The 70,625-nt window shown below is 45.1% G+C and overlaps 3 protein-coding genes across 11 annotated transcripts in view; all 3 read left to right on the top strand.

Moving 5' to 3' along the window:
- LOC100380416 (Matrix-remodeling-associated protein 8) overlaps positions 1-8,659 on the top strand; it is a 15,974-nt gene extending 7,315 nt beyond the window's left edge. Inside the window, exons 4-10 of the mRNA NM_001173700.1 lie at positions 129-230; positions 340-840; positions 5,537-5,701; positions 7,117-7,147; positions 7,273-7,352; positions 7,516-7,569; positions 7,708-8,659. Coding sequence (NP_001167171.1) covers positions 129-230; positions 340-840; positions 5,537-5,701; positions 7,117-7,147; positions 7,273-7,352; positions 7,516-7,569; positions 7,708-7,733 — 959 coding nt within the window. The 3' untranslated portion in view covers positions 7,734-8,659. The remainder of the gene's footprint in view (positions 1-128; positions 231-339; positions 841-5,536; positions 5,702-7,116; positions 7,148-7,272; positions 7,353-7,515; positions 7,570-7,707) is intronic.
- A 3,814-nt stretch (positions 8,660-12,473) lies between these two features.
- Positions 12,474-55,840, top strand: LOC106572388 (segment polarity protein dishevelled homolog DVL-1). 9 transcript variants are annotated; one of them, XR_014380688.1, is made up of 18 exons: positions 12,474-12,912; positions 19,280-19,349; positions 22,694-22,815; positions 29,099-29,217; positions 37,720-37,858; positions 37,989-38,033; positions 38,202-38,295; positions 38,395-38,464; positions 42,113-42,252; positions 42,668-42,744; positions 43,176-43,276; positions 43,487-43,564; positions 43,714-43,848; positions 44,414-44,581; positions 45,007-45,225; positions 52,136-52,990; positions 53,107-53,737; positions 53,785-54,059. XR_014380688.1 is itself a non-coding variant. In XM_045696205.2 (16 exons), the coding sequence occupies exons 1-16, from the start codon at positions 12,743-12,745 to the stop codon at positions 54,342-54,344; spliced, it is 2,274 nt and encodes a 757-aa protein (XP_045552161.1). In that variant the 5' UTR covers positions 12,474-12,742; the 3' UTR covers positions 54,345-55,840. The 9 variants fall into 9 exon arrangements, 5 of the variants coding, with proteins under 5 accessions (XP_045552161.1, XP_045552160.1, XP_045552164.1 ...); XR_006759272.2 differs by having other exon boundaries at positions 52,136-53,198; positions 53,346-53,737; XR_014380686.1 differs by lacking the exon at positions 52,136-52,990 and having other exon boundaries at positions 53,346-53,737.
- On the top strand, positions 45,492-51,535 carry LOC123727333 (uncharacterized). The gene is made up of 4 exons (XM_082961533.1): positions 45,492-45,518; positions 46,400-50,711; positions 50,752-50,874; positions 50,912-51,535. Exons 1-2 carry the CDS (start codon positions 45,492-45,494, stop codon positions 47,309-47,311), a joined length of 939 nt encoding a protein of 312 aa, XP_082817659.1. The 3' UTR covers positions 47,312-50,711; positions 50,752-50,874; positions 50,912-51,535.
- Positions 55,841-70,625: the final 14,785 nt, after the last annotated feature.

Here is a 70,625-nt window from a genome sequence, read left to right as displayed (position 1 = left end):
TGGTCTATTGTATGCTCATGACTGTAAACACTCCATAAAATATTCAGTCATTTCATGCTGGACGACATTAATATTACACGAATCCTTGGAATCTAGAAATGTGCTTGTAATGTATGTTATTCTTCCAGATGTAGGATCAGCTGATCGAGGTGTTTATAGTTGTAATCTGCATCACCACTACTGCCAGCTTCACCAGTCCATCAAGATACAGCTCAACACCACCAAGTCAGGTGACTACCCTCAATCCATTTCTGAATAGTAATAATCGAAGTAATTTTGTGTATTGGCACTATTTGTTTTGCTTATTTTAATAACACATTTCAACCTGTCCTGTCTCAGTCCGTAAGGAGAAGCGTTACTGGGACGGGGACAAGACAGTGTTTGTGGTGTTGCTGGGGAGCTCTGTGGTGTTGCCTTGTGTGAACAGGCGGCCCCTGTGGATGGAGGGCCAGCAGGAGGACCAGCAGCAGGTAGCCCACTGGGACTGGCAGCCACCTGGGGTGAGACCTGATGGAGCTGACCGCCTGGTGGACCTTTACGCCTCTGGAGAGCGCCGGCAGTATGGACCACTCTTCCCTGTGGACAAGATGAGTGTCTCTGAGGATGCCTTCTCTGTAGGGGATTTCTCTCTGACCATCACTAATCTCCAGCCTGTCGACAAGGGCCTGTACTCCTGTCACCTGCACCACCACTATTGCGGCCTGCACGAGAGACGCATCTTCAGGCTCATGGTGGGGCCTTCACTGCCCCCACCTCCTCCGGTCCTCACCGCTGCCCCTGTTGCCCCTGCTGTCCCGACTGTCCTTGTTATCCCCCACACACTCCCCAATGATGACCCAAGTAAGAGACTCAGCATTACCTTTTATTTTAGGAATTGCTTCTCTGATGGGAAATGTGAACCTATTGAAATATTCATTAGAACATGACAAAGTAAGAATGAAACTACAGTTCTGTTCTTTGAAAGCACTTTCTCTTTTCTCAACTAGAAATCATTATATCTTCTCTCTATAATCTTTTTTTCACATCTTCTCTGAGTTTCGCTTTCCCTAATCTGATTGGTGTGTGTCTGTCTTTTCAGCAGTTTTGGTAGTCTGAGAACACTGTTCCTGGGATGTATTTATGGGTCATTTTTACATATAGGCATTTTTGGTTGGTTAAGTCAGTGCATCTTTGTGGCAGATCTCTCCTCAAACCTTTTCCCTGTCCGCACGAGAGGAAGGGGGAGAGAAAGCTGGAATGAAGGAATGGTTGAAAGAGGCAACAAAAGAAACAGACTGAGAAAAAGAGAGCGAGAAAAAAAGAATGAAATAATGCATTTGGCCGCAGAAAAACCGTCATAGAGGGAGACAGAGCGAGAGAGAACTGAGAGTTTTGGAGTGTGGAGAAAGGGGAATCTGACTGTGATGTTGGACAGCAGGCAGCCTGTCTGAAAAAGTCTGTCTGGAAGGCCACTAATTGGCCATAACGGAAGTGCTCTCATTTTCATTGGAGACCTTTTTCCTTTTTCCACAGTTGAGCAATGGTTTAGCGCACCATTTTAACTCCACAGAGTCAGACAGGAGCAGTAAAGCCAGACTCCAGGGGAAAGAGGGAGCATGGTTAGGCTTTGCATCTGGTGCATTGGGATTTCTCTGTTAGTCTCTTTTAGTTTCATTAGGGAGTGAACGTTATTTATAGTAAGGGTTACATGGAGAAAATCTGACCTGTCTGAAATGAAAATGGATGGCCCTCCCTTCAGCAAAATATCTTTGACCTAAACCCTCCCTGAGCGCTTGAATTTTTCTTAAACATAAAGTGGATAGCAGAGAACATGCCTACCATTTACCCTCCCTTGTTGGAGAGACCAGAGCCTTAGATATGCCGTTTTAGAAACTGTTCTTCATCCTGTAAGCATTACATGGCAACGCAGGAATTTTGATAGCACATAGGGCTGCGGGCCAGAATGTTGTTCTTTCATCGTATTTGAGAAAAAAATATCCTTTTATAAACATTTCATGCAATTATATGTAATTTGACACAATATTTTTAATACCACACAAATGACTGAAATGACAGGCTAGGAATGGACAGAGAGATAGTCCTATGTGTTCATCTGATCATATTTATCCAATGCCAAATCAGTCTGTCTTGTTTGCAAAAAAACTGTCTCTGTTTAAAAATAATTACATCTGTGACATCATTATGAATCTGAGCATGGTACTTTCAAAAGTTAGGTCTACCTGATGCAGAAAAATGTATGCTTTAACTGCTAGCTACTCTTCTTCCGTGGGTTAACCCAATGAGAGAAGGTCACTAGTGTTTCCCTAAAAGGTGTTTAAACATCTTCTGTTGTACAGAAAGTGAATAGCTTAATCAGTTGATAGTGACAGAATTAGATTACTTCCCAAACAAAGTACATTGTTTGTCTCCTCAGCTATAGAAGGTTATAGCTCTATCTTTGAATGTCAAAGAAACTAAACAATGATATTCCCATATGCATCCGGGTATTTTACAGCTTGTTTCTAGCATAAATAATCGCGGACCAAAGCACTGTTATATATCACTTTATAATCGGATCCGTTTTATTTTCTTCAAAATCGTAAGCTAACGAGGGGTAGGCCTGTGCTTTTTGCCATTGTCATTAATAAAAGGTAGGCCTATGGCATACCCTCTCAAACACCTCAATTCGGATCCTGGTCTTAACTTAACAGCCTTTCACTGACAAGGAGGTAGGCTATTTAAAGAGCGTAGGCTATAGGCCGGTCCTTGTACAAGATATTGCATTTTTTGGACTAGGTCTAATCAAAAACTATTTTCTGAATCATTTTTGGACTCTCCTCCTGTACTGCCACTGTAGGCCGACACAGCCCAGCATTGGTTAGGCAGCACAAAAAAAGGTTTGATCAGCAAGAGTAGAGCAGGCCGGGGCTCATGGTTGGAATATCCATTGCAGTACATAATGCAGCCTAGTTTAATTTAAACCATCCCAGAAGCTATCTTATAAATATAACTTTGCTTTGTGCTTCTCCGAACATGTACATAGCCTATAGCCTATAGGCTGTGGATAATTTGATAGCGACCACACTAAGTAGCCTATAGTCACACTTGATATTCCCCAGAGATAAGGTGTGGCATCGGGCACACATTGATATATAGCCTAATGAGCAACTCATTCTAAAACACTGAGAAATATTTAAATGTCATCAATGACAGACTACATGACCCTCTCCTGGACTAGATTTAAAAAATACTAAACCCTCCCCTTGACTAAAATGTAAAAAAACATGACCTTCCCCCATTTTCCTCCCAGTACGGATTCTGTACATTTCCATCCATCCCCTAATCTCTCCCAGACTCTTTACAGTAGCCTATCTTTACAGAACAGTATCCTATCTTTACAGAACAGTAGTATATCCCTACCCACTTCATCTCTAGTCTCTCTCCTCTCTGGCCCTCTGCTTGTGGCGTGTTTATCAGCAGCAGAAGGAAGTGTGCTACATCTGTTCAGCATCTGGGCCAGCTGGGACATAAAAGGGAATAGTTGGGGGGGGGGGTTCTGTGTTAGATTTGGATCCTGCTTCACCCTTTTAAGATAGGTTGACCCATTTCACAGCATTGTAAAGTATGCAGGGAAGACATTCACATGGATCAATGCATACATGGCTTGAGGTCTTTCATTTTATCTTTGCTTTTCTCCTCCTTAGTTGTGCCCTTTCCTTTGTTAAATCCAGCCAACTCTTATCTGCGCTTACAGACCTCTACAATCCTCTATAATTGCAGCAGTCATTACCCCCCTCTTTTGTTACACTGTAATCATTTATGGCAAGCTGAAGTAGAGCTCAGTTCTGGTGTGACCACCAGAACGTGCATAAGTCAGTAACAGCGTGTCGCTAGCATAGAATAGAATATGCTGTCAGTGTCTTCTTGTTTAAATGAAGACGTCTTCCCTCAGCTCATTGGCTGCAAATGAACCACATTGTTTCAACAAGACTAAACCCACACCCTGTGTGACCCCTGCAGTCTGCATGGCACGTCACACTGTGTTTCTGCGTTTACGTTCTCATCTTATCTGTCAGGGGAAATGAAACAGTCAACAGCTGAGACACGGAGAGAGAACTGAGGCTTGACGAATTGTTCTCCAGAGATAGTTGACCTTGATCGTGACACTGCGGTTTTGTGCATATTAACATAATTCAAAACAGACAAGAGATAATTAGCAACCCCGATGCCCTTTGGGAAGTGTTAAATTAGATTAATTGACTACAAAGTCTGTAAGACTGGTGCGGTTTGCAAGATCCACCCAGGAGTGGTATCTGTCCTCAGATCATTTCTTATTTGAAGCCTGCCTCAACCTCGTACCTATCCTCAGGCTAGTCATGAAAAACCTGCGCTTTGGCCAAGGACAATAGATTTAAACTAGAGAAATGCCCCAAGGGGATGGAAATCACTACTATTTTGGTTGGGTTGAGTTATCTAACAGGTCTCAGCAGGGTATGGAGTAGTGTTAGTGTCATTAGCCTTCCCAAGCTTGGTCTCCACCATCATCATCCCCAATGACTATCATTTCTGTTCTCACCCCAGCAGGTGAGAGCGAGACCTGTTTGATAACAGTGGCATGCTGATTGAGGGTTATGGTGCAGTAACTGTTATTGTCTAATGGAAAAGTATGGATGGATGACATATTATTGTGTGCAGAGGGATTGAGCAGATTCTAGCCAGTGGAAGAAACACCTCAGTGAGGGAAGAAACACTTGTATATGCCAATCTGAAATAGCTCTTCTTATCTATTAAATCATATGGCTTTCACAATTAACAAATTCCTCTCCCTCCCCCCTCTCTCTGTCTGATATTTTGGTGTATTGCACAACTCTGCCTGAAAACTGGCAGAAATTGTGTTTGTGTTGCAGAGGACTTGATGACTGTGAGGTGAGTGTTGTCATATGTCTGCTCACACTGACCAGTCAGACTGGTGGAGTTTCAGGGACTGCGAGAGATGGCAACGGCTAGGATTTATTTTTCCATACTGTGCAAAAGCTTGACTGTGTTTATGAAAAGAAGTAAATAACTGGAAAACTCATTCAGACAGACTTGTCTGCACACAACAGAATTCCTCCCCTCTCCCCTCCCACCTTCCTTTTCTCCCTTTCCTTTCTTGGTTAATCTGTATTTCTATTTTAAGGAGAAAAATAGCAGCTGCATTGCATCAGGTCTGGAACTCATTACAGCTGAAAAGTGTTTTGACATAAAGCTGCTCTTCCTTACCTTACCTGCCTTACGCTCCCTGAGAGAAATGAAAACCAGCCTAAAATAAGCACAATTGTTTTTAACTGAAGCAGAAATAACATACAGTTGTAATATAAATGACATATTGCCATTACATATAATCATTTTAACTATCATTAAGATAAATCGTTTGATTTACATTTTAATTTCACTGGGCATGGATAAAACAAAATGTGAACAAGACAATGTACGTTGAATCACCAGACTGTGTTTATAAAGTACTGAGTGTTATTTGTGGATGGATGAATCCACTGTGTTGTCCTTCTACCTTCAGGCCCTGACGTGGTTGAACTTGAGAGACCGCAGGTAGTCAATGTCATCCTCCCTGAGCACGCAGGGCACTTCTTCCACCAGATGGGCTACTTCCTGGCTACGTTCCTCCTCCTAGCCTTCATCATAACAATCGTCATTGTGCTTACCCGACGACACAGAAAGAGAGGTAGTGTGTGTGTGTGTGTATGTGTGTGTGTCATCCACTGTACAGTTGAAATCGGAAGTTTACATACACTTAGGTCATTAAAACTCATTTTTCAACGACTCCACAAATTTCTTGTTAACAAACTATAGTTTTGGCAAGTCGGTTAGGACATCTACTTTGTGCATGACACAAGTAATTTTTCCAACAATTGTTTACAGACAGATTATGTCACTTATAATTCATTGTATCACAATTCCAGTGTGTCAGAAGTTTACATACACTATGGTGACTGTGCCTTTACACAGCTTGGAAAATCCCAGAAAATGATGTCATGGCTTTAGAAGCTTCTGATAGGCTAATTGACATCATTTGAGTCAATTGGAGGTGTACCTGTGGATGTATTTCAAGGCCTACCTTCAAACTCAGTGCCTCTTTGCTTGACATCATGGGAAAATCAAAAGAAATCAGCCAAGACCGCAGAAAAAGAATTGGAGACCTCCACAAGTCTGGTTCATCCTTGGGAGCAATTTCCAAACGCCTGAAGGTACAAACTGTACAAACAATAGTACGCAGGTATAAACTACCTGGGACTACGCAGCCGTCATACCGCTCAGGAAGGAGACGCGTTCTGTCTCATAGAGATGAACGTACTTTGGTGCGAAAAGTGCAAATCAATCGCAGAACAACAGCAAAGGACCTTGTGAAGATGCTGGAGGAAACAGGTACAAAAGTATCTATATCCACAGTAATATGAGTCCTATATCGACATAACCTAAAAGGTCTCTCAGCAAGGAAGAACAAACTGCTCCAAAACCCATCACAAAGCCCTGACCTCAATACTATAGAAAATTTGTGGGCAGAACTGAAAAAGCGTGTGCAAGCAAGGAGGCCTACAAACCTGACTCAGTTACACCAGCACTGTCAGGAGGAATGGGCCAAAATTCACCCAACTTATTGTGGGAAGCTTGTGGAAGGCAACCCGAAATGTTTGACTGAAGTTAAACAATTTAAAGGCAATGCTACCAATACTAATTGAGTGTATGTAAACTTCTGACCCACTGGGAATGTGATGAAAAAAATAAAAGCTGAAATAAATAATTCTCTCTACTATTATTCTGACATTTCACATTTCACATTCTTAATTCACATTCTTAAAATAAAGTGGTGATACTAACTGATCCTAACTGACAGGGAATTTTTACTTGAATTAAATGTCAGGATTTGTGAAAAACAGAGTTTAAATGTATTTGGCTAAGGTGTATGTAAACTTCTGACTTCAACTGTATGTATCTCTTCGTGACTCTTCTCTATCACGCACAACCAAACTTTATATTTGTATGAATGTCCTCAATTTCATATTTAAATCAGTTAAATGGCTCTGTGTGTGATTGGTGATCTGTAATGGTGTGATTAAAGTATGTTTAATCTTGTTTTAGGGCTGGAGTACGACCTGCGAAGATCTGAACGGTCAGAACTGATTTAGTATGGTGGATGGTCACACTTGATAATGAGAACATGACTCATTTTAAGGAGGAGCTGAACTCTCACTGAACTGTTACCACTAACCACCTCCCTCTCTTACTGGTAAACAGGAGTCATGTGACTAGCCACGATGACATCGCATTGGATGCCACAGAGCTGAAGGTCTGCACCCAGGAATACCTGAATTCAGGTAAGGTTCCCATGCTGCTGTTGGCCCTACTGTACCTCATTTAGACTAGAGAGTTTGAACAGGGTGACTCAATAATGGCTGCCGCTGCACAGATCTCATACGGTATGGTACATCATGACATGGCAAATTTAATGACCCACCTTTTTGCACTTTCTATCCTTAGACTACAAAAACAACCTACTGAAAGAGAGAGATATGTCTAAAGGCTGCAATAAAGGTCAGTGTATGTGACAGCAGGGGTTCAAAACAACAATTGCATGTCTAATTTAATGTCGTAGTTTTTTTTGCTAATGTCACTTCTCATTTCTTTCCTACCACTTATTCTTCCCTCCTTCATCTCTCTCTCTTTCTCTAGAAATGGATGGAAAGTTGTGGATATGAGACTTAGAGAGCTGATATGCCGCTGGCGGCTCCAGAGCAGACATACATGTCACGTCCTGACCAGTAAAAGGGGTTGTTTGTTATTGTAGTTTGGTCAGGGCGTGGCAGGGGGTGTTTATTTAGTGTGTTTCGTTTTTTTGGGGGCAATGTTCTATGTTAGTATATTTCTATGTCTGTGTCTATTTAGTCTATTTCTATGTTCAGGGTTTTTTGGTTTGGCCTTCAATTAGAAGCAGCTGTTCTTTGTTGCTTTTAATTGGAGGCCATATTTAAGGAAGGGGTTTTTGTCACTGTGTTTGTGGGTAGTTGTTCCGTGTATAGCGTGTTGCCTTACTCTTAGTCTTAGTCGGTGTTTGTTATTTAGTTCAGTGTTCACGTTGCCTTCTAAAATAAAGAAGATGAGTATACACATTCCCGCTGCATTTTGGTCTACTCCATACGACGAACGTGACAATACATGACTAGGAAGAGGCAATAAGGGATTAGAATGGTGGAATCCAAAAAGGACAGGAGGGACTCTGTCTCTTTTTATAGACATCCCTTACCAAACACTCTTACCAAAACATTTCTGTTGCTGCGCCAGTTTTTAATATTTTATTTTATATTTTCATACTTGTGTATTCTGTATTCTGATCTGCTGTTATTTCAATACAGCTAAACATGTCTTCAATTTTGTATTGTACTACACAGATATTTGATGTCAAGTATTTTATATTACAAAAAACAACCAGTGTGTACTATACAACATTCCTTGTCTTTTTGTACATAACAAAATACTTTCTATCACTATATGACTTCCTTTTCAGAAAGCATGTTGTCTTTAAATGTATGTGGGAAAACTGTCATGTTCTGTTTTCTGATTTCAGAGCTCAGCAAGCTCAGAATTAGTTGAGAATGTTTATTAAAATATTTGCACAAACCTGTAATTTACTAGTAACATGTCATTCTGTCTGTAAAGGGTTTGTAAAGGGTCATAAGTATTTTATAGTTATGCTGTTACTTATTAGTTCGTAACTTGCTTAGAAATCAGTATTAAGCCGTTATACCTGTTATAATGAATGGTATTCTTACCAAGTTCATGCGATTAATGATCATGGACCACAAAGAAAGGCTATACATGTAATAAAACTCAGGAAATCAAGCCTTAAACAGAATCAATGCATCCAGATGTGGTTGAGAATGTACAGTTGTGGCCAAAAGTTTTGAGAATGACACAAATATTAATTTCCACAAAGTTTGCTGCTCCAGTGTCTTTAGATATTTTTGTCAGATGTTACTATGGAATACTGAAGTATAATTACAAGCATTTCATAAGTGTCAAAGGCTTTTATTGACAATTACATGACGTTTATGCAGAGTCAATATTTGCAGTGTTGACCCTTCTTTTTCAAGACCTCTGCAATCCGCCCTGGCATGCTGTCAATTAACTTCTGGGCCACATCCTGACTGATGGCAGCCCATTCTTGCATAATCAATGCTTGGAGTTTGTCAGAATTTGTGGGTTTTTGTTTGTCCACCCGCCTCTTGAGGATTGACCACAAGTTCTCAATGGGATTAAGGTCTGGTGAGTTTCCTGGCCATGGACCCAAAATATCGATGTTTTGTTCCCCGAGCCACTTAGTTATCACTTTTGCCTTATGGCAAGGTGCTCCATCATGCTGGAAAAGGCATTGTTCGTCACCAAACTGTTCCTGGATGGTTGGGAGAAGTTGCTCTCGGAGGATGTGTTGGTTCCATACTTTATTCATGGCTGTGTTCTTAGTGAAAATTGTGAGTGAGCCCACTCCCTTGGCTGAGAAGCAACCCCACACATGAATGGTCTCAGGATGCTTTACTGTTGGCATGACACAGAACTGATGGTAGCACTCACCTTGTCTTCTCCGGACAAGCTTTTTTCCGGATGCCCCAAACAATCAGAAAGGGGATTCATCAGGGGAAATGACTTTACCCCAGTCCTCAGCAGTCCAATCCCTGTACCTTTTGTAGAATATCAGTCTGTCCCTGATGTTTTTCCTGGAGAGAAGTGGCTTCTTTGCTGTCCTTCTTGACACCAGGCCATCCTCCAAAAGTCTTCGCCTCACTGTGCGTGCAGATGCACTCACACCTGCCTGCTGCCATTCCTGAGCAAGCTCTGTACTGGTGGTGCCCCGATCCCGTAGCTGAATCAACTTTAGGAGACGGTCCTGGCGCTTGCTGGACTTTCTTGGGCGCCCTGAAGCCTTCTTCACAACAATTTAACCACTCTCCTTGAAGTTCTTGATGATCCGATAAATGGTTGATTTAGGTGCAATCTTACTGGCAGCAATATCCTTGCCTGCGAAGCCCTTTTTGTGCAAAGCAATGATGACAGCACATGTTTCCTTGCAGGTAACCATGGCTGACGGATGAAGAACAATGATTCCAACCACCACCCTCCTTTTGAAGCTTCCAGTCTGTTATTCTAACTCAATCAGCATGACAGAGTGATCTCCAGCCTTGTCCTTGTCAACACTCACACCTGTGTTAACGAGAGAATCACTGACATAATGTCAGCTGGTCCTTTTGTGGCAGGGCTGAAATGCAGTGGAAATGTTTTTGGGGGATTCAGTTCATTTGCATGGCAAAGGGGGACTTTGCAATTAATTGCAATTCATCTGATCACTCTTCATAACATTCTGGTGTATATGCAAATTGCCTTTTACAAACTGAGGCAGCAGTCTTTGTGAAAATTAATATTTGTGTCATTCTCAAAACTTTTGGCCACGACTGTACACTACCATTCAAAAGTTTGGGGGCACTTAGAAATGTCCTTGTTTTTGAAAGAAAAGCAATTTTTTTGGTCCATTAAAATAACATCAAATTGATCAGAAATACAGTGTAGACATTGTTATTAATGTTGTTAATGACTATTGTAGCTGGATATGGCAGATTTTCTGTGGAATATCTACATAGGCGTACAGAGGCCCATTATCAGCAACCATCACTCCTGTGTTCCAATGGCATGTTGTGAAGGCAAATCCAAGTGTATCATTTTAAAAGGCTAATTGATCATTAGAAAACCCTTTTGCAATTATGTTAGCACAGCTAAAAATGGTTGTGCTGATTAAAGAAGCAATTAAACTGGCCTTCTTTAGACTAGTTGAGTTCCTGGAGCATCAGCATTTGTGGGTTCGATTACAGGCTCAAAATGTCCAGAAACAAAGAACTTTCTTCTGAAACTCGTAAGTCTGTTCTTGTTCTGAGAAATTAAGGCTATTCCATGCGAGAAACTGCCAAGAAACTGAAGATCTTGTACAATGCTGTGTACTACTCCCTTCACAGAACACCGCAAACTGGCTCTAACCAGAATAGAAAGATGAGTGGGAGGCCCCGGTGCACAACTGAGCAAGAGGACAAGTACATTATAGTGTCTAGTTTGAGAAACAGACGCCTCACATGTCCTCAACTGGCAGCTTCATTAAATAGTACCCACAAAACACCAGTCTCAACGTCAACAGTGAAGAGGCGACTCCGGGATGCTGGCCTTCTAGGCAGAATTCCTCTGTCCAGTGTCTGTGTTCTTTTGCCCATCTTAATCTTTTCTTTTTATTGGCCAGTCTGAGATATGGCTTTTTCTTTGCAACTCTGCCTAGAAGGCCAGCATCCAGGAGTCGCCTCTTCACTGTTGACATTGAGACTGGTGTTTAAAAGATGATGAATTCAACTATTGCAATTGGATGGAGTCCTGACAATATTTCAACTTGGATGTTTTACATACAAGCAACGTATCTATGCAGTTGCATGTTGTCGGTCCATTCTTTCCCCTCTAATAAAGGTTCAAAACAAACCATAGTGTTTTGATCAATATTTGATAATGTCATTACAATGTGTACACAGTGGTATGCTGGTACACTGAATATATGAATATGAAGAAAAATATTGGTCAAATTAGATTTTATTCAAGAAAGAGCCTCGCAATAAATAATTATTAGGAAATGATCTTGGTTTCTTGAAAATAATTCAAAATAAGAATAAAAAAATTGGCCACAGGTATTTGTTAGCATAGGTTAGAAACATTCATCCTATAGGTTTCTTCACCCACTGGCTGTGGCTAGACTTTCTGCCTACACTGTACAGCTGCACAAGACTACCACCTACTGTCACAAGTTGGACTCAGGCGATCAACAAAGTCTGCACATCTTGATGATAATATTGATTATGATGATGATCACTTGTTAATATGATCATAATTATTGTAGTTAATTTGTGATTTTAAAATGGATTTAGAATGATTATATTATCCGCTATTATTAGATAGATTGTTACTAAATTGTGATAATTCAATTTCAGTAATGTAGGCTAATAATAACAAAAATAATGACATACATTAATAATATAATAATAAGTCATTAGTAATATTATATCATTTTGCTCTCAATATAATTATCAATATTTTCAACAGTTAATACAAACTATTATTACTGATCAAAAACATTATAATTAACTGTGTTACTATTGATATGCAGTAGCCTATGGTAAATTAGATAGGGCCCACAGTGGCCTTGAATAAAATCCTTACCAAAGGTTTACTGAATAGAATGTATCCTCCAATCCTCTCTTTATGTGTGGTGCACTGCAGACTGCAGAACACTGTGACTAGTACTGTATAATGGGGAACAGTAGGTCTCTAGCCTAAACACACCACTAGATGACAGCACTGTCTAACGAATTACTGGAAAAATAGAAATATTCTCAACTCAATATCGTAAGGATGTGGACCGTCCCTTCCTGTTTTAGTACCGAGAGAGCCACCGTACCGAGACACATTGGAGCTGGAATACAGTCACTTAGGACTCGATTATGTTTAGATTTATGTTTATTTTATCAAAGACAAGGTTATTTATTTTCCAGCGTGAGGTCTACAGTTATATTTATTAATGATGTCACGTCAGTGTTTCGTCTTATTAGATAGCTAGATAGCCACATATTTATTATTGCGCTGCCAACCGTTGTTCCTTTCCTGTGTCAATGATTCTCCTACCCTCACTCTTATGGCGGAGACTAAAATAATATATCACATTGACGAGGAGGAGACTCCTTATCTAGTGAAATTATCCGTTTCTCCCGAGAAAGTCACTTTAGCGGATTTTAAAAATGTCCTCAACAATCGTCCGGTCAATAGCTACAAATTCTTCTTCAAATCCATGGACCAGGATTTTGGGTAAGATTCCACCCATGAATAGACGATATTTTCTTCCTGTGTATGTTGCGGTCTTGTCATTGTTATCATATAAGTATAAATGTATCTCAGCGCTAATTGGTTAGTACACAGACACAACCATGTGTCTAATTTCACAACAAAGGTTGCAACATTGTAACATTTGCGCAAGACTGATTGTGCAAGGTCTGATCCGCGGTTGGCACCTGTTCATTGTATCCAATGCGCAATAGAATAGGTCCTTTGAAGTTCAGACCCGTAACATCAATATCCCATAGGACATTAAACGCGATTAACGTTACGCTTTTATTGTTGTCAATGTTGGTTATAGGCTACGGTAGTCTACACAAAAGTGATTATATCTCATTTCGAAGGTTGTGCTGTGTTGTCATCGTCATGTAATAAGCCCATCTAACTTAATGATATAGACGTTACATTGACAAATCCTCCACATGTTTGCTGTGTGGCGCGAGTTCGGGATCGATTCCAAATGAATTATTACCAGACAGGTTTCTCTTGTGTGTTCATGACTTTGTAGCACTTATAGCAATAGGTAATAAACAGAGAGAAGAAAAGGAAAGGCAGAATAGAGATTGATGCCGATCGATGACAGTCACATATTAACTGTAGCCAATCATGATTTTCAGGAGACATTTATCAAAAGTGACAGCATGACTATATGATGAGAACTTTGACATATCTATGTCATGTTAATCTTATTTGATTTAATACGATAGGCTAAAACGTCATGCGTCAAATAGGCTTCCAATGGACTGAAATGGTCACAGTGGGGATCCTGTATCCCTCTCATGGCTCTCTGTTTTACACGCACAGATGAGCACGAATACACACACACACACACGCGCACGCACAAAGGTAATTTCCTCCGATTCCAGGCTGAAGGTGAATCAAGCGAACATCCATTTTCATGGAAAACATAACGCGTCGTGTGCTCGCCATACATGTTATGCAACGAATAGGTTGAAGAGCCAAAAACTCATTCTTTGTTGTTGGGATTTTGCTATTTATTTGCCATTTTGCCATGCGACCCTAGGCCGCAAATCAGCTAAAAATGCCTGAGTAGAAACATGGCTGCCCGGTAGAAGAGCACTCCCTGAAAGAGGCGAGTGCCGTGGACTGACGGCCTGCGATAATTGTCAAATAGCGCTCAAATCGCGCATACATTCTTTATTGACATACATCATGTAAATCAGTCGAACAAGCTCAGCTGGCCAACACCAATACTCTATTGAACATTTTATTTCATTAATAACGCGTATTTTAATGACCCTTGTCTCTGTTTTAATAGTTCTGCCTATTGTCCTGTGAATGTACACTACAGTCCTATCGGCCAATAGATTGTCTGTGGTTAGTGGTAGCAATTAGTTCATTGCATTGTTGCCTGTCAGACATTTCATTTATGTTCACTGATATCAAATAAGATGATAGTCTGAATTGTTAGATGTTGAACATTATTTTTCACATGTTGCCAACAGCCTATTTTCACAGATATTTTATTTTACTGTAAAAGGGATTTATCCTCTCTTCTTTCAAATGGTCTAGTATTTAGAATTAATGCAGGATACATTGATGAATAGTTCACCATAGGCCTACATGCAGTTTTTTAAGTATGTTTTTATTCTTATATGTAGTATTTCCTCTCACCCTTTCCATTGCACTCAGTATTGTGTTGTCATCGCTCAGTCTTTCTGCACAGACATATCTCCCCAGACAGACAGCTAGGTCTAAAGAGATGGTAGAAGTCTCTTTCTGCACAGACATATCTCCCCAGACAGACAGCTAGGTCTAAAGAGATGGTAGAAGTCTCTTTCTGCACAGACATATCTCCCCAGACAGACAGCTAAGTCTAAAGAGATGGTAGAAGTCTCTTTCTGCACAGACGTATCTCCCCAGACAGACAGCTAGGTCTAAAGAGATGGTAGAAGTCTCTTGTTATGGTCCTGTTAATAGAATGTGTTTGACCTCTCCTTCCCCCGCCCCCATACATTCAGACAACATGGACACCTTTAATAGCTGCAGGTCAGAGGTCCACTTATTATAGAGTCCTCCTTGGAGGATGACCTATTTGTGTTAATGTCTGTTTCTCCTCTGACAAGCTGACACGCACAGTCGCACACACAGCACACATGGCACCACCTGCACTCAAACAAACGCACACAGCCGCAGACACACAGGGGCACACACACACACACACACACACACACACACACACACACACACACACACACACACACACACACACACACACACACACACACACACACACACACACACACACACACACATAGCTCTGTAGAAGACCTGACTCCATCTGGTGTGAATATGATTGTATTTCCCTTATTTGGTTTGAGTCATCACATTAACAATGACTCATTCTGAAACCTATTATCTTATTCAGGGATTCATTCATTTTGCTTCATTCCATTTACCAAAAGGTGCTGTTGTTTCCAGTTATTCTACCTTTGAAGATGTTTTGAGGCGATTCCAGTTATTCTAGTTTTTAAGATGTTTTGAGGCGATTTCACAGCCAAACTGTTTTTAGTACACACTATCACAAACATCAGAGAAGGAAACCCACACAGGGACGTCATGTCGTCATGTCAGACATTCCTACAGCAGGCAGTACGACCTTGTGAGGGAACTGTTTTTTCCTGGTAGCAGGTTAGTTAGTTGGGTCTATACTGTGCCCTCAGCAGGGCCTTCCTGTCCTGTCCCTGTCCTGTCCCTCCAGTCACAGCCAGGGCAGATTGATCCATGAGGCCCCAAGTGAGGAGATCCATCGTCTGATTATGGAAACAAATACAACATGTTTGTTCTAAAGAGTTATAGTTAGGGTTAGACCTCCACACGGAGTTACAGATTTCTGTTGCTGAGTGCAGTGTTAGGCTTAGTGCCATGGTCCACCTTTCACAAGGGCCAGTGCAGTGGTGGTACTGGTCTTGTCATTTCAATCAACACATTCCATGGCTTGATAACTGTAGCATTGTTAAAGTAGATCAGTAGGCAAAGGCTACACTGAAAGTCGCATGTGAAAGTGAAATCCTTGAGCAGCATTGTACTCAGTGTACTGGCTGTATACAGTATGGGAACAACACAGACGGTCAGGGACACACAGAGGATAATATGGCTGGTGTAACGCATAGACACAGACAGTATAGCTGTTAGAGAAATGAACTAGGGAATAATCTGACTCCATTACAGAGGGAAAACATGGAACCCCTTGCAGTTATAGACAGTGTTTGATATGTAAATGTTCAGTCAGTGCAAGGTCTTACATAGTAGACCCCCTGTTGTGAAGGGGAAGCAAGCAATTTTTTATTTCATTTGATTTCATTTTCTGTCTTATATCTCGTGAAATATTGTGTGTCTGTAATTTCCAGTTGAAGCATAGATTTGTGTAGGATAGAATGTAAATCCGGGTTGCTGTTGAGTTTTTATCCCTCACTGGCCTGACAAAAGACTGCATTATAATGTTGTTCAACCACATATGAATGAGTAGTGATTAGTATTCCTGTCAGTCAGTACTATAAATGCACAATTTCAGAGCTTTGAGGTTGATATCATAGAGATCCTATTAAATAACTATTAGTATTCAAATTCCTAATTGTATGGTCAATATGCTGTTTTGTTATGGCAACGGTTGAGATGTTTGTTTGAGACCTCAGTAAAACCTTTGTCAGAGGATCACTGAAGGTAATAGTATAAGGAAAGGAAGTAAGTGCTCTTGGCATGAATGAGGATACTCAGCTGAATATGGAGATTCTTCCACCTGCGCCACGCCTACCTTACCTCACTTGAAAGGTTAATGTTGTTATTAGTACAGTAACTTGATATGTCTGAGAACCTGAGGTTTCAGAAATAGCACTGAGCTAAGGTTGAGGAACCAATCCTCTACATTTTCATTCTAATTTGAATCACAGATATTTTGTGTACTATTGTGGCGAGCTTTGGACTATGGGCCTGCTGTGTACAGCCGGCTGGTCGGTCGCCCCTCCTGACCCTGTGCTGTTGGGCCAGATGATAACTAGCTTCCCTCCTGCCCTGGGCATAATTACAGTCCTCTAATCCCCCCCCCCCCCCCCCCCCCCACACACACACACACACACACAGCCAGCCCTGCCGTACCATGGCCCACCACTACATTATGCAGCAATCTCCCTTTAAATCTTGTGTCATTAGCCTGTGAAATCTGTTAAGACTTTAAGCTGCCGGCTTTGAGAAGTGAGGGTTGTGATGACCGGGAACCCAGTGTCTGACACTTGTCAAATTTAAACTGAGCTCTCCTGTGTGTGTGTCATCTACCCACTTGGGCACAGGCGTCAATTCAACGTCTATTCCATGTTGGTTCAACGTAATTTCATTGAAATGACTTTGAAACAACGTTGGTTCAACCAGTGTGTGCCCAGTGGGTAGCGACTGGACGTGTTTGTGCATGGGGATTCGGTGTAGCACATTCTGATGCTGAAATCAGTTGGAATATGAAAGTATGCATGAAGAAAGGTCATGGTTTACAGAGTGCACATCATTTTGTTTCCTTTGGACATTTGTCTGGATTCCTTTGGTTTTAATGCTTTTAACAGAGTGAGAGGCAGAGAGTGAGAGTGAGAGAGAGATTGTTACAATTCATGTTGTATCTAGCTTATTTTATCAACTTATTACACTTAAACAGGATCCTTGACCACTCATTTACCAATATGATGTTCAGTTTGGAACAGGATTAAATTAGCACTGCTAATAATACATCAGAGTCCCATCCCAAGACCTTAAGAGTTAAAAGGCGATGACTTTGACTATAGGCTTTCTGTTTCTATTGACCGCTCCCACATCCTCCCAAGTTACCTTCAGTTGGTCATGTGGCTGTAGACAGAGGATGCATACACTTCCTACCTAATGATGAGAATCACACCCCCTCTTCCTCTCTGTGGTTGAACAGAACAGGCCACACACACAGCAGCATTCTGCCTCTGTGTTAGTCAGTTACAGCCACAAGTCTACGTTATCTCTCTCCACCACTCCCACAGTACAGTATAATACAGCCGCAGCAGAACACAGTCACTCGCTGTTGTCATGTGCGTAGGAAATCCTGGCAACGTCTGAAGGGAAAAATAAGTAAATCAACGGAGCAGCAGTTTCATAGAAATGCAGTATAAAGTCTTCATCAGACACTCTGTTGCTTTTCTTTCAAGTATGTCCTGTTCATGTTCCAGAATTCACACCTATTTCAGCTAATATTCTCCCACCTTTGAGATAGGCATAACTACAGCCCAGGATTGTAGCCCAGGGCTGTTTCTGTGTGTCTGCGTATATCCTCTGCCTCCAGACCAGGCCTGCTCTAGTCTGTACTGTGTGACAGGAGCCCAGCAGGTGTGGCTGGTTACTGGCAGTGGTTACTGCTGAACCCTGTCCCAGGGGTCAGAGGGTAAATGGGAGGTATTTTTGTTGGGAATTTACAGTCTAAGATGTACATGCTGAAGTCAACCAGTCTATTAATACCCCTCTAACTCCTGACACCCAGGCGGGTAGTACCTGGTCCCTTTTTCACCGCAACACAACCACTCTCACTATTCTAGGGCTGGGCTGGCTGGAGAGGCACACTCTTAGAAAAAAGGGTTCCAAAAGGGTTTTGCGGCTATCCACATAGGATAACACTTTTTGGTTCCAGTTAGAACCCTTTATTGTTCCAGTTAGAACTCTTTTGGGTTCCATGTAGAACCCTCTGTGGAAAGGGTTCCAAATGGAACCCAAAAGGGTTCTACCTGGAACCAAAGGGGGATCTTCAAAGGTTTCTCTATGGGAACAGCCGATGGACCCTTTTTGGTTCTAGATAGCACCTTTTTTTCTAAGAGTGTAGGGGATAGCCTATATATTTGGAATTAGATGTGATGACGATATGTACAATATATTGTGTGCACACGATAAATACAGATTCAATGTATTTCCTCAATGCCCAGACCTGTCACACATACACACATACAGCACACAGCCCACTAACAGGTTTGCATCGTCTTCACTTTGCAGTTGATCTATGTGCTTGTCCATGTAATGTTTCTGCACTCATGCTGTTGTACTTAGTCAGGGCCATTAATCACTTGTGGAGGCTGAGGCTCAACATCTATCAGCTTTCAATGGACTTAGTCAACAGTAACATAGGTGCCGAGCTCTTTACGGTCGAAAAAATTCTACTGATTAAGCATGAATCTGTGCAGAGCAGGACAGGGTAGTAGAAATGATCCCTGGGTGTAATTCTAGCAACTGTGTGCTGAGGACTGACTCTCTCTCTCTCTCTTTCTCTCTCTCTCTCTCTCTCTCTCTCTCTCTCTCTCTCTCTGTTTGCCTGTCCATTCCACAGGGTTGTCAAAGAGGAGATTTCCGACGACAACGCCAAGTTGCCCTGCTTCAACGGGAGAGTGGTGTCCTGGGTAAGTGAGATGAATGGCGCCCCTCGCCGCGTCACCCCCTGTCCCGTAGCTCCTCTCCCCGTCTCATTGCTCTCCTCTCCACCTCGCTGCGGCTCACTGGCTCAGCGGTAGCTGAAGATACGTGTAGTGTAACGCTCCATATAGTGTATCTACCTAGAGAGATCACACTGTCACGCCTCCACAGTACAACACTCAAGACTCTACAGTAGAGAGGGATTCACTCATTGTTGAGCTTCTATGCTAAGTGCCTTATACAGGTGTGAGCTCAGCCAATGGGAGATGAACTAAGGCATGGTTACACAACGACATCACAACATTCCAAGCTTGACAGTTTTACAATCAATATCAAACAGTATTCTACCAACAAATGAGGTCAGTTAACGATCATTTACATTGGCCTACCTAAGGATACGAGACACAGGTTCATTTGGTATAGTTGTACATAGTGCTAGGAGCAGTGATGCATACATTATCATGACAGACTGTACTGCATACCATTCCTGTGAATTATATATTGGGAAATGTAAATAGAGATCTTTATATTAGCTTTTCCCAGTGTCTTAACCATGTCCCAGTGTCTTAACCTTCTCCCAGTGTCTTAACCATGTCCCAGTGTCTTAACCATGTCCCAGTGTCTTAACCTTCTCCCAGTGTCTTAACCATGTCCCAGTGTCTTAACCATGTCCCAGTGTCTTAACCTTCTCCCAGTGTCTTAACCATGTCCCAGTGTCTTAACCATGTCCCAGTGTCTTAACCATGTCCCAGTGTCTTAACCATGTCCCAGTGTCTTAACCTTCTCCCAGTGTCTTAACCATGTCCCAGTGTCTTAACCTTCTCCCAGTGTCTTAACCATGTCCCAGTGTCTTAACCATGTCCCAGTGTCTTAACCTTCTCCCAGTGTCTTAACCATGTCCCAGTGTCTTAACCATGTCCCAGTGTCTTAACCTTCTCCCAGTGTCTTAACCATGTCCCAGTGTCTTAACCATGTCCCAGTGTCTTAACCTTCTCCCAGTGTCTTAACCATGTCCCAGTGTCTTAACCTTCTCCCAGTGTCTTAACCATGTCCCAGTGTCTTAACCATGTCCCAGTGTCTTAACCTTCTCCCAGTGTCTTAACCATGTCCCAGTGTCTTAACCATGTCCCAGTGTCTTAACCTTCTCCCAGTGTCTTAACCATGTCCCAGTGTCTTAACCATGTCCCAGTGTCTTAACCTTCTCCCAGTGTCTTAACCATGTCCCAGTGTCTTAACCATGTCCCAGTGTCTTAACCTTCTCCCAGTGTCTTAACCATGTCCCAGTGTCTTAACCATGTCCCAGTGTCTTAACCTTCTCCCAGTGTCTTAACCATGTCCCAGTGTCTTAACCATGTCCCAGTGTCTTAACCATGTCCCAGTGTCTTAACCATGTCCCAGTGTCTTAACCTTCTCCCAGTGTCTTAACCATGTCCCAGTGTCTTAACCTTCTCCCAGTGTCTTAACCATGTCCCAGTGTCTTAACCATGTCCCAGTGTCTTAACCTTCTCCCAGTGTCTTAACCATGTCCCAGTGTCTTAACCATGTCCCAGTGTCTTAACCTTCTCCCAGTGTCTTAACCATGTCCCAGTGTCTTAACCATGTCCCAGTGTCTTAACCATGTCCCAGTGTCTTAACCTTCTCCCAGTGTCTTAACCATGTCCCAGTGTCTTAACCTTCTCCCAGTGTCTTAACCATGTCCCAGTGTCTTAACCATGTCCCAGTGTCTTAACCTTCTCCCAGTGTCTTAACCATGTCCCAGTGTCTTAACCATGTCCCAGTGTCTTAACCTTCTCCCAGTGTCTTAACCATGTCCCAGTGTCTTAACCATGTCCCAGTGTCTTAACCATGTCCCAGTGTCTTAACCTTCTCCCAGTGTCTTAACCATGTCCCAGTGTCTTAACCATGTCCCAGTGTCTTAACCATGTCCCAGTGTCTTAACCATGTCCCAGTGTCTTAACCATGTCCCAGTGTCTTAACCTTCTCCCAGTGTCTTAAGCATGTCCCAGTGGCTTAACCATGTCCCAGTGTCTTAAGCATGTCCCAGTGTCTTAACCATGTCTCCGTGTCTTAACCATGTCCCAGTGTCTTAATCATGTCCCAGTGTCTTAACCATGTGTTAAAGGAACATGCCACATCCCTCTTAATCATGTCCCATGGCCTTCCCTGTGGCTCATTTGGTGGAGCATGGTGTTTGCAACGCCAGCATGGTGTTTGCAATGCCAGGGTTGTGGGTTCGATTTCCACGGGAGTCCAGTACAAAAAAATGCATGAAATGTATCAAATGTATGCATTCACTACTGTAAGTCGCTCTGGATAAGAGCGTCTGCTAAATGACGTAAATGTAATGTAAATGTCCTAATCATGTCCCAGTGTCTTAACCATGTCCCAGTGTCTTAATCATGTCCCAGTGTCCTAATCATGTCCCAGTGTCTTAATCATGTCCTAATCATGTTCCAGTGTCTTAACCATGTCCCAGTGTCTTAATCATGTCCCAGTGTCCTAATCATGTCCCAGTGTCTTAATCATGTCCTAATCATGTCCCAGTGTCTTAACCATGTCCCAGTGTCTTAATCATGTCCCAGTGTCCTAATCATGTCCCAGTGTCTTAATCATGTCCTAATCATGTTCCAGTGTCTTAACCATGTCCCAGTGTCTTAATCATGCCCCAGTGTCCTAATCATGTCCCAGTGTCTTAATCATGTCCTAATCATGTTCCAGTGTCTTAACCATGTCCCAGTGTCTTAATCATGCCCCAGTGTCTTAACCATGTCCCAGTGTCTTAACCATGTCCCAGTGTCTTAATCATGTCCCAGTGTTATTAGATTCTCCCTCTGGCATGTTCCTTTAACACTCATTATTGTGGTTCAAATGAAAGCAGAGCAGCTGTATCTATGGGCCATTTTACATAAGCCTTTGTGCTCACACGCGCACACAGTCACCAGAGTGAAAGCAATGTGAGCTGCATCGTTCCCTCTGTTTCCCAATGTATTTATACATAGCCACCAGCTTTCCTCAGGCCCCTTCGGTGTATCTCATTTTAAACAGTATCTCTCTCCTATGTCTCTCAGATAGTTCTCTATGTCTGTTTGTGTGTATCTGGATCTGTTTATCTGTTGTGTGTCTCTCTCTCTATGTCTGTTTTTGTGACTGAATATGTTTGTCTGTCTCTTTGTCTGTTACTTTCTACCTCTTTTCCAGTCCCTGATTCTATACCTGTGTGTATCTCTATGTTCATATTTGTCTCTGGTATTTTGTCTCTGACTCACCTCTCTCTCTCTCTCTCTCTCCTCTCTCTCTCTCTCTCTCTCTCTCTGTGTGTGTGTGTCTGCAGCTGGTCCTGGCAGAGAGCTCTCACTCTGATGGGGGGTCCCAGTGTACAGAGAGCCACCCAGAACTGCCACCCCCCCTGGAGAGGACAGGGGGCATCGGTGATTCCCGCCCACCCTCCTTCCAGTGAGTACCCAGCACTGGCTGCATCTGTGTCCTACTGCACATAAACACCATGCACACATCATTACACACATTACACACACAAATACATGTGTACACACACACACACACACACACACACACACACACACACACACACACACACACACACACACACACACACACACACACACGCACCATGTCACCTTTGTAATTCACTGCAAGCCATATGCTAATCAGAATCTGGAGAACTCATCACGCAGGGGCCAATCCGAGCGCACACGGGAGGTGAGTGTGTGTGTAAGTGTGTAGGTGTGTGTGTGCCAGGGTTCACGCTAGCAAACTCTCGCTTACCGTGCTCACCAATGAAGTGGCATCCCTCCCATCTGTGGGGTAGCAGTCTGCTCATCTATGCAGCTAGCTAAGCTTCCTCAGAGCTGCTCCACAAACAGCCATGATAAGGTAAACATCTTCAGGGAGAGACTGCTGCCATTGAATGCTTCTATTCGTGTTGAGATACTATTGGGTTCCATGTATAAACCTTTCCCAAGAGGCTTCTACATGGAACCCCAAAAAACGTTTATCCTATGGGGACAGCCAAAGAACCCTTTTGGAACCCTTTTTTTCTAAGAGTGCAGTTGGCTCTACCTGCACCAAAACTCCTATATTTTTCATCCATAGCTTGTTCTCCATCTTGTTTTTAAATAGCAAGCCAACCTGTTTTCAGCACTTTTATTTCCATGATTGATCAAAAGTCATTTTCTCATGCTGTCAGGTCGCTCTGCAGCAGACATGTTTGGAACATCAAATCGCAACATCAAATCGCAATATCAAATCGCAATAAATATTGCATCGGCACCTACGTATCGTGATCATTCCGTATCGTGAGGTCCCTGGCAATTCCCAGCACTACCAGTTAAGAGTTAGTAAAGATATATTATGAGATCAGACAATGTGTGGTGTTATTACTACATCGATGGGCTAAAAGCTTAGGAGTGAACTCCGCTTCTCGAATCTTGTTTGACCCTTATGCAAGCACTACACTTTGACTTCAAACAGACTGATTAAAGATTCACACTGTACTTGTAAAGAGAGAGACCCCCAAAGCCAAATTTAGCAGGAAATGCTGTGGGCCCTGGGCTGGAGTTGTTACTGCCATTACAGCAGTGTGTTAGCTTCTGCAGGGGTCTGTATTAAGAGCATGCAATCTGTCATGTTCCAGTATCTCTTTATCTACTGTTTGACATCCTGGCTTTTTGCCCTCCGCTGGCTGCTGCTCCCTGCTGCTTGGCTGTCAGCCTGCCTGATGATTTTATTGTTAGGGCCTCCTCTCTTCCTGCTGCGTCTACTGCCACCTTGTGGTCAAATATGGGCATGTCGGTTCGGCACCCACACGACAAGGATTTAACTTTCCTATTCCCCCCTCACTTTCTCTCCCCTTCCTCTCTCTCTCGCTCTTTCTCCCTCTCTTTCAGACAGGCAGTGTTTTTTCTCTGGTCATTACTAGGCCTATGGTGAATTCCCCATAGTGAGCTTCTGTCATTCTCAGCCTCATTCTGAAAATAGACAGAATATTATTAGCAGTTCATTTTGTTATTGTGCTTTATTCATGTATTTCATGGATCCATTCCTGTATGAATGGCTGTGTTTGATGGAGGACAGAATAAGTAGAATAGGAGTTTGGGCTGAGTGTGGTGCAGAGCAGGCAGATTTAATGTGCTTCTGCCTGATAATCCGGATTAGCGAACAACCATCTCTGTTTCCCGGGGAGGGGGGATAGGCGGTTAGCGGGGCGGGGGGATCACAGCTGGCAGCCCCCATCCCCTTCTCCCAACCCAGCCTCCGTCCCTTGGTAATCTCACACAGGATCAGCCGACACAGGCGATCATCCTACCCCTTCCAGGCTGGACGGTTGCCATAGACAAACAACATCCACACCACACTGGCCAATCCCAGCCTGAGACACATAATATAAACATACTGCCCCATCCCTGCTTTATCCCTGCCATAGACAGATAATATAAACATACTGCCCCATCCCTGCATTATCCCTGCCATATACAGATAATATAAACATACTGCCCCATCCCTGCTTTATCCCTGCCATAGACAGATAATATAAACATACTGCCCCATCCCTGCATTATCCCTGCCATAGACAGATAATATAAACATACTGCCCCATCCCTGCTTTATCCCTGCCATAGACAGATAATATAAACATACTGCCCCATCCCTGCTTTATCCCTGCCATATACAGATAATATAAACATACTGCCCCATCCCTGCTTTATCCCTGCCATATACAGATAATATAAACATACTGCCCCATCCCTGCTTTATCCCTGCCATATACAGATAATATAAACATACTGCCCCATCCCTGCTTTATCCCTGCCATATACAGATAATATAAACATACTGCCCCATCCCTGCTTTATCCCTGCCATAGACAGATAATATAAACATACTGCCCCATCCCTGCTTTATCCCAGCCATAGACAGATAATTTAAACATACTGCCCCATCCCTGCTTTATCCCTGCCATAGACACATAATATAAACATACTGCCCCATCCCTGCTTTATCCCTGCCATAGACAGATAATATAAACATACTGCCCCATCCCTGCATTATCCCTGCCATAGACAGATAATATAAACATACTGCCCCATCCCTGCTTTATCCCAGCCATAGACAGATAATATAAACATACCGTCTCATCCCTGCATTATCCCAGCCATAGACAGATAATATAAACATACTGCCCCATCCCTGCTTTATCCCTGCCATATACAGATAATATAAACATACTGCCCCATCCCTGCATTATCCCTGCCATATACAGATAATATAAACATACCGTCTCATCCCTGCTTTATCCCTGCCATAGACAGATAATATAAACATACTGCCCCATCCCTGCATTATCCCTGCCATAGACAGATAATATAAACATACTGCCCCATCCCTGCATTATCCCTGCCATAGACAGATAATATAAACATACCGTCTCATCCCTGCTTTATCCCTGCCATAGACAGATAATATAAACATACTGCCCCATCCCTGCATTATCCCTGCCATAGACAGATAATATAAACATACTGCCCCATCCCTGCATTATCCCTGCCATAGACAGATAATATAAACATACTGCCCCATCCCTGCTTTATCCCTGCCATAGACAGATAATATAAACATACTGCCCCATCCCTGCATTATCCCTGCCATAGACAGATAATATAAACATACTGCCCCATCCCTGCTTTATCCCTGCCATAGACAGATAATATAAACATACTGCCCCATCTCTGCATTATCCCTGCCATAGACAGATAATATAAACATACTGCCCCATCCCTGCTTTATCCCTGCCATAGACAGATAATATAAACATACTGCCCCATCCCTGCATTATCCCTGCCATAGACAGATAATATAAACATACTGCCCCATCCCTGCTTTATCCCTGCCATAGACAGATAATATAAACATACTGCCCCATCCCTGCATTATTCCTGCCATAGACAGATAATATAAACATACCGTCTCATCCCTGCTTTATCCCTGCCATAGACAGATAATATAAACATACTGCCCCATCCCTGCATTATCCCTGCCATATACAGATAATATAAACATACTGCCCCATACCTGCTTTATCCCTGCCATAGACAGATAATATAAACATACCGTCTCATCCCTGCTTTATCCCTGCCATATACAGATAATATAAACATACTGCCCCATCCCTGCTTTATCCCTGCCATATACAGATAATATAAACATACCGTCTCATCCCTGCTTTATCCCTGCCATAGACAGATAATATAAACATACTGCCCCATCCCTGCTTTATCCCTGCCATAGACAGATAATATAAACATACTGCCCCATCCCTGCTTTATCCCTGCCATATACAGATAATATAAACATACTGCCCCATCCCTGCATTATCCCTGCCATATACAGATAATATAAACATACTGCCCCATCCCTGCTTTATCCCTGCCATAGACAGATAATATAAACATACCGTCTCATCCCTGCTTTATCCCTGCCATAGACAGATAATATAAACATACTGCCCCATCCCTGCATTATCCCTGCCATAGACAGATAATATAAACATACTGCCCCATCCCTGCATTATCCCTGCCATATACAGATAATATAAACATACTGCCCCATCCCTGCTTTATCCCTGCCATAGACAGATAATATAAACATACCGTCTCATCCCTGCTTTATCCCTGCCTGAGACAGATAATAACCTCTAGCTACAGACACAAAATGCCTCACCTGATCTATACCTGTGACTAATACAGTGTGTTTTTGCACAATGTAAGCATTAACATAAATATTTTGACCTGTTCTGGAGAGGCACAGATGCATCATTACATTCAGATGAAGGAACATGTTTACCATTCATCCCTCTGAATGAGCATGTCACAGCTGACCACAGCTTGTCCACTCCTGTGTTGCTACTATATATATATGTGTTGTTACGCACGCATCAGCCTCATCCACTCATGGCTCCTAAGGCTGATGAGACGGCGGCTTTTATACCCTGAGGACTATAATGCATGAGTTACTTACTGTGTAGTCATGTACACGTACGTATATGAACACTAGTGTGTGCATGCGCTCCTGTTGTCCGGGTGCCTTCATGCATGATGCATATATGTATAGGTCCAGTACATCCCAGAGTGTGTATGTGCAGAGTGTGCGTGTGCAGAGTGTGTGTGTGCAGAGTGTGTGCGCGTGCGCAGAGTGTGCATGTGCAGAGTGTGTGTGTGCGCAGAGTGTGCATGTGCAGAGTGTGTGTGTGCAGAGTGTCTATGTGCAGAGTGTGTGTATGTGCGCAGAGTGTGCGTGTGCAGAGTGCAGGTGTGCGTGTGCGTATGTGCAGAGTGTGTATGTGTATGTGCAGAGTGTGCGTGTGCAGAGTGTGTATGTGTATGTGCAGAGTGTGTGTGTGCAGAGTGTGCGTATGTGCAGAGTGTGTATGTGTATGTGCGCAGAGTGTGCGTGTGTATGTGTATGTGCAGAGTGTGCGTGTGCAGAGTGTGTATGTGTGCAGAGTGTGCGTGTGCAGAGTGTGTATGTGTGCAGAGTGTGCGTGTGCAGAGTGTGTATGTGTATGTGCAGAGTGTGCGTGTGCAGAGTGTGTATGTGTATGTGCAGAGTGTGCGTGTGCAGAGTGTGTATGTGTATGTGCAGAGTGTGTATGTGTATGTGCAGAGTGTGTATGTGTATGTGCAGAGTGTGTATGTGTATGTGCAGAGTGTGTATGTGTATGTGCAGAGTGTGTATGTGTATGTGCAGAGTGTGTATGTGTATGTGCAGAGTGTGTATGTGCAGAGTGAGAGCAGTGTTCAGCAGGCTGGGTTGTGTTTCTCACCAGCTTCAGGTTTCCTTGTTTTTTTATTTAACCTTTACTTCACTAGGCAACTCAATTAAGAACAAATTCTTATTTACAAACCCGGATGGCGTTGGGCTAGTTGTTAGCCACCCTATGGGACTCCCAATCACAGCCGGATGTGATCCAGCCTGGATTCGAACCAGGGACTGTAGTGACGCCTCTTGCACTGAGATGCAGTGACTTTTACCACTGCGCCACTCAGGAGCAGTGTTGACTAGTGATGGGTGCGTTTTACCCTGCTACCCTGAGACTAATGCCTCTCACCCCTCTGAAGATAACCCTCCCTCCAGCACCTTCTATCCAGCCCTGTACAGGATGAGAAGACTCCCAGCTCAGCCCACACCTGCTCTACCGGTCACACACACACACACACACACACACACACACACACACACACACACACACACACACACACACACACACACACACACACACACACACACACACACACACACACACACACACACACACACAGACACACACTCCATCCTCCCCCCTGCCACAGGCATCATCTGGGATTTCAATGACCCTCCTCATTAGTACCAGGCAGCATTGGACAGAATGCATCTCTCTCCGGGTATCTGGTCATTAATGACACTTAGTGAAATACACATCACATACCACACCCCAACAACACATCTCTCATGGCCAGGGGGACTGAATATGAAACAGAGCCATCATTTGTTATAGAATAAATGTGGCAAAAACAAATGGAGACATTAAATGTATTTCTATAGCTTCCAAAATGTATTTTAGTGGAGGAGTGCCAAGATGGAGGCACAGTGGCTTCAACCCCTATCAGTCATCTAGTGTATTTATAAATTATTGGTTTCATTGTGGATCTACAGTTCTTCAACTTTTTGAATGTGTGTATTTCAGTGCCAACGCGGTGAGCAGTCGGGACGGCCTGGACACAGAGACGGGCACAGAGTCCCTCCTGAGCCACCGTAGGGAGAGAGAGAGAGAACGTGCCCGGAGGAGAGCACGAGAGACTGAAAGTGAGTAACAATACACACATGATTGGATAACTACCTAAGTACAGTATGGGTGGTACTATAACACCAATAACACATCATCACAATATCATTACACATCATTTTAGAAATATACCTCACAGTGCTGACATTGTTCAGTAACACCCCGAAAAGGTGGACTATAAATAATGTCAAAAACAAATCAGAGGGTTCACCGGGTTCAGATCTGCTGGTGACAGGAAAGTGGAACAGTTTGACCAAGATTGCTTTCGGCGCTTTCTCTCTTTCCCAAGACACCGATCTTGTTTTTTCTTAAGTGGAATTCAGGTTCATGGTCAGAGGCTATTTTTCACCTGATGTTTTAACTTCAGGATCTGTGGGAGTACTTTTCTTCCTATTATGACCATGCATGGAGTATAGCAGCTGGATGGGTGGTGGATGGATGGCCTCCCCAAAAAATACAAACATAAAACTATAGCAGATCTATAGCTGCCTCTCGGTTATTGTGGAGATCTGAAACCACCTTTGTAAGTTTTTACTATTGGGAAAGTATTCAAATAAACTCTTCTTTGTTGTTGCATTTTTTATCCTTACTGCATGTACACACACAGTATCATGAATAATGGACATGGGAAAATGTCAGGAAACTCATAAGAGTCTTGGTTAAGAAGAAATACTTCTGTCTTTATTTGTTGTTACTGTCATGGAAACATTTTGGTACTGAGCTCAGCAAAGAGTTCTAAGGAGGTCACTTGGAGAGGAGGAGGGCTTCCCCTACCCTCCTTCAGGGACCTTCCTCTACCCTCCTTCAGGGACCTTCCTCTACCCTCCTTCAGGGACCTTCCTCTACCCTCCTTCAGGGATCTTCCCCTACCCTCCTTCAGGGACCTTCCTCTACCCTCCTTCAGGGATCTTCCTCTACCCTCCTTCAGGGACCTTCCTCTACCCTCCTTCAGGGATCTTCCCCTACCCTCCTTCAGGGACCTTCCTCTACCCTCCTTCAGGGACCTTCCTCTACCCTCCTTCAGGGACCTTCCTCTACCCTCCTTCAGGGACCTTCCTCTACCCTCCTTCAGGGATCTTCCCCTACCCTCCTCCAGGGACCTTCCTCTACCCTCCTTCAGGGACCTTCCTCTACCCTCCTTCAGGGATCTTCCTCTACCCTCCTTCAGGGATCTTCCCCTACCCTCCTTCTGGGACCTTCCTCTATCCTCCTTCAGGGATCTTCCTCTACCCTCCTTCAGGGACATTCCTCTATCCTCCTTCAGGGACCTTCCTCTATCCTCCTTCAGGGACCTTCCTCTATCCTCCTTCAGGGATCTTCCTCTATCCTCCTTCAGGGATCTTCCTCTACCCTCCTTCAGGGATCTTCCTCAATCCTCCTTCAGGGACCTTCCTCTATCCTCCTTCAGGGATCTTCCTCTACCCTCCTCCAGGGACCTTTCTCTATCCTCCTTCAGGGACCTTCCTCTATCCTCCTTCAGGGATCTTCCTCTATCCTCCTTCAGGGACCTTCCTCTATCCTCCTTCAGGGACCTTCCTCTACCCTCCTTCAGGGACCTTCCTCTACCCTCCTTCAGGGACTTTCCTCTATCCTCCTTCAGGGACCTTCCTCTACCCTCCTTCAGGGACATTCCCCTACCCTCCTTCAGGGACCTTCCTCTACCCTCCTTCAGGGATCTTCCTCTATCCTCCTTCAGGGACCTTCCTCTATCCTCCTTCAGGGACCTTCCTCTACCCTCCTTCAGGGATCTTCCTCTACCCTCCTTCAGGGACCTTCCTCTATCCTCCTTCAGGGACCTTCCTCTACCCTCCTTCAGGGACCTTCCTCTATCCTCCTTCAGGGACCTTCCTCTACCCTCCTTCAGGGATCTTCCTCTAACTTCCTTCAGGGACCTTCCTCTACCCTCCTTCATGGACCTTCCTCTATCCTCCTTCAGGGACCTTCCTCTACCCTCCTTCAGGGACCTTCCTCTACCCTCCTTCAGGGACCTTCCTCTACCCTCCTTCAGGGACATTCCTCTACCCTCTTTCAGGGACCTTCCTCTATCCTCCTTCAGGGACCTTTCTCTATCCTCCTTCAGGGACCTTCCTCTACCCTCCTTCTGGGACCTTCCTCTACCCTCCTTCTGGGACCTTCCTCTACCCTCCTTCTGGGACCTTCCTCTACCCTCCTTCAGGGACCTTCCTCTACCCTCCTTCTGGGACCTTCCTCTACCCTCCTCCAGGGACCTTCCTCTACCCTCCTTCAGGGACCTTCCTCTACCCTCCTTCAGGGACATTCCTCTATCCTCCTTCAGGGACCTTCCTCTATCCTCCTTCAGGGACCTTCCTCTACCCTCCTTCAGGGACCTTCCTCTATCCTCCTTCAGGGACCTGCCTCTACCCTCCTTCAGGGACCTTCCTCTACCCTCCTTCAGGGACCTTCCTCTACCCTCCTTCAGGGACCTGCCTCTACCCTCCTTCAGGGACCTTCCTCTACCCTCCTTCAGGGCACCTGCCTCTATCCTCCTTCAGGGACCTTCCTCTACCCTCCTTCAGGGATCTGCCTCTACCCTCCTTCAGGGACCTGCCTCTACCCTCCTTCAGGGACCTTCCTCTACCCTCCTTCAGGGACCTTCCTCTACCCTCCTTCAGGGACCTTCCTCTACCCTCCTTCAGGGACCTTCCTCTAACCTCCTTCAGGGACCTTCCTCTACCCTCCTTCAGGGACCTTCCTCTATCCTCCTTCAGGGACCTTCCTCTACCCTCCTTCAGGGACCTTCCTCTACCCTCCTTCAGGGACCTTCCTCTACCCTCCTTCAGGGACCTTCCTCTACCCTCCTTCAGGGACCTTCCTCTATCCTCCTTCAGGGACCTTCCTCTATCCTCCTTCAGGGACCTTCCTCTACCCTCCTTCTGGGACCTTCCTCTACCCTCCTTCTGGGACCTTCCTCTACCCTCCTTCTGGGACCTTCCTCTACCCTCCTTCAGGGACCTTCCTCTACCCTCCTTCTGGGACCTTCCTCTACCCTCCTCCAGGGACCTTCCTCTACCCTCCTTCAGGGACCTTCCTCTACCCTCCTTCAGGGACATTCCTCTATCCTCCTTCAGGGACCTTCCTCTATCCTCCTTCAGGGACCTTCCTCTACCCTCCTTCAGGGACCTTCCTCTATCCTCCTTCAGGGACCTGCCTCTACCCTCCTTCAGGGACCTTCCTCTACCCTCCTTCAGGGACCTTCCTCTACCCTCTTTCAGGGACCTGCCTCTACCCTCCTTCAGGGACCTTCCTCTACCCTCCTTCAGGCACCTGCCTCTATCCTCCTTCAGGGATCTTCCTCTACCCTCCTTCAGGGATCTGCCTCTACCCTCCTTCAGGGACCTGCCTCTACCCTCCTTCAGGGACCTTCCTCTACCCTCCTTCAGGGACCTTCCTCTACCCTCCTTCAGGGATCTTCCTCTATCCTCCTTCAGGGACATTCCTCTATCCTCCTTCAGGGATTTTCCTCTACCCTCCTTCAGGGACCTTCCTCTATCCTCCTTCAGGGACCTTCCTCTACCCTCCTTCAGGGATTTTCCTCTACCCTCCTTCAGGGACCTGCCTCTACCCTCCTTCAGGGACCTTCCTCTACCCTCCTTCAGGGACCTTCCTCTATCTTCCTTCAGGGACCTTCCTCTATCCTCCTTCAGGGACCTTCCTCTACCCTCCTTCAGGGACCTTCCTCTACCCTCCTTCAGGGACATTCCTCTATCCTCCTTCAGGGACCTTCCTCTATCCTCCTTCAGGGACCTTCCTCTACCCTCCTTCAGGGACCTTCCTCTATCCTCCTTCAGGGACCTGCCTCTACCCTCCTTCAGGGACCTTCCTCTACCCTCCTTCAGGGACCTTCCTCTACCCTCCTTCAGGGACCTGCCTCTACCCTCCTTCAGGGACCTTCCTCTACCCTCCTTCAGGCACCTGCCTCTATCCTCCTTCAGGGATCTTCCTCTACCCTCCTTCAGGGACCTGCCTCTACCCTCCTTCAGGGACCTGCCTCTACCCTCCTTCAGGGACCTTCCTCTACCCTCCTTCAGGGACCTTCCTCTACCCTCCTTCAGGGATCTTCCTCTATCCTCCTTCAGGGACCTTCCTCTACCCTCCTTCAGGGATTTTCCGCTACCCTCCTTCAGGGACCTTCCTCTATCCTCCTTCAGGGACCTTCCTCTACCCTCCTTCAGGGATTTTCCTCTACCCTCCTTCAGGGACCTGCCTCTACCCTCCTTCAGGGACCTTCCTCTATCCTCCTTCAGGGACCTTCCTCTACCCTCCTTCAGGGATTTTCCTCTACCCTCCTTCAGGGACCTGCCTCTACCCTCCTTCAGGGACCTTCCTCTACCCTCCTTCAGGGACCTTCCTCTATCTTCCTTCAGGGACCTTCCTCTACCCTCCTTCAGGGACCTTCCTCTACCCTCCTTCAGGGATCTTCCTCTACCCTCCTTCAGGGACCTTCCTCTATCCTCCTTCAGGGATCTTCCTCTACCCTCCTTCAGGGACCTTCCTCTACCCTCCTTCAGGGACCTTCCTCTACCCTCCTCCAGGGACCTTCCTCTACCCTCCTTCAGGGACCTTCCTCTCATCCCACCATTCTGTTGTCCAGAGAGTAACTAAGCACATTAAATGTCACTTCTCTTTCTACACTCAGAATGAATGTGTGCAGTGTAGTGCTTTGAGAAATATCATATTTTAAGATGGCACTTTGGACAATATCATTATTAGCAATTCTGATTATTCCAATAATAATAGTCACTCCTACTCATTTCCACCTTTACTCCTGTTTATACACTACTCCTGGATCCGGTTCAACAGTGTGATGATATTGGTGTCTATATTTTCCATTCAACAACTACTGTAATGTGTCAGCCTACAATCCCTGTTGTCTGTTCCTCTGTTTCTCCTCCATCCATGCCCACAGCAGATAGCGCCAGAGACAGTCCTTTATCTCTTTATCTCATCACTCCATCTCTTCCTCCCCTGATCTGCTGTTCACAGCGAGCCTGGCTGTGTGGATCCTGCAGCTCCGGGCTCATTAACCAAATACTCATTCATTTATGTGGCTTAATTAGGATGAGCAAGCTTTATCTTCAGGCTGGTTGGTACTGTAGAGACGAGAGAGCTGTAAAGTCTATGTGTAATACAGGAGCATTTGTGTACATGTGTGTACCTGCTGTCCTACTGGGAAACAAACTACAGAGCTGGAATCATGTAACCTATCTCTTCTCCTCTCAATACAGCCTTTGTTTTTCTAGCCACGCTGTTAAGTTCTGATTTGAGAAAGTGAAAATGGGGCTGTGTGTCATGTCCCTGTGGCCCTCTCTAGAAATAGCAGCCAGTAGCAGCCCCTCTGTTGAAGGAGTAATAATCTCTCTCTCTCCCTCCCTCTTCCACCCCTCCCTCCATCTGGTTTCATTGCCTGCCGGCCTGCTAGTTAGTTAGCGCTAATTAAATGAGAGTGCCAGGGAACAGGGCATGTCCCTCATGGTGAACACACTGCTTCATGGCTCATAAAACTCTGCTCTACACTGCTCAATATAATCCAATTCAGGCTTTATTTGTTTAGAGCGCTACAATGCCATGGTGGTCATTCAATCTGTGTCCTTGACTTAAAGGCCCAGGCCCATCCAGCGACATGTAAAGTTATCCTGCCTGGCACTGCAGCAGTAGTATAGCAGGAATTCCCCTCTTTCTATAAGTGCCACTGTGTCTGTGGGAATGCAGCCTGCTTTACAATGAATAGAACAGGGTAAATCAGGGTTTTAACAGAGGTAAGCGTATCCCTTGTTCTCTCATTTCTGGCTGTAGGTATGTGAGAATGAATGGATGAATAATGCAGTGTTTGACAGGGTGAGGAGAGTGGGCAGCTGGAGACTGGGCCCACGGGACACTGTGGAGGTATGGGAGAGGATCTGTTTCGGGGCCACAGGCCTTTTAGCTCTGCTACCTGCACTGGGAGATGGGGGGGGTAGTAGGTGAACTAAGACCCCTGTCTGTCTGTCTGTCTGTCTGTCTGTCTGTCTGTCTGTCTGTATATATCACGCTGTGACTTTGGCAGGACTATTTTGACCCCTACAATAGGTGTATTGACTCCAGACTGGTTTTACTATTCACTGTATAATAGTCTAAACAAAATGTAGGCAGCAGTAATCCAGAATATTTATATTCAGTTAAAATGTATAGAGGTCAAATGAGCATTCCTAAATGTTTAAGATGCTTGGAACCTAGTGTTTAGCAACATTTTTCATTTAAACATTTGCTATTATGTGAAGTGTATTGTGATGAAGGGAGAGCATGAGCTTCGTACTTCTGAGAGGCTTTGGCACTGTTAATCACCTGATAGCACCATCACCTGTGGCGGTTGGAGATATGCTCGTGCATCATATAAAATCCCATCAAATGCTGGGCTATCTCTCTGTGCTTTGGAATGCAGTTCTCTGATAGGTCAGAGAGAGATTATCAGACGTTGAGTCGTGTGCCACGGGATGGGAGTGCGGGGTAATATTTTCGCGCTACCAATTCGTTCAGTTTCTCAGTACGTCGCACGAGACCGCTGGCTCTCTGAACTGACTCTCCCGGTTGAGGTAAGATAATCACATTTGCTAATGGAATTGCTGTATAGGGTAGTTTGTAGTCCACTGGCTGTTAAATGGTAGATACGTGTGATGGAAGTAAATTATTTAGGTCCTTTATTTTAGGTTAATGCGGGTTATTGTCTAACATTTTCAGCAGTAAATTCAAAGGCTATCTGTAGCCGACCTACTATTATGTGATCAATTATTTTTGCAATTTTATATTTTGCAATACTAGTAAAGAAATCCATTCTAGATATGGCTGAACGAGGAAGCAACTAATATTACTATTATCCAGCCGCTGACATTTTTTATAGATATATTTTGTGTTTATGCAGGTATTTATTTTCCTATTGTGTAGACTACATTCTATTGAAGAGTTTGACTGTTTTGTGAATGGAGTAGCGTAAGTGAATGTATTTTAGACAGTCTAATAGATAGCGATCATAATGGTTTATTATATCCTACATAATCACCCAACTTATCATACCGTAATACCTTCATTTTAGCAGATGTATGACATTCCAATCCCTCATGATAATTACTTTATGGCTCTAAAATCATGACATGAAGAAAATCCTGATCCAATCTGAGTAATGGAGGATAGAAGGCAGCTTTGGCACTGAAGGCTTATAGTTCACAGCACAGTGTCCCAAAATAGAATTTGTTTGATTTATTGTTTTTTGTATGGTTTGGTCAATGAGTATAGTAGTAGATGACATGTCAATGAATCAGGTGTATGCCTACCACAGTGCCCATGACTGTAAGAGTCAGACATTTGTAGAATTGCATAAGTCAAGATACCTTGCTGTGAGACACCTGCCATTGACTGTGATGAGCAAAAAGGAGAAAATATTATGTTGAGTGATTGTGTTATCTCTCTTCGTTTCACAGTATCTTTCGCCAAATTCACTCTTTTCTTTTGGTCTTTTTCCACTGCCTTCATTGTAGATAAGGATTGGAGTCTGCCTGCCAGCAGCCTGTCATTGGGCAGAGAACCTGGTCCTTCTCACAGGGGTTGAGAGACAGACAGGAGCTGGGAGAGAGGGGACAGAGCACTACACAGACACCAGACAGTCTCAGTTTTGCAACTGAGACATACAGCTCTGCTGTTTATTTGTGTGTGTATGTGGTGCGTGTGAGTGTATGTGTGTGTGTGTGTGCGCACCCTTTGGGCTGAGTCAGTAATGGGCACCACCACATTATTGGAATGTTTTGGTCGCTCACGGGGAACGCAGGGTCAGCCACGCCCTCGCCGTTTTGCCAGAGCCTTCCAGCCAATCCGCTGTCACCCTGCTGAGACAGGACCCCTCCCCTGCCACTGTATGTATTGGGGATAGATGTGGGAGAGAGGTGTTGGGAATTTGGGACTCTGATGTTATTGTTTTGGTAGATCAGAGGTAGCTCTTATTTTCCACTGCCAACTGATGACACATGACCTAAAGTCTATGGTATCATATTTGATGATACACTGCATAAAGATGTTATTCACAAGTCCACTGAAACCTTTGTTTTCCATACCATCACATACAGTAAAGGTACGATGCCACGTTTGCCACTGGACTTCCTTCTGTAATAGTGAATCACTAGTAAATGCTTCCTTGGCCCAGTTGGTCTCTGATATCAGCTCATTCTGAGTTGTCTTTCACTGTGTCACTTTTGTGTTATGATGTAAAGTATGCCATTCAGCAGACGCTTTTATCCAAAGCATCTAACAGTCTTGCGAGCATACATTTTTTACGTTTGGGTGGTCCTGGGATTAGAACCCACTATCATGGTGTTGCAAGAGCCATGCTCTTCTGACTGAGCTACAGAAGACCACAGCGGAGTGACACATGGGTCAAAGATGGACATGTGACCTTCTATCCAAGTGTTAACATTAGTTTTGTTGATATCTGACTGTTGATATCTGACCTGTTGTTGTTTTGTCCCTCGTATCAACAGTCCCTCGAATCAACGGCCACTCTAAGTCGGAGCGCACAGCAAGGGACTCCGCCATGGGCTACGACAGCGCCTCAGTAATGAGCAGTGAGCTAGAGTCCAGCTCCTTCGTCGACAGTGAGGAAGATGAGGACGCTAGCAGGTAGATGCTTCCTTCCTCTCTCTCTCTCTCTCTCGCTCTCTTTATGTCACCTTCCTCTCTTTTCATCGGTAGTTCTTTACTAAATAAAATCACCATATCCCCTCTGACCTCTTCCCTTTTCCTGCTCCAGGGGGGCTGCCCTGCGGCTGACCCTGTGCTGCTCCCAACCTGCAGTGTATGTTGTGTGGTGGGGCTGGGTACTGTTATGTAAAGAGAAAGATAGTCGCTCTCAGTTATTGAATGTTTAAACACAGTGTTTTAGCACACAGTACCTTCTTCAGGGATTCCCTTGTTTCTGTATCATGGACCAAAGTATATTGTATTGAAATGAATTGTGTCTCAGACTTAGCAGCTCCACGGAGCAGAGCTCGTCCTCTCAGCTGATGCGCAGACACAAACGCCGCAGACGGAGGCACAAAGTGGCCAAAATAGACAGGGTGAGTTCCACTACATCCCATGTGCCTGTGAAAAACAAATAACCACAATGGTTATGTGAATATCTTTGTGACTGTTTTATTTGCCTCCCTCCTTTCCAGTCTTCGTCTTTCAGCAGCATCACCGATTCCACAATGAGTCTCAACATCATCACTGTCACACTCAACATGGGTACGTCTTTCCCCTTTTAATGTATCTCTTTTCTCTCTGACTCTTTTTTCTACTACATATCATCAGAGTCCATAGTGTTTGATACAGATATCATCATTCATAGTGTTTGATACAGATATCATCATTCATAGTGTTTGATACAGATATCATCAGAGTCCATAGTGTTTGATACAGATATCATCATTCATAGTGTTTGATACAGATATCATCATTCATAGTGTTTGATACAGATATCATCATTCATAGTGTTTGATACAGATATCATCATTCATAGTGTTTGATACAGATATCATCATTCATAGTGTTTGATACAGATATCATCATTCATAGTGTTTGATACAGATATCATCAGGGTCCATAGTGTTTTATACAGATATCATCAGAGTTCATAGTGTTTGGTACAGATATCATCATTCATAGTGTTTGATACAGATATCATCATTCATAGTGTTTGATACAGATATCATCATTCATAGTGTTTGATACAGATATCATCATTCATAGTGTTTGATACAGATATCATCAGGGTCCATAGTGTTTTATACAGATATCATCAGAGTTCATAGTGTTTGGTACAGATATCATCAGAGTCCATAGTGTTTTATACAGATATCATCAGAGTTCATAGTGTTTGATACAGATATCATCAGAGTCCATAGTGTTTCATACAGATATCATCAGGGTCCATTGTGTTTGATACAGATGTCATCAGAGTCCATAGTGTTTCATACAGATATCATCAGATTTAATAGTTTTTGATACAGATCTCATCAGACTTATAGTGTTTGATACAGATATCATCAGATTTATAGTGTTTGATACAGATATCATCAGAGTCCATAGTGTTTGATACAGATATCATCATGGTCCATAGTGTTTGATACAGATATCATCAGAGTCCAGTGTTTGATACAGTTATTATCAGAGTTCATAGTGTGTGATACAGATATCATCATGGTCCATGGTGTTCGATACAAATATCATCAGAGTTCATTGTGTTTGATACAGATATCACCAGGGTCCATAGTGTTTAATACAGATATCATCAGAGTTCATTGTGTTTGATACAGATATCACCAGGGGCCATAGTGTTTAATACAGATATCATCAGAGTTCATTGTGTTTGATACAGATATCATCAGAGTCCATAGTGTTTTATACAGATATCATCAGAGTCCATAGTGTTTGATACAGATATCATCAGAGTCCATAGTGTTTGATACAGATATCATCAGGGTCCAGTGTTTGATACATATATCATCAGAGTTCATAGTGTTTGATACTAGAGGTTGACCGATTAATTGGAATGGCCGATTAATTAGGGCCGATTTCAAGTTTTCATAACAATTGGTAATCGGCATTTTTGGACACCGATTATGGCCGATTACATTGCACTCCATGAGGAGACTGCGTGGCAGGCTGACTACCTGTTATGCGAGTGAAGCAAGGAGCCAAGGTAAGTTGCTAGCTAGCATTAAACTTATCTTATAAAACACAATCAATCTTAACATAATCACTAGTTAACTACACATGGTTGATTATATTACTAGTTTATCTAGCTTGTCCTGCGTTGCATATAATCGATGTGGTGCCTGTTAATTTGTCATTGAATCACAGCCTACTTTGCCAAATGGGTGATTTAACAAGCGCATTTTGCGAAAAAAGCACTGTCGTTGCACCAATGTACCTAACCATAAACATCAATGCCTTTCTTAAAATCAATACACAAGTATATATTTTTAAGCAGAGTCAGGGAATATGCAGCAGTTTGGGCCGCCTGGCTCGTTGCGAACTGTGTGAAGACCATTTCTTCTTAACAAAGACCAAAATTAATTTGCCAGAATTTTACATAATTATGACATAACATTGAAGGTTGTGCAATGTAACAGCAATATTAAGACTTAGGGATGCCACCCGTTAGATAAAATACGGAACGTTTCTGTATTTCACTGAAAGAATATCAGTAGTCGCATGTTTTCGAAATGATAGTTTCCGGATAGTTCCGGATTTGACCATATTAATGACCAAAGGCTCGTATTTCTGTGTGTTATTATATTATAATTAAGTCTATGATTTGATAGAGCAGTCTGACTGAGCGGTGGTAGGCAGCAGCATGCTCGTAAGCATTCATTCAAACAGCGCTTTCGTGCATTTGCCAGCAGCTCTTCGCTGTGCTTCAAGCATTGCGCTGTTTATGACTTCAAGCCTATCAACTCCCGAGATTAGGCTGGCAGTACTAAAGTACCTATTAGAACATCCAATAGTCAAAGGTATATGAAATACAAATGGTATAGAGAGAAATAGTCCTATAATAACTACAACCTAAAACTTCTTACTTGGGAATATTGAAGACTCATGTTAAAAGGAACCACCAGCTTTCATATGTTCTCGTGTTCTGAGCAAGGAACTTAAATGTTAGCTTTTTTACATGGCACATTTTGCACTTTTACTTTCTTCTCCAACACTTTATTTTTGCTTTATTTAAACCAAATTGAACATGTTTCATTATTTATTTGAGACTAAATTGATTTTATTTATGTATTATATTAAGTTAAAATAAGTGTTCATTCAGTATTGTTGTAATTGTCATTATTACAAATATATATATAAAAAATCGGCCGATTAATTGGTATCGCCTTTTTTTGGTCCTCCAATAATCGGTATCGGCGTTGAAAAATCATAATCGGCCGACCTCTATTTGATACAAATATCATCATGGTTCATAGTGTTTGATACAAATATCATCATGGTTCATAGTGTTTGATACAGATATCATCATGGTCCATAGTGTTTGATACATATATCATCAGAGTCCATAGTGTTCGATACAGATATCATCAGGGTCTATGGTGTTTCATACAGAAATCACCAGGGTCCATAGTGTTTGATACAGACATCATCAGAGTTCATTGTGTTATTATCAGAGTCCATAATGTTTGATACAGATATCATCAGTGGTCATAGTGTTTGATACAGATATCATTAGAGTTCATAGTGTTTGATACAGATATCATCAGAGTCCATAGTGTTTGATACAGATATCACCAGGGTCCATAGTGTTTGATGCAGATATCATCAGGGTCCATGGTGTTTCATACAGATATCACCAGGGTCCATAGTGTTTGATACAGACATCATCAGAGTTCATTGTGTTATTATCAGAGTCCATAGTGTTTGATATAGATATCATCAGAGTTCATAGTGTTTGATAGAGATATCATCAGGGTCCATAGTGTTTCATACAGATATCATCAGAGTCCATAGTGTTTGATACAGATATCACCAGGGTCCATAGTGTTTGATGCAGATATCATCAGAGTTCATAGTGTTTCATACAGATATCATCAGAGTCCATAGTGTTTTATACAGATATCATCAGGGTCCATAGTGTTTAATACAGATATCATCAGGGTTCATAGTATTTGATACAGATATCATCAGCGTTCATTGTGTTTGATACAAATATCATCAGGATCCATAGTGTTTTATACAGATATCATCAGAGTCGATAGTGTTTTATACAGATATCATCAGAGTCGATAGTGTTTTATACAGATATCATCAGAGTCGATAGTGTTTTATACAGATATCATCAGAGTCCATTTACTGTAAACAGACTTCTTTCTGTCTCTCCCCTCTCTCCTCCAGAGAAGTATAACTTCCTGGGTATCAGTATCGTGGGGCAGAGTAACGACCGGGGCGACGGGGGGATCTACATCGGCTCCATCATGAAGGGAGGAGCTGTGGCTGCAGATGGCAGGATAGAACCTGGGGACATGCTCCTACAGGTACACCCTCTATTAATGGACCTAACCTGTATTCTCTATGTAATGTTCTAAGGTTATTCTATATGTTGCATTCTGCGTGAGATATTCTTTCAACCATATTTGTATGGTTTGTTGAGGGAATGAGCCAGTGCTTGCAAATTCCACCCATACATACATACATGCAGTATAAAGCTGCTTAGGATTTACTAACTTTTATATGCGTCTGACAACACACTCGTGTGTGTGTGTGTGTGTGTGTGTGTGTGTGCGTGCGTGCGTGCGTGACAATAGTGCCCTGGAGAATTAACTTGTAGACTGCAGAGTCCTAAAGCACATGTTTATTTTGTGTTTCTTTATTCACTTGTTACTTTTGTCCAACCACTTGTTCATTTTAAAGACATGATCTGTGAACATGGACGTTAACTGTGTTCCCTAGGTGAACGATGTGAACTTTGAGAACATGAGCAACGATGACGCTGTGAGGATCCTGAGAGAGATTGTCTCCAAAACAGGGTAAGAGCAGTACTGTGTTACAGTGCAGGATTGTTAACGGTAACCCAGAAAACATTTCAAGAGATGTTCAAATGTTGCGTGTGAACATGGTCACAGGTCAGGACAGACAGTCAAAGAACATGGCTGTTGGTTATTTACAGGATTTAAAGCTGAGCGATGGTAAGACTCTGGAGTATATTCATGTTTTATTAGAGGTATCAGTTGATGCTGACCTCTGATTGGATAACAGTGGGTTTGTATTTTAAACAGCTCCTGCATGATTGACTATTGTATAATACAGACTAATATTTCTCTCCATAAATCTTGTATTTCAACCAATCATTTCCTTTCCTCTCTATTGTTTCCTCTTGTTCCTTTAACTGTGCAGGAGCTGTAGAAGTGAGTAGAATGTATATGTATTGTAACTGATGGTCTCCCCATGTGTTCTCCAGTCCTATTAGTCTTACTGTGGCCAAGTGTTGGGACCCGTCTCCGCGAAGCTACTTCACTATCCCCCGGGGTAAGACACTCACCGATGTTCCACCAACAACAGGTTATTACCACTTACAAACAGGGTTCTCAAACTCTGCTGGAAACTCACTTTAGAAACTTTTTTAATACTTTTTGAAACGTTTTGAAAATCTAAGTGTTTGTGCTTATAAATTCATTTAGAGTAGAAGTTTCATCACAAATACTGGCAAACTCACAGTATATGATGGAGGTTATGTGTTCTAACTGGCTGTGTGTGTGTGTGTGTGACCAGCTGAACCAGTGAGGCCCATCGACCCTGCTGCCTGGATCTCCCACACCACCGCCTTGACCGGACCGTACCCACACTACGGTATGACCACACTATGACCACAGTCACACACACAAACTACTGCAATCACTAGACATAGCTGCACTCTCTCAGTCCTAGAAAGGCCACATACAGAACATGTTGTCAGTCACTGTCTGTGATTGTGCTGTCTCAACTCCTCTGCCCTTCAGAATTTGATGACTTGCCGCTATCTGCGAGTAAGACGGACATATCAACCATCGTCAAGGTGATGCAGCTGCCTGACTCTGGTCTGGAGATCCGGGACAGGATGTGGTTGAAGATCACCATTGGCAACGCTGTCATCGGTGAGAGGGACTGGGGGACACTGACTACTACTAATAATGTACCATTTAAATAGAGTAAATGAAGGGTTTAAAGTTGGACTTGAAACAGCAATCACTTCCCTTACTGTTAAATTGTGATGTCTTTTGCAAGACATTTCCGTGATATTGTCAACATAACATCTACTTGCTTGATGTGGTGTAGTTCGTGTATGCTATCAGTATTATAGGGTAATAGAATCCTGTATGAGTGTGTGCTGTTGTAGTGCAGACTACAGTCTTCTTATCCTGTGTGTGCTGCTATGTCACGTGGTGGACTGGCTCTACTCCACATTGTGAGGTTGTAATTCAGACTACAGTCTTAAACAGTGTGTTGCTGTGTGTGTCGCTGTGCCAGGTGCTGACGTGGTGGACTGGCTCTACTCCACATTGTGAGGTTGTAATTCAGACTACAGTCTTAAACAGTGTGTTGCTGTGTGTGTCGCTGTGCCAGGTGCTGACGTGGTGGACTGGCTCTACTCCACATTGTGAGGTTGTGATTCAGACTACAGTCTTAAACAGTGTGTTGCTGTGTGTGTCGCTGTGCCAGGTGCTGACGTGGTGGACTGGCTCTACTCCAGGGTGGAGGGTTTCAAGGACAGGAGAGATGCCAGGAAGTATGCCAGCAGTCTGCTGAAACATGGCTATCTGAGACACACCGTCAACAAGATCACCTTCTCAGAGCAGTGCTACTACACCTTCGGAGACCTCTGCCAAAGTACTGACACTGAGCCACTTTGACTGTCATATATTATCTACTGGATTGTATCGTTAGAAGTGTATTTTTACTTGTGTTAAGTGTACTGTAGAGTCCAATGTGTTAAGTGTGTTAAGTGTACTGTAGAGTCCAATGTGTTAAGTGTGTTAAGTGTACTATAGAGTCCAATGTGTTAAGTGTACTGTAGAGTCCAATGTGTTAGGTGTGTTAAGTGTACTATAGAGTCCAATGTGTTAAGTGTACTATAGAGTCCAATGTGTTAAGTGTACTGTAGAGTCCAATGTGTTAAGTGTACTATAGAGTCCAATGTGTTAAGTGTGTTTTTTTACCTGTCATGGAGGGGCTACCTCACTAACTCTCTCTCTCTGTCTGTATGTCTGTCTATCTCTCTTTCTCTCTCTATTATATTTTGCTCTCTCTTTCAGACATGGCGTCTCTCAACCTGAACGAGGGTTCCAGTGGTGGGGGCTCTGAGCAGGACACCCTGGCCCCCCTCCCTCCCCCTGCCACCAACCCGTGGCCCCTGGGGGGTCAGCCATTCCCCTACCCCCCCTTCCCCTCCGCCCCTGCAGGCTTCCCTCCGGGCTACTCAGACCCCTGCCACAGTTTCCACAGTGGGAGTGCTGGCAGCCACAACAGTGAGGGTGAGTCTGCAGGTCAGGGCTGCTAACTCTAACTTCCTCATCAATATGAATGGGTCAGAGTGGATGACTCATTTGACCATACACTGTATGTCACCACGTTACTTTTCATGACAGCTAATGTCACCTGTTAACAAAGTATTGTATTTAAATTCCCTAAGGCTGTTCAGCCTGCTTGGAAATGAAGTCACACGCACAGAGATACATATTTCTTTAATAGAGGGTGTTCTAAAATGGTCTTATATTGTCAAGGTCGATCATGATTCAACATGGTTCATGCAGAGGACAGCTCTTCAGTACTGGGTGTGTACACTAAGGACTGTGTCCGCTTTTGGCTGATTATTGCTTGCACGAAATGATCAAAAGAGGTCCCACCCTCCCATCAATTCTTGAACTATATTTTGTTTGATTTCAACATTACATTGCTCTGTTGCTGCTGCACGGTTTGTAATCGTTCCGACATGGTACTGCACTGAGGGGTGTGGCATCAGGGTGGGTTGGTAATAACTAGTCTGTATAGAGATTTTTGGTCTTTTGTTTCACATTTGTCATCGTATTGCTCTTCTGTCTGATTTCCAGCTTCTGTTCAGATCACTATGAAGTCAATCATCCAGACGTTGTCATCACATGTTTTTAGTCATCTCCCATTATTTCAAAAGGATTCCCATTGCATTCAGACCTCATTGACCTGGACTGTTCTGAATGGTAGAGAGGTGTGATACGGTAATGAGACAGTTTCTTAGGGCTGAAGAGTGATCAGGATGAATCATCGGTAGGACAGTTGTAGGACTGAGGGTATGTTTATATCTCAGATTTATCTTTTACAGAAGTTGTTTTATTCCGTTTGATCTTTTGCTGCATGTCTTGATTGACATTTGCAGTTTTTTTTTTCATTTGGCACTTCCAGGCGAGCATTTGTGGATGGTCATCATGAGAATGTGAGTGTGCGTGCGTGTGCGTGCGTGTGTGCATGTGTGAGAGAGAGAGCGAGAGAGTAACAGGACATTTGTTGGCGAGTATCTGAGGACATTTCATTGCTCTAACTCATCATTCAGTAAGTTTGCTGTAAAGTAAGTTAGGCTGCAGTTGGACCAGGATAGGGGATATACTAGAATTAAATAGAGGGAGCCGCTCTGGGTTAGATGGGGCTGGGCTAGACTGGGTTAGAAAAGGTTAGGCTGGGTTGGGAGGTGACAGCAGTAGACAGGTTGGGTTGGGAGGTGACAGCAGTAGACAGGTTGGGTTAGGAGGTGACAGCAGTAGACAGGTTGGGTTAGGAGGTGACAGCAATAGACAGGTTGGGTTCGGAGGTAACAGCAGTAGACAGGTTGGGTTAGGAGGTGACAGCAGTAGACAGGTTGGGTTAGGAGGTGACAGCAGTAGACAGGTTGGGTTCGGAGGTGACAGCAATAGACAGGTTGGGTTCGGAGGTGACAGCAGTAGACAGGTTGGGTTGGGAGGTGACAGCAGTAGACACGTTGGGTTGGGAGGTGACAGCAGTAGACAGGTTGGGTTGGGAGGTGACAGCAGTAGACAGGTTGGGTTAGGAGGTGACAGCAGTAGACAGGTTGGGTTAGGAGGTGACAGCAGTAGACAGGTTGGGTTAGGAGCTGACAGCAGTAGACAGGTTGGGTTAGGAGGTGACAGCAGTAGACAGGTTGGGTTGGGAGGTGACAGCAGTAGACAGGTTGGGTTAGGAGGTGACAGCAGTAGACAGGTTGGATTAGGAGGTGACAGCAGTAGACAGGTTGGGTTCGGAGGTAACAGCAGTAGACAGGTTGGGTTAGGAGGTGACAGCAGTAGACAGGTTGGGTTGGGAGGTGACAGCAGTAGACAGGTTGGGTTGGGAGGTGACAGCAGTAGACAGGTTGGGTTAGGAGGTGACAGCAGTAGACAGGTTGGATTAGGAGGTGACAGCAATAGACAGGTTGGGTTGGGAGGTGACAGCAGTAGACAGGTTGGGTTAGGAGGTGACAGCAGTAGACAGGTTGGGTTGGGAGGTGACAGCAGTAGACAGGTTGGGTTGGGAGGTGACAGCAGTAGACAGGTTGGATTAGGAGGTGACAGCAGTAGACAGGTTGGGTTTTGAGGTGACAGCAGTAGACAAGTTGGGTTAGGAGGTGACAGCAGTAGACAGGTTGGGTTGGGAGGTGACAGCAGTAGACAGGTTGGGTTGGGAGGTGACAGCAGTAGACAGGTTGGGTTAGGAGGTGACAGCAGTAGACAGGTTGGGTTGGGAGGTGACAGCAGTAGACAGGTTGGGTTAGGAGGTGACAGCAGTAGACAGGTTGGGTTAGGAGGTGACAGCAGTAGACAGGTTGGGTTGGGAGATGACAGTAGTATACATGTTGGGTTTTGAGGTGACAGCAGTAGCCAGGTTGGGTTAGGAGGGGACAGCAGTAGACAGGTTGGATTAGGAGGTGACAGCAGTAGACAGCTTGGGGTAGGAGGTGACAGCAGTAGACAGGTTGGGTTAGGAGGTGACAGCAGTAGACAGGTTGGGTTGGGAGGTGACAGCAGTAGACAGGTTGGGTTATGAGGTGACAGCAGTAGACAGGTTGGGTTAGGAGCTGACAGCAATAGACAGGTTGGGTTAGGAGGTGACAGCACTAGACAGGTTGGGTTAGGAGGTGACAGCAGTAGACAGGTTGGGTTAGGAGGTGACAGCAGTAGACAGGTTGGGTTAGGAGGTGACAGCAGTAGACAGGTTGGGTTGGGAGGTGACAGCAATAGACAGGTTGGGTTAGGAGGTGACAGCAATAGACAGGTTGGGTTAGGAGGTGACAGCACCAGACAGGTTGGGTTAGGAGGTGACAGCAGTAGACAGGTTGGATTAGGAGGTGACAGTAGTAGACAGGTTGGGTTCAGAGATGACAGCAATAGACAGGTTGGGTTAGGAGGTGACAGCACTAGACAGGTTGGGTTAGGAGGTGACAGCAATAGACAGGTTGGGTTAGGAGGTGACAGCAGTAGACAGGTTGGGTTAGGAGGTGACAGGTTAGTAGACAGGTTAGACAGGTAAGGCTGGGTTGGGAGGTGACAGCAGTAGACAGGTTATGCTGGGTTGGGAGGTGACAACAGTAGACAGGTTAGGCTGGGTTGGTAGGTGACAGCAGTAGACAGGTTAGGCTGGGCTGGGAGGTGACAGCTGTAGACAGGTTAGGCTGGGCTGGGAGGTGACAGCAGTAGACAGGTTAGGCTGGGCTGGGAGGTGACAGCAGTAGACAGGTTAGACAGGTTAGGCTGGGTTGGGAGGTGACAGCAGTAGACAGGCTAGAGAGGTTAAGCTGGGTTGGGAGGTGATAGCAGTAGACAGGATAGAGAGGTTAGGCTGGGTTGGGAAGTGACAGCAGTAGACAGGTTAGGCTGGGTTGGGAGAAGACAGCAGTAGACAGGTTGGGTTGGGAGGTGACAGCAATAGACAGGTTGGGTTAGGAGGTGACAGCAATAGACAGGTTGGGTTAGGAGGTGACAGCACCAGACAGGTTGGGTTAGGAGGTGACAGCACCAGACAGGTTGGGTTAGGAGGTGACAGCAGTAGACAGGTTGGATTAGGAGGTGACAGTAGTAGACAGGTTGGGTTCAGAGATGACAGCAATAGACAGGTTGGGTTAGGAGGTGACAGCACTAGACAGGTTGGGTTAGGAGGTGACAGCAATAGACAGGTTGGGTTAGGAGGTGACAGCAGTAGACAGGTTGGGTTAGGAGGTGACAGGTTAGTAGACAGGTTAGACAGGTAAGGCTGGGTTGGGAGGTGACAGCAGTAGACAGGTTATGCTGGGTTGGGAGGTGACAACAGTAGACAGGTTAGAGAGGTTAGGCTGGGCTGGGAGGTGACAGCAGTAGACAGGTTAGACAGGTTATGCTGGGTTGGGAGGTGACAACAGTAGACAGGTTAGAGAGGTTAGGCTGGGCTGGGAGGTGACAGCAGTAGACAGGTTAGGCTGGGCTGGGAGGTGACAGCAGTAGACAGGTTATGCTGGGTTGGGAGGTGACAGCAGTAGACAGGTTAGGCTGGGCTGGGAGGTGACAGCAGTAGACAAGGTTAGGCTAGGCTGGGAGGTGACAGCAGTAGACTGGGTTAAACAGATTAGGCTGGGCTGGGAGGTGACAGCTGTAGACAGGTTAGGCTAGGCTGGGAGGTGACAGCAGTAGACAGGTTAGGCTGGGTTGGGAGGTGACAGCAGTAGACAGGTTAGGCTGGGCTGGGAGGTGACAGCAGTAGACAGGTTAGACAGGTTAGGCTGGGTTGGGAGGTGACAGCAGTAGACAGGTTAGGCTGGGCTGGGAGGTGACAGCAGTAGACAGGTTAGGCTTGGCTGGGAGGTGACAGCAGTAGACAGGTTATGCTGGGCTGGGAGGTGACAGCAGTAGACAGGTTAGGCTGGGTTGGGAGGTGACAGCAGTAGACAGGTTAGGCTGGGCTGGGAGGTGACAGCAGTAGACAAGTTAGGCTCGGCTGGGAGAAGACAGCAGTAGACAGGTTAGGTTGGGTTGGGAGTTGACAGCAGTAGACTGGGTTAGACAGGTTAGGCTAGGCTGGGATGTGACAGCTGTAGACAGGTTAGGCTGGGTTGGGATGTGACAGCTGTAGACAGGTTAGGCTGGGTTGGGAGAGGACAGCAGTAGACAGGATAGAGAGGTTAGGCTGGGTTGGGAGGTGACAGCAGTAGACAGGTTAGACAGGTTAGGCTGGGTTGGGAGGTGACAGCAGTAGACAGCTTAGACAGGTTAGGCTGGGTTGGGAGGTGACAGCAGTAGACAGGTTAGGCTGGGTTGGGAGGTGACAGCAGTAGACAGGTTAGGCTGGGCTGGGAGGTGACAGCAGTAGACAGGTTAGGCTGGGTTGGGAGGTGACAGCAGTAGACTGGGTTAGACAGGTTAGGCTGGGTTGGGAGGTGACAGCAGTAAACTGGGTTAGACGGGTTAGGCTGGGTTGGGAGGTGACAGCAGTAAACTGGGTTAGACAGGTTAGGCTGGGTTGGGAGGTGACAGCAGTAAACTGGGTTAGACAGGTTAGGCTGGGCTGGGAGGTGACAGCTGTAGACTGGTTAGGCTGGGTTGGGAGGTGACAGCAGTAGACAGGTTAGAGAGGTTAGGCTGGGTTGGGAGGTGACAGCAGTAGACAGGTTATGCTGGGTTGGGAGGTGACCGCAGTAGACAGGGTAGAGAGGTTATGCTGGGTTGGGAGATGACAGCAGTAGACAGGATAGAGAGGTTAGGCTGGGTTGGGAGGTGACAGCAGTAGACAGGTTAGACAGGTTAGGCTGGGTTGGGAGATGACAGCAGTAGACAGGTTAGACAGGTTAGGCTGGGCTGGGAGGTGACAGCAGTAGACAGGTTAGGCTGGGTTGGGAGTGGACAGCAGTAGACAGGTTAGACAGGTTAGGCTGGGTTGGGAGGTGACAGCAGTAGACAGGTTAGGCTGGGTTGGGAGGTGACAGCAGTAGACAGGTTAGGCTGGGTTGGGAGGTGACAGCAGTAGACAGGTTGGACGGGGCTGGGTTGGGAGGTGACAGCAGTAGACAGGTTGGACAGGTTAGGCTGGGTTGGGAGGTGACAGCAGTAGACAGGTTAGACAGGTTAGGCTGGGTTGGGAGGTGACAGCAGTAGACAGGTTAGGCTGGGTTGGGAGGTGACAGCAGTAGACAGGTTAGCGGCTGGGCTGGGAGGTGACAGCAGTAGACAGGTTAGGCTGGGTTGGGAGGTGACAGCAGTAGACAGGTTAGACAGGTTAGGCTGGGTTGGGAGGTGACAGCAGTAGACAGGTTAGGCTGGGCTGGGAGGTGACAGCAGTAGACAGGTTAGGCTGGGTTGGGAGATGACAACAGTAGACAGGTTAGGCTGGGTTGGGAGTTGACAGCAGTAGACAGGTTGGACAGGTTAGGCTGGGCTGGGAGGTGACCGCTGTAGACAGGTTAGGCTGGGTTGGGAGGTGACAGCAGTAGACAGGTTAGACAGGTTAGGCTGGGTTGGGAGGTGACAGCAGTAGACAGGTTAGACAGGTTAGGCTGGGCTGGGAGGTGACAGCAGTAGACCGGTTAGGCTGGGTTGGGAGGTGACAACAGTAGACAGGTTAGGCTGGGTTGGGAGGTGACAGCAGTAGACAGGTTAGGCTGGGTTGGGAGGTGACAGCAGTAGACAGGTTAGACAGGTTAGGCTGGGTTGGGAGGTGACAGCAGTAGACAGGTTAGAGAGGTTAGGCTGGGCTGGGAGGGGACAGCAGTAGACAGGTTAGAGAGGTTAGGCTGGGTTGGGAGGTGACAGCAGTAGACAGGTTAGACAGGTTAGGCGGGGTTGAGAGGTGACAGCAGTAGACAGGTTATGCTGGGTTGGGAGGTGACAGCAGTAGACAGGTTAGACAGGTTAGGCTGGGTTGGGAGGTGACAGCAGTAGACAGGTTAGGCTGGGTTGGGAGGTGACAGCAGTAGACAGGTTAGGCTGGGTTGGGAGGTGACAGCAGTAGACAGGTTAGACAGGTTAGGCTGGGTTGGGAGAGGACAGCAGTAGACAGGTTATGCTGGGTTGGGAGGTGACAGCAGTAGACAGGTTAGGCTGGGTTGGGAGGTGACAGCAGTAGACAGGTTAGGCTGGGTTGGGAGGTGACAGCAGTAGACAGGTTAGACAGGTTAGGCTGGGTTGGGAGAGGACAGCAGTAGACAGTTTAGAGAGGTTAGGCTGGGTTGGGAGGTGACAGCAGTAGACAGGTTAGACAGGTTAGGCGGGGTTGTGAGGTGACAGCAGTAGACAGGTTAGACAGGTTAGGCTGGGTTGGGAGGTGACAGCAGTAGACAGGTTAGACAGGTTAGGCTGGGTTGGCAGGTGACAGCAGTAGACAGGTTAGACAGGTTAGGCTGGGTTGGGAGGTGTGTGTAACTCTGTTGTTCCCTCTGTTTCTGCTGGGCAACGGTAGACTGATGGACCAGGTAGTCCCAGGACTCTGGGGAACCGGTAAGCTAACAGCTAGCCCACTCGCTACTACCTCTACTTCTCTGCTACCTGTACCTTTCTACTCTCTCTCTCTCTCTCTCTCGTTCTCCTCATACCATAGCGTTTAAGGTTATTGTTTCCCTTGCTTCTCCCATCTCTCCCTCTGAGTGTGTGAGTGTATGCGTGTGTGTTGGTGTGTGTGCGTACTGTTTCTGCTCCTGCAGCTGTGTCTGTTTGACTCTCCTCTGCTGACCGTCCGTTCTCCCTCTCTGCACCTGTGGGCATGTGTTGGTTGGTACTGTGCTGCTGTAGTCTCCGTCAGAGATGTGCATGATTCAGGAGGATCAGTTCTGGCCAAGCCTTGCACTATCATTCTCACTGCTAGGGGGCAATCATTCACCACTTTACTCAGTACTGTTGGGCTCATTGCTTATTGAAAGGTGGGGGAAATGTTTGATCATGATGATAGTGTTGTACACCTGTATCAGTACGATCGTTTTCATCTTTCTCTGTACAGTTAAACACTGGAATGCTGAATGGATCTCTTTCTCCGAGAACAGATCATAAAAGCACCATTTGTGGGGCTATTACCAATGCAGTGCTCCAATGTTAAAATGTGTCTTTGATGCAGGTGTATCATTACATTTGTATCAATAAAATCCAGAGGGGAGTCCATAGTCAGCATTGATAGGTGACAGAGTGGCATCTCAACCTACTGGGCAAAAACTGGTTGAATCGACGTTGTTTTCACATAATTTCAACAACAAAAATGTCAATGTGATGACGTCGAATCAACATGGAAAACTGATTGGATTTGAAAAAAATTCATTAACGTAAGGTAATTTCATTCTTTCACCCAACTTTTAACCTAAATCCAATTATATGAATTGTTTTTGTTGATTTCACATTGAATTCAGGTTAGTTGACAACTAACCAAATGTATATCAAAACTAGACGTTGGACGTCTGTGCCCAGTGGGAAGTCGGTCTGAGATTTGGGGGAGAAAAAGCCAGGGAATTATCATCTCTTTGACTGTTAACAACTAGGTCTGTATAGTGGATGGGAATTATAATGAATGTTCAACCACCATGATTATCACAGCAATGGTAGTCAATTCAGCCAACTGTTCAAAATCAGTCATAAGTAGCTGCTGAGTTGGAGCTGCTGATGTGTGTCTGGTGTTGTTTAACCAGGTGAGAGACTGCCCAGCTGACGTGTGTGTGTCTGGTGTTGTTTAACCAGGTGAGAGACTGCCCAGCTGACGTGTGTGTGTCTGGTGTTGTTTAACCAGGTGAGAGACTGCCCAGCTGACGTGTGTGTGTCTGGTGTTGTTTAACCAGGTGAGAGACTGCCCAGCTGACGTGTGTGTGTCTGGTGTTGTTTAACCAGGTGAGAGACTGCCCAGCTGACGTGTGTGTGTCTGGTGTTGTTTAACCAGGTGAGAGACTGCCCAGCTGACGTGTGTGTGTCTGGTGTTGTTTAACCAGGTGAGAGACTGCCCAGCTGACGTGTGTGTGTCTGGTGTTGTTTAACCAGGTGAGAGACTGCCCAGCTGACGTGTGTGTGTCTGGTGTTGTTTAACCAGGTGAGAGACTGCCCAGCTGACGTGTGTGTGTCTCTGTCCTCTCCTAGGAAGCAGAAGCAGTGGATCCAACCCCAGTGTGGGTACTGGGACAGGGAAGGGCCCTAGCCGACGCTCCTCCCCACAAGAGAAGGGTCACAGATCCACATGCAGTGAATCCGAGCCACCGGGCATCCTAGGGGCGAGGCGCCCTGGCGATAGGTCCGCCAGCCAGTTGAGTCATCACAGCAGCCATGCCCACTCCAGCAACAGCCACGCCCGCTCGGGTTTCAGCCATGCCCAGTCTCACAGGAGCCACTGTCACTCACAGAACAGCCATGCCCACAGCCACGCCTCCTTCACCTACAAATACGCCCCTTTCACCCAGCCTGGGCTTGGCTCATGTGGCCACAGTGAGCGAAGCCACGCCTCCTCCTACGGCCCCCCCGGCCTGCCCCCCCCATACTGCCTGGCCCGGCTGGCCCCTAAGACCTCCGTCAGCAGCAGCACCCCTCCCGGGGCCCCCCCGGTACGGGAGCTAGGAGCTGTCCCCCCTGAGCTCACGGCCAGCCGCCAGTCCTTTCAGCACGCTATGGGCAATCCCTGTGAGTTCTTTGTTGACATCATGTGACAGACAGGACAGTGCCTTTTAAAAACTCGCTGAGCACAAACAACTCCCCTGTCCAACTGCCTGATGCCTGTCTGTCCCAACTCTCCTTTTCTTCTTTACCTCTCTGCTACTGACTATCCCTGAGTTGAGAATGTAAACGCTGGTCCTCTCCCTCCCTCTGATGTCAGAGCAGGGGAAGACAGCAGACTAGAGCACAACAGAACAGATGAGAGTCCTGCTATCACACAAACATACAGAGCCTCAGTGTCTGATCTGAACCCCTGCCAGCTCCTTTGTATTGACGTGACGTGTACAGTTTGTAAAATCGATGTGAGTGGTGTTCAATATGGTGATCCTTGTGAGCTGCCACACAGACAGTCCAGTCCTGAGAGCGTGAACTTACTCTATGTGGAGTACGACTACCTGCTGTTTGTAGAACCAGACATCCAGGCCAACTGACTGGGTCTGGATCTCAATCCCCCAGACCCACCCAGAGCTCTGGAAGAGGAAAGCCCCCCGGAGGCTCTGGATTCTCAGCCAGCCTCCTAGCATGTCACCCTTTACACAAACTTCCACTGTTTAGCCCATAATACCAAAACTCATGCTCTAATTGACTGACCTGCTATCTTATCCTGTATGCAGCTGGTCCCCCTACATAATATTTCATGGTCTCCCTGCATACCGGATAAGATAGCATATCAGTAATCTAACTAGTCAAAGCTAGCCTCAGCCCATTTGACAGCCCTTATATTTGTCCAACTTCAGAAGGGAGACACTGTAGCCAGTTGTTAGTTTCAATTTTGGGGTAGTGCCTCTTGCCAATGGTCTAAAGGGAGAATCCATACACTGGAGAATTTTAGTGCTATTAATGTGATCATGATGTTGCGGTCAGTGTCATACCTCTCTCTATGATCACATAGACAATCACACATTGGTTCCCTTTCTGTGACTCAGTGGCCAGGTTATGGCTACTGTCCTAGCTGTGCTTTGTCCAATGTCTCATTAATAATGCAGTCAGTTGACCCGTGACCTCCACGACAGACATCTGTTTGAGGTCTACTACCTGAAACAGAACTAAGCTGATCATCATCAGTTAAAGACAACATGGTCGCTTAAAGTGGATGGATGTCCCCCTCCAGTCATCAGTGTTGACTGAAACAGAGATAACCAAAGCTTCACACAGTGAGGTGTGTAGTTCTGTACAGTGTAGGTATTGTTCTGTGATATCACCAGATGATTTCTGATGAAAAATTATTCTTGTGAAACAAATGAATAAAGCTGTGTTTGAGTCTACCGACAACACAGAAATGGTGTGGTGCATAAGACCTTTCTATCACGGCACTCTCCTAATTATTTGAGCACTTTTTCATTGTCTCGCTCTCTCTCTGACCCTTTAGTATGAAACACTGTTTGCAATCAAAGCTTCGTCCGTCGTTTTGTTTCTTTAAAAAAAGAGGAATAAATTGTACATAGAAATGTATTATATATAAGAATAAAAAAGTATATATGTACAAAGATTTTGTCTGTTTTTCTCTTCTAAAAAACAACATTGTGAACCATGCAATTGATGTGCTGTTTAGTTGTACATACAGAAACCAGAAAAAAAGGTTGGTTAGACAACTTTTAACTGTATTACATGATGCTAAGTGTTATATAGCTCAATAGTAGCCAATTGCCATAATTGCATTTACTATATTTAACCAGCAGTAGGAGACATCCAGCCATGTGAGGTATTTATTGTTATATTTATCCTATTCCACATTTACCCCTTCAAGTAAACAATTTGTGAAATGTTGAATTTGTAGAATACATTTAGAAATAGCAGAAGTGATATAAATGAGTGTTTTCAGATTAAAATGAAATCTGTTCAAAAAGACTAGGCCAGATATATAGAGTATCCTTCTGAGACCCAGCAAAAAAATAAACTTCCCTTTTTCAGGACCCTGTCTTTCAATGATAATTAGTAAAACTCCAAATAACTTCACAGATCTTCATTGTAAATGGTTTAAACACTGTTTCCCATGCTTGTTCAATGAACCATAAACAATTAATGAACATGCACCTGTGGAACGGTCATTAAGACACTAACAGCTTACAGACAGTAGGCAATTAAGGTCACAGTTATGAAAACTTAGGACACTAAAGAGGCCTTTCTACTGACTCTGAAAAACACCAAAAGAAAGATCATCTGCGTGAACGTACCTTAGGCATGCTGCAAGGAGGCATGAAGACTGCTGATGTGGCCAGGGCAATAAATTGCAATGTCCGTAATGTGAGACACCTAAGACATCGCTACAGGGAGACAGGACGGACAGCTGATCGTCCTCGAAGTGGCAGACCACGTGTAACAACACCTGCACAGGATTGGTACATCCGAACATCACACCTGTGGGGCAGGTACAGGATGGCAACAACAACTGCCCGCGTTACACCAGGAACGCACAATCCCTCCATCAGTGCTCAGACTGTCCGCAATAGGCTGAGAGAGGCTGGACTGAGGGCTTGTAAGCCTGTTGTAAGGCATGTCCTCACCAGACATCACCGGCAACAACGTCGCCTATGGGCACAAACCCACCGTCGCTGGACCAGACAGGACTGGCAAAAAGTGCTCTTCACTGACGAGTCGCGGTTGGATTCGGGGGGTGATGGTCGGATTCGTGTTTATCGTCGAAGGGATGAGCGTTACACCGAGGCCTGTACTCTGGAGTGGGATCGATTTGGAGGTGGAGGGTCCGTCATGGTCTGGGGCGGTGTGTCACAGCATCATTGGTCTGAGCTTGTTGTCATTGCAGCCAATCTCAACGCTGTGCATTACAGGGAAAACATCCTCCTCCTTCATGTGGTACCCTTCCTGCAGGTTCATCCTGACATGACCCTCCAGCATGACAATGCCACTAGCCATACTGCTCGTTCTGTGCATGATTTCCTGCAAGACAGGAATGTCAGTGTTCTGCCATGGCCAGCGAAGAGCCCGGATCTCAATCCCATTGAGCAAGTCTGGGGCCTGTTGGATCAGAGGGTGAGGGCTAGGGTCATTCCGCCCAGAAATGTCTGGGAACTTGCAGGTGCCTTGGTGGAAGAGTGGGGTAACATCTCAAAGCAAGAACTGGCAAATTTGGTGCCGTCCATGAGGAGGAGATGCACTGCAGTACTTAATGCAGCTGGTGGCCACACCAGATACTGACTGTTACTTTTGTTTTTGACCCACCCTTTGTTCAGGGACACATTATTCCATTTCTGTTAGTCACATGTCTGTGGAACTTGTTCAGTTTATGTCTCAGTTGTTGAATCTTATTTTCATACAAATATTTACACGTTAAGTTTTTCAAAATAAATGCAATTGACAGTGAGAGGACGTTTCTTTTTTTGCTGAGTTTATATTTTGGGTGGAAAAAACATTACAAAGAAAATTATGCGAAAAAATATGCCAAAACCAGAGAGAAAATATTATCAAGGTGACACCCCCACACGTGGTATCATTGAAAAGCCCAGAATGTTCTCTCAAATGTACAAAAAGACCTAGCACAGTGGCATGTATGGCCTTAGAGATACAGACCAAATACTCATGTTTATTAGAGGACAAAAATGAATTGCTAGGTCTCTGGAGTATATCACTGGTGGATAATGTATGGATTGATGTGTGCCAGTGCACAATGAATAAGCGTACACTATACACCGTGGTTTGCAAATGTGGTGTTATTTCTGGCAAGGCAATACATTCTGTAGTGTCTTATCTTTTTTCTTGATGAAGCTATCTGCTTTGCTGGTAAATCTACCCGCCTCCGAGTGGAACTTACTGGTACAAACACTGCTGTACTTTCCCTGTGGGCTGACAGTCTGAGCCTGAGTGAGGATCACACCAGGCCAGAGCAGACCCCGCTGGGACGTCATGAGACCCTACTGATATGCTATCCGTCAGTCACACGAGTGGGAGGATGTGGTACTTCTAACAGGAAGTGATGCTTCTGCTGTGGCCCAGGAGAGGCAGAGGAGGTGACCCCAGCTGCAGAGGTGGCGCTTTCACTGTAGACACTAGAGCAAGCCTCTTCAGAGCTGCAGCCCAGAACGTGGTGACTACTATGGCTGTGTTGCACAGCTGGTGGAAAGGTTTGCATGAAATGTGGAGTGACGTAGTTTCAGTATGGCCCTGTTCGATGCAAATATCTAAGCCCACTATATAAAAAGGTTCTGTTATGTGTCAATAACTTTACTCCAAACCACCTCAGCCCTCACTTTGACAAACTGACTGTGAGCAGTTCTTTTACTAGACAGTGTTACTATGACAGGCTGTAGTGGTAGGGGCCTACACTTCAACATGCTGTGTGTGTGTGCTATTGATGTAACATTTGTAGGCAGATTAAGTTTTTGACGTTTCATGTCCTGATGACCTTAAATCCTACGCCCGTGTGTGTTGGACAAAGTGGGGTGTGTGAAAGGTTGAAAGAAGATCAGAGACAGCAACAAAGGTGCAAATAGTTTACTCCAACAGTTTAACCAGGTTACCCAATTCTAAATATTATTTAGTGGAGATTACCCAACTTCAAGAATACGTACTCCCAAGGTGTAATGAACACGATGGGAGACAGAGAGCTGGTTTCAAGTGCAGGGCGCAGCAGGTGTTTATTTGCAAGGAGGAGGCAGGTAGCTGGGTCCAGGGGCAGGCAGAAGGTCATACACAGGGGGTCCAAACAAGGCAACAGTACAGGCAGGGAAAAGGCTAGTAACGTCATCCGGGAGATCAGGCAATAGCTTGATAACAGGAAATCCGATAGGCTAAATTACAGACAGGCAAAAGGCATCATTAGTGAAGCAGGCCAAAACTATCATACACATCATACACAGGAGGATTAATTACAGGAAACCCTGCGCTTCAAATAGAAGTGTATCACAAAACAAACAATACCTCACAATGATGAGGTGTGAAGAACTGAACTAAATAGTGTGTGATAATGACATACAGGTGTGTGAGCGGGTGATCAGTATTCAGGTGATTGGGATCTGGAGAGTGAGCTGCGTTTAGAGGATGTATGTGTTTGAGAGTATGAGCTGGAAAGTGGGCTGGAAAGTGAGCTGCATTCAGGGGATCTACGTGTTTGAGAGTGTGAGTTGGAAGCAGACCTTACACAAGGGATGGGTCTAACAACATAGGCCTAATTAATTTTAGATCCGATCCTTCAACGGTACCTACTACCGAGGGATGGGATCTAACAGCATTTTTGTTTAAATCTTACAAAAAATAAGTTGACCTAATTAAAAAACCCTAACCTTAACCACAACCTTAACCCCAGGTTAAATAACACGGATGAATAGTGTTGGAAATCATGGGCCTGGAACACCGTTATTGGTCGGATCAACAAAGCAAGAGCAGTGAAAATACTTGGATTAAGATACGAATACAAAATACCCCAATGGACTCAACGAAAAGTACTTAGGTAACCTGCCCCTAATCTTAGCCCTACCCCGAACATTGGGGCCAACTCCATATTAATGCCAATTATTTTGGAATGAGGTGTTTGACGAGAACGTGTCCATATGCTTTTGGCCATGTAGTGTATGTTCCCCTGGATGGATTTCCCATCTGTCTAACACCTAACTCTCAAAGTCCTCCTGGCTTCAGAGATTGGAATGGCTCTTTGATGTTGTCGGCAAGATGCGTCGATAATGAAGGGACTGTGCTTTTACTGGTTGGTTCTCCTCTGTGACCTTCTCACTCAAAAACCCACACGCTCAGACACACACAGCCCCCGAGCGCAGCCCCTCTCCATTACAATGGTTGGATTATCATATCCAGACAACGAGAGGTCTCAACCCCCGAGGAAAAAATAAACATTTGCGAGAACTAATCAAACCAGTTGCACAATTTCTGAGCGAATGTTGCAGTAACAAACAACCTCCTTTCCAGACAAGTGTGTCACAGCTCTCCCTATTTCAATTAAACTATTTAAAGAGGGCTTGATCTGTTTGCTTGGAATTTTATGCAGCCAAATGTTATCTAATGTGGTGATCTATTGTGTTTCGCATGCATGGCAAAGTTTTGGAAGGAGAAATTGGTACTTTCACGACAAAACTTGCTTTTTGTTTCACTTTCCATTTCCAAGCTTCATCAGTTCAGCAATATTGCTTCTCCTTTTGTGGTGAGGCTACTATTTCCTCTGTTGTGAAATATGAATAGTAGCAGTCTCTCCAGTCAGGTTGACTCAGTCAAAACAACAGCGGATGAGCACAAGGGAATGACAAAGAAAGTGGAAAGGTTTTGTAATGCCTTCTCCCAAACCATGTGTTGCTCTGCACAATATTATCTTCACTCCCTTGATGCTACTTTCTCTCTCTCCCTCAGTATGGCCTTGTTCTCACCCGAGAAATGTCTTTCTCCCGGTCCTTAGAGGACATTACCATTCTTCCATTTTGTGTGAGATCATAACACATTTTGTCTCTTCTTTTGTTCTTCTTTCAGTACAATACTACTATTGTAACACAGAGAAAACCCCATGAGGATATGTGAGAATGGTAATGTATATGAAGTGCTGAACACAGGAACAGCTCTGGTCTAGAGACCAATTTTTCATTTTATCATGTGCTCCTTTGACAGGGGAGAAGTCAGTGCTGGAAAGTCCCCCACCTTCAAAACCCTTCATCAAATGTATCAGTTCTTTGTCTGTATCACTTGTAAATAGGCAATCTTCTTTCTTGTCTCTTTTATTGTACCAGGCATATCCTCCCATGTTGACAATGCAATATATACAACCCAGTGTTTATTATTTGACCCTGCTGGTCATCTTGAAGAACGATCTGATCTTAAAACCCCCTAAGGTTGATGTCCACGCACCCAAGGAAATCTAATTAGCATAATTAAACAAATAAACATTTAAACTAGAGATTTTTCCATTGGATGCGTCTCAATCCACCGCATCCGCCTATGTCACACTTCTGCATCTTCGGTGAAAGGTGACAGAGCTAGAGCGATGTTTGTCAGACCATGAGACATCCAAAAATCGGGCGACTTACAAATTGGTGCATTCACCTTATGATATCCTGTGGAACAACCACTTTACAATAGTACATCTATATCTTTTTTTTGGGGTGCCAGAGCAGCGAACAGTTTTGACTGGGCTGAGCGGGAACTGTGCTTCCGCAGAGGTAGGGAGGCGAGCAGGCCAGAGGTGGATGAACGCAGTGCCCTTCTTTGGGTGTAGGGACTGATCAGAGCCTAAAGGTACGGAGGTGCCGTTCCCCTCACAGCTCCGTAGGCAAGCACCATGGTCTTGTAGCAGATGCAAGCTTCAACTGGAAGCCAGTGGAGTGTGCGGAGGAGCGGGGTGACGTGAGAGAACTTGGGGAGGTTGAACACCAGACGGGCTGCGGCGTTCTGGATGAGTTGTAGGGGTTTAATGGCACAGGCAGGGAGCCCCGCCAGCCGCAAGTTGCAGTAATCCAGATGACAAGTGCCTGGATTAGGACCTGCGCCGCTTCCTGTGTAAGGCAGGGTCGTACTCTGCGAATGTTGTAGAGCATGAACCTACAAGATCGGGTCACCGCCTTGATGTTAGCGGAGAACGACAGGGTGTTGTCCAGGGTCACGCCAAGGCTCTTAGCACTCTGGGAGGAGGACACAATGGAGTTGTCAACCGTGATGGCGAGATCATGGAACGGGCAGTCCTTCCCCGGGAGGAAGAGCAGCTCCGTCTTGCCGAGGTTCAGCTTGAGGTGGGGATCCGTCATCCGCACTGATATGTCTGCCAGACATGCAGAGATGCGATTCGCCACCTGGTTATCAGAAGGGGGAAAGGAGAAGATTAATTGTGTGTCGTCTGCGTAGCAATGATAGGAGAGACCATGTGAGGATATGACAGAGCCAAGTGACTTGGTGTATAGCGAGAATAGGAGAGGGCCTAGAACTGAGCCCTGGGGGACACCAGTGGTGAGAGCACGTGGTGCGGAGACGGATTCTCGCCACGCCACCTGGTAGGAGCGACCTGTCTGGTAGGACGCAATCCAAGAGTGAGTCGCGCCGGAGATGCCCAACTCGGAGAGGGTGGAGAGGAGGATCTGATGGTTCACAGTATCATAGGCAGCAGATAGGTCTAGAAGGATGAGAGCAGAGGAGAGAGAGTTAGCTTTAGCAGTGCGGAGAGCCTCCGTGACACAGAGAAGAGCAGTCTCAGTTGAATGACCAGTCTTGAAACCTGACTGATTTGGATCAAGAAGGTCATTCTGAGAGGACGGCATGCTCAAGAGTTTTGGAGAGGAAAGAAAGAAGGGATACTGGTCTGTAGTTGTTGACATCAGAGGGATCGAGTGTAGGTTTTTTGAGAAGGGGTGCAACTCTCGCTCTCTTGAAGACGGAAGGGACGTAGCCAGTGGTCAAGGATGAGTTGATGAGCGAGGTGAGGTAGGGGAGAAGGTCTCCGGAAATGGTCTGGAGAAGAGAGGAGGGGATAGGGTCAAGCAGGCAGGTTGTTGGGCGGCCGGCCGTCAAAAGTCGCAAGATTTCATCTGGAGAGAGAGGGGAGAAAGAGGTCAAAGCATAGGGTAGGGCAACGTGAGCAGGACCAGCGGTGTCGTTTGACATAACAAACGAGGATCGAATGTCGTCAACCTTCTTTTCAAAATGGTTGACAAAGTCATCCGCGGAGAGGGAGGAGGGGGGAGGAGGATTCAGGAGGGAGGAGAAGGTGGCAAAGCTTCCTAGGGTTAGAGGGAGATGCTTGGAATTTAGAGTGGTAGAAAGTGGCTTTAGCAGCAGAAACAGAGGAAGAAAATGTAGAGAGGAGGGAGTGAAAAAATGCCAGGTCCACAGGGAGGCTAGTTTTCCTCCATTTCTGCTCGGCTGCCCGGAGCCCTGTTCTGTGAGCTCGCAATGAGTCGTCAAGCCACGGAGCAGGAGAGGAGGACCGAGCCGGCCGGGAGGATAGGGGACATAGAGAGTCAAAGGATGCAGAAAGGGAGGAGAGGAGGGTTGAGGAAGCAGAATCAGGAGATTGGTTGGAGAAGGATTGAGCAGAGGGAAGAGATGATAGGATGGAAGAGGAGAGAGTAGCAGGAGAGAGAGAGCGAAGGTTGCGACGGCGCAATACCATCTGAGTAGGGGCAGAGTGAGTAGTGTTGGAGGAGAGCGAGAGGGAAAAGGATACAAGGTAGTGGTCGGAGACTTGGAGGGGAGTTGCAGTGAGATTAGTAGAAGAACAGCATCTAGTAAAGATGAGGTCAAGCGTATTGCCTGCCTTGTGAGTAGGGGGGGGATTGTGAGAGGGTGAGGTCAAAAGAGGAGAGGAGTGGAAAGAAGGAGGCAGAGAGAAATGAGTCAAAGGTAGACGTAGGGAGGTTAAAGTCACCCAGAACTGTGAGGGGTGAGCCATCCTCAGGAAAGGAACTTATCAAGGCGTCAAGCTCATTGATGAACTCTCCAAGGGAACCTGGAGGGGGATAAATGATAAGGATGTTAAGCTTGAATGGGCTAGTGACTGTGACAGCATGGAATTCAAATGAGGAGATAGACAGATGGGTCAGGGGAGAAAGAGAGAATGTCCACTTGGGAGAGATGAGGATTCCAGTGCCACCACCCCGCTGACCAGATGCTCTCGGGGTATGCGAGAACACGTGGTCAGATGAGGAGAGAGCTGTAGGAGTAGCAGTGTTTTCTGTGGTAATCCATGTTTCCGTCAGCGCCAAGAAGTCGAGGGACTGGAGGGTAGCATAGGCTGAGATGAACTCTGCCTTGTTGGCCGCAGACCGGCAGTTCCAGAGGCTGCCGGAGACCTGGAACTCCACGTGGGTCGTGCACGCTGGGACCACCACGTTAGAGTGGCAACGGCCACGCGGTGTGAGGCGTTTGTGTGGCCTGTGCAGAGAGGAGAGAACAGGGATAGACCGACACATAGTTGACAGGCTACAGGAGAGGCTACGCAAATGCAAAGGAGATTGGAATGAAAATTAACTAAACAACTGGGGAAGCGAGAGCGCAGGGCCTCCCTCACTAACCATTCACTGAAACACTCATATAACTTTTCCAACTTCCACTTTAGAAATATAATTGATGTAAACTACAGTGGTTCAATGTTTCCAGGATTAGGCTCAAACTTAGTTTATTCAGCTAGATAACTTGGTACAGTATTCTTCCTTGAAACCCACCCATAACACACGGTTAGCACCAATACACAATGTTAGCACCAATACTTGGTTACAACAAACTACCAATGGATCATACGTGTCCGTGTCTAGTTCCTTTCATAACGTGTCCGTGTCTAGTTCCTTTCATAACGTGTCCGTGTCTAGTTCCTTTCATAACGTGTCCGTGTCTAGTTAATAACGTGTCCGTGTCTAGTTCATAACGTGTCCGTGTCTAGTTCATAATGTGTCCGTGTCTAGTTCATAACGTGTCCGTGTCTAGTTCCTTTCATAACGTGTCCGTGTCTAGTTCATAACGTGTCCGTGTCTAGTTCCTTTCATAACGTGTCCGTGTCTAGTTCCTTTCATAACGTGTCCGTGTCTAGTTCCTTTCATAACGTGTCCGTGTCTAGTTCATAACGTGTCCATATCTAGTTCCTTTCATAACGTGTCCGTGTCTAGTTCCTTTCATAACGTGTCCGTGTCTAGTTCATAACGTGTCCGTATCTAGTTCCTTTCATAACGTGTCCGTGTCGAGTTCATAACATGTCCGTGTCTAGTTCATAACGTGTCCGTGTCTAGTTCCTTTCATAACGTGTCCGTGTCTAGTTCCTTTCATAACGTGTCCGTGTCTAGTTCATAACGTGTCCGTGTCTAGTTCCTTTCATAACGTGTCCGTGTCTAGTTCCTTTCATAACGTGTCCGTGTCTAGTTCCTTTCATAACGTGTCCGTGTCTAGTTCATAATGTGTCCATATCTAGTTCCTTTCATAACGTGTCCGTGTCTAGTTCCTTTCATAACGTGTCCGTGTCTAGTTCATAATGTGTCCGTGTCTAGTTCATAACGTGTCCGTGTATAGTTCATAACGTGTCCGTGTCTAGTTCATCACGTGTCCGTGTCTAGTTCATAACGTGTCCGTGTCTAGTTCCTTTCATAACATGTCCTTGTCTAGTTCATAACGTGTCCGTCTCTAGTTCATAACGTGTCCGTATCTAGTTCCTTTCATAACGTGTCCGTGTCTAGTTCCTTTCATAACGTGTCCGTGTCTAGTTCATAACGTGTCCGTATCTAGTTCCTTTCATAACGTGTCCGTGTCTAGTTCCTTTCATAACGTGTCCGTGTCTAGTTCATAACGTGTCCGTATCTAGTTCCTTTCATAACGTGTCCGTGTCTAGTTCCTTTCATAACGTGTCCGTGTCTAGTTCATAACGTGTCCGTGTCTAGTTCCTTTCATAACGTGTCCGTGTCTAGTTCCTTTCATAACGTGTCCGTGTCTAGTTCATAACGTGTCCGTGTCTAGTTCATAACGTGTCCGTGTCTAGTTCCTTTCATAACGTGTCCGTGTCTAGTTCCTTTCACAACGTTTCCGTGTCTAGTTCCTTTCATAACGTGTCCGTGTCTACTTCCTTTCATAACGTGTCCGTGTCTAGTTCCTTTCATAACGTGTCCGTGTCTAGTTCATAACGTGTCCATATCTAGTTCCTTTCATAACGTGTCCGTGTCTAGTTCCTTTCATAACGTGTCCGTGTCTAGTTCATATTGTGTCCGTGTCTAGTTCATAACGTGTCCGTGTCTAGTTCATAACGTGTCCGTGTCTAGTTCATAACGTGTCCGTGTCTAGTTCCTTTCATAACGTGTCCGTGTCTAGTTCATAACGTGTCCGTGTCTAGTTCATAACGTGTCCGTATCTAGTTCCTTTCATAACATGTCTGTGTCTAGTTCATAACATGTCCGTGTCTAGTTCATAACGTGTCCGTGTCTAGTTCCTTTCATAACGTGTCCGTGTCTAGTTCCTTTCATAACGTGTCCGTGTCTAGTTCCTTTCATAACGTGTCCGTGTCTAGTTCATAACGTGTCCGTGTCTAGTTCCTTTCATAACGTGTCCGTGTCTAGTTCCTTTCATAACGTGTCCGTGTCTAGTTCCTTTCATAACGTGTCCGTGTCTAGTTCATAACGTGTCCGTATCTAGTTCCTTTCATAACGTGTCCATGTCTAGTTCCTTTCATAACGTGTCCGTGTCTAGTTCATAACGTGTCTGTGTCTAGTTCATAACGTGTCCGTGTCTAGTTCATAACGTGTCCGTGTCTAGTTCCTTTCATAACTTGTCCGTGTCTAGTTCCTTTCACAATGTGTCCGTGTCTAGTTCCTTTCATAACGTGTTCGTGTCTAGTTCCTTTCATAACGTGTCCGTGTCTAGTTCCTTTCATAACGTGTCCGTGTCTAGTTCATAACGTGTCCGTATCTAGTTCCTTTCATAACGTGTCCGTGTCTAGTTCCTTTCATAACGTGTCCGTGTCTAGTTCATAACGTGTCCGTATCTAGTTCCTTTCATAACGTGTCCGTGTCTAGTTCATAACGTGTCCGTGTCTAGTTCATAACGTGTCCGTGTCTAGTTCCTTTCATAACGTGTCCGTGTCTAGTTCATAACGTGTCCGTGTCTAGTTCATAACGTGTCCGTATCTAGTTCCTTTCATAACGTGTCTGTGTCTAGTTCATAACATGTCCGTGTCTAGTTCATAACGTGTCCGTGTCTAGTTCCTTTCATAACGTGTCCGTGTCTAGTTCCTTTCATAACGTGTCCATGTCTAGTTCCTTTCATAACGTGTCCGTGTCTAGTTCATAACGTTACCGTGTCTAGTTCATAACGTGTCCGTGTCTAGTTCACAACGTGTCCCTGTCTAGTTCATAACGTGTCCGTATCTAGTTCCTTTCATAACGTGTCCGTGTCTAGTTCCTTTCATAACGTGTCCGTGTCTAGTTCATAACGTGTCCGTATCTAGTTCCTTTCATAACGTGTCCGTGTCTAGTTCCTTTCATAACGTGTCCGTGTCTAGTTCATAACGTGTCAGTGTCTAGTTCCTTTCATAACGTGTCCATGTCTAGTTCATAACGTGTCCGTGTCTAGTTCCTTTCATAACGTGTCCGTGTCTAGTTCATAACGTGTCCGTATCTAGTTCCTTTCATAACGTGTCCGTGTCTAGTTCCTTTCATAACGTGTCCGTGTCTAGTTCATAACGTGTCCGTGTCTAGTTCATAACGTGTCCGTGTCTAGTTCATAACGTGTCCGTGTCTAGTTCCTTTCATAACGTGTCCGTGTCTAGTTCCTTTCACAACGTGTCCGTGTCTAGTTCCTTTCATAACGTGTCCGTGTCTAGTTCCTTTCATAACGTGTCCGTGTCTAGTTCCTTTCATAACGTGTCCGTGTCTAGTTCATAACGTGTCCGTATCTAGTTCCTTTCATAACGTGTCCGTGTCTAGTTCCTTTCATAACGTGTCCGTGTCTAGTTCATAACGTGTCCGTGTCTAGTTCATAACGTGTCCGTGTCTAGTTCATAACGTGTCCGTGTCTAGTTCCTTTCATAACGTGTCCGTGTCTAGTTCCTTTCACAACGTGTCAGTGTCTAGTTCCTTTCATAACGTGTCCGTGTCTAGTTCCTTTCATAACGTGTCCGTGTCTAGTTCATAACGTGTCCATATCTAGTTCCTTTCATAACGTGTCCGTGTCTAGTTCCTTTCATAACGTGTCCGTGTCTAGTTCATAACGTGTCCGTATCTAGTTCCTTTCATAACGTGTCCGTGTCTAGTTCATAACGTGTCCGTGTCTAGTTCATAACGTGTCCGTGTCTAGTTCATAACGTGTCCGTGTCTAGTTCCTTTCATAACGTGTCCGTGTCTAGTTCATAACGTGTCAGTGTCTAGTTCCTTTCATAACGTGTCCGTGTCTAGTTCATAACGTGTCCGTGTCTAGTTCCTTTCATAACGTGTCCGTGTCTAGTTCATAACGTGTCCGTATCTAGTTCCTTTCATAACGTGTCCGTGTCTAGTTCCTTTCATAACGTGTCCGTGTCTAGTTCATAACGTGTCCGTGTCTAGTTCATAACGTGTCCGTGTCTAGTTCCTTTCATAACGTGTCCGTGTCTAGTTCCTTTCATAACGTGTCCGTGTCTAGTTCCTTTCATAACGTGTCCGTGTCTAGTTCATAACGTGTCCGTGTCTAGTTCATAACGTGTCCGTGTCTAGTTCCTTTCATAACTTGTCCGTGTCTAGTTCCTTTCACAATGTGTCCGTGTCTAGTTCCTTTCATAACGTGTTCGTGTCTAGTTCCTTTCATAACGTGTCCGTGTCTAGTTCCTTTCATAACGTGTCCGTGTCTAGTTCATAACGTGTCCGTATCTAGTTCCTTTCATAACGTGTCCGTGTCTAGTTCCTTTCATAACGTGTCCGTGTCTAGTTCATAACGTGTCCGTGTCTAGTTCATAACGTGTCCGTGTCTAGTTCATAACGTGTCCGTGTCTAGTTCCTTTCATAACGTGTCCGTGTCTAGTTCCTTTCACAACGTGTCCGTGTCTAGTTCCTTTCATAACGTGTCCGTGTCTAGTTCCTTTCATAACGTGTCCGTGTCTAGTTCATAACGTGTCCGTGTCTAGTTCATAACGTGTCCGTGTCTAGTTCATAACGTGTCCGTGTCTAGTTCCTTTCATAACGTGTCCGTGTCTAGTTCCTTTCACAACGTGTCCGTGTCTAGTTCCTTTCATAACGTGTCCGTGTCTAGTTCCTTTCATAACGTGTCCGTGTCTAGTTCATAACGTGTCCATATCTAGTTCCTTTCATAACGTGTCCGTGTCTAGTTCCTTTCATAACGTGTCCGTGTCTAGTTCATAACGTGTCCGTATCTAGTTCCTTTCATAACGTGTCCGTGTCTAGTTCATAACGTGTCCGTGTCTAGTTCATAACGTGTCCGTGTCTAGTTCCTTTCATAACGTGTCCGTGTCTAGTTCATAACGTGTCCGTATCTAGTTCCTTTCATAACGTGTCCATGTCTAGTTCCTTTCATAACGTGTCCGTGTCTAGTTCATAACGTGTCCGTGTCTAGTTCATAACGTGTCCGTGTCTAGTTCATTACGTGTCCGTGTCTAGTTCCTTTCATAACGTGTCAGTGTCTAGTTCATAACGTGTCCGTATCTAGTTCCTTTCATAACGTGTCCGTGTCTAGTTCCTTTCATAACGTGTCCGTGTCTAGTTCCTTTCATAACGTGTCCGTGTCTAGTTCATAACGTGTCCGTGTCTAGTTCATAACGTGTCCGTGTCTAGTTCATAACGTGTCCGTGTCTAGTTCATAACGTGTCCGTGTCTAGTTCCTTTCATAACGTGTCCGTGTCTAGTTCCTTTCATAACGTGTCCGTGTCTAGTTCATAACGTGTCCGTATCTAGTTCCTTTCATAACCTGTCCGTGTCTAGTTCCTTTCATAACGTGTCCGTGTCTAGTTCCTTTCATAACGTGTCCGTGTCTAGTTCATAACGTGTCCGTATCTAGTTCCTTTCATAACGTGTCCACGTCTAGTTCCTTTCATAACGTGTCCGTGTCTAGTTCATAACGTGTCCGTGTCTAGTTCATAACGTGTCCGTGTCTAGTTCATAACGTGTCCGTGTCTAGTTCCTTTCATAACGTGTCAGTGTCTAGTTCATAACGTGTCCGTATCTAGTTCCTTTCATAACGTGTCCGTGTCTAGTTCCTTTCATAACGTGTCCGTGTCTAGTTCCTTTCATAACGTGTCCGTGTCTAGTTCATAACGTGTCCGTATCTAGTTCCTTTCATAACGTGTCCATGTCTAGTTCCTTTCATAACGTGTCCGTGTCTAGTTCCTTTCATAACGTGTCCGTGTCTAGTTCATAACGTGTCCGTATCTAGTTCCTTTCATAACGTGTCCGTGTCTAGTTCATAACGTGTCCGTGTCTAGTTCATAACGTGTCCGTGTCTAGTTCATAACGTGTCCGTGTCTAGTTCATAACGTGTCCGTGTCTAGTTCATAACGTGTCCGTGTCTAGTTCCTTTCATAACGTGTCCGTGTCTAGTTCCTTTCATAACGTGTCCGTGTCTAGTTCATAACGTGTCCGTATCTAGTTCCTTTCATAACGTGTCCGTGTCTAGTTCCTTTCATAACGTGTCCGTGTCTAGTTCCTTTCATAACGTGTCCGTGTCTAGTTCATAACGTGTCCGTATCTAGTTCCTTTCATAACGTGTCCATGTCTAGTTCCTTTCATAACGTGTCCGTGTCTAGTTCATAACGTGTCCGTGTCTAGTTCATAACGTGTCCGTGTCTAGTTCCTTTCATAACGTGTCCGTGTCTAGTTCATAACGTGTCCGTATCTAGTTCCTTTCATAACGTGTCCGTGTCTAGTTCCTATCATAACGTGTCC

Source organism: Salmo salar, chromosome 15 (assembly GCF_965601325.2).
Source record: "Salmo salar chromosome 15, fSalSal1, whole genome shotgun sequence".
NCBI lineage: Eukaryota > Metazoa > Chordata > Actinopteri > Salmoniformes > Salmonidae > Salmo > Salmo salar.
The sequence above is the reverse complement of the archived record's forward strand: the minus strand, read 5'-3'. Positions and strand labels throughout refer to the sequence as shown.

What these genes read in the sequence shown, in the direction of transcription:
- LOC123727333 (XM_082961533.1), top strand. Translation starts at nt 45,492, where the DNA reads ATGGTTCATGCAGAGGACAGCTCTTCA. An exon ending in ATGCAGAGGACAGCTCTTCA is followed by an intron (nt 45,519 to 46,399) that starts GTACTGGGTGTG and finishes AGAAAAGGTTAG; the next exon opens with GCTGGGTTGGGAGGTGACAG.
- LOC106572388 (XM_045696204.2), top strand. Translation starts at nt 12,743, where the DNA reads ATGGCGGAGACTAAAATAATATATCACATTGACGAGGAGGAGACTCCT. An exon ending in TCCATGGACCAGGATTTTGG is followed by an intron (nt 12,913 to 19,279) that starts GTAAGATTCCAC and finishes TCCATTCCACAG; the next exon opens with GGTTGTCAAAGAGGAGATTT. An exon ending in CATTGGCAACGCTGTCATCG is followed by an intron (nt 43,849 to 44,413) that starts GTGAGAGGGACT and finishes TCGCTGTGCCAG; the next exon opens with GTGCTGACGTGGTGGACTGG.